The sequence below is a fragment of the Leiobunum rupestre genome, chromosome 3 (assembly GCF_980474605.1).
Source record: "Leiobunum rupestre chromosome 3, qqLeiRupe1.1.hap1, whole genome shotgun sequence".
In the NCBI taxonomy this organism is placed as follows: domain Eukaryota; kingdom Metazoa; phylum Arthropoda; class Arachnida; order Opiliones; family Sclerosomatidae; genus Leiobunum; species Leiobunum rupestre.
Window position 1 is genome coordinate 75,846,442 of NC_143386.1, and position 72,089 is coordinate 75,918,530.

The 72,089-nt window shown below is 34.9% G+C and overlaps 2 protein-coding genes and 1 long non-coding RNA gene across 4 annotated transcripts; 1 reads left to right on the top strand and 2 right to left on the bottom strand.

Moving 5' to 3' along the window:
- Positions 1–25,247: 25,247 nt before the first annotated feature.
- LOC149954616 (uncharacterized) lies at positions 25,248–26,263 on the bottom strand. The gene is made up of 5 exons (XR_016479800.1): positions 26,162–26,263; positions 25,732–25,823; positions 25,574–25,672; positions 25,444–25,491; positions 25,248–25,336 (listed from the first exon to the last, which is right to left on the bottom strand). It is a non-coding gene; the product is annotated as an uncharacterized LOC149954616 (long non-coding RNA).
- Positions 26,264–41,845: 15,582 nt separating this feature from the next.
- LOC149954617 (uncharacterized) lies at positions 41,846–42,960 on the top strand. Its single transcript, XM_090167657.1, has 5 exons — positions 41,846–41,962; positions 42,388–42,479; positions 42,544–42,642; positions 42,726–42,773; positions 42,853–42,960. Exons 1-5 carry the CDS (start codon positions 41,887–41,889, stop codon positions 42,895–42,897), a joined length of 360 nt encoding a protein of 119 aa, XP_090023783.1. The 5' UTR covers positions 41,846–41,886; the 3' UTR covers positions 42,898–42,960.
- A 6,699-nt stretch (positions 42,961–49,659) lies between these two features.
- Positions 49,660–53,096, bottom strand: LOC149954618 (uncharacterized). 2 transcript variants are annotated; one of them, XM_090167660.1, is made up of 2 exons: positions 52,877–53,096; positions 49,660–51,834 (listed from the first exon to the last, which is right to left on the bottom strand). In XM_090167660.1, the coding sequence occupies exons 1-2, from the start codon at positions 52,886–52,888 to the stop codon at positions 51,283–51,285; spliced, it is 564 nt and encodes a 187-aa protein (XP_090023786.1). In that variant the 5' UTR covers positions 52,889–53,096; the 3' UTR covers positions 49,660–51,282. The 2 variants fall into 2 exon arrangements, with proteins under 2 accessions (XP_090023786.1, XP_090023785.1); XM_090167659.1 differs by having other exon boundaries at positions 49,660–51,837.
- Positions 53,097–72,089: the final 18,993 nt, after the last annotated feature.

Here is a 72,089-nt window from a genome sequence, read left to right on the forward strand (position 1 = left end):
TTATAATACTAACTCAGCAAACCTGTTGGTAAAGACATTTCTACCCAAACTATCACGAAGTACATGTATAAACCGAAGCTACTTGACGAAATTACCCAAATTATACTGGCAAATTTTCCAGAACTCTGTTATGACGTTAGTTTCTACTTCTTTTTAAAACTTATTTCTTGTAACCAGATTAACAGTTAGTTGATTTTTTTAGGATAAAGAAGATTATAGTGGAGCACCTTTGATAAGGATTTCAAGGAAAAAGACCAGTGGACTTGTCAGTGAACACCGGGGTTATTGCGAAGAGCCAATTTGTCTCGCTCTACAAGGAAATGGAAATTGCAACCTCAGTGTTTTATTCAAACCTCCAAAAAAATTAGTATTTTAAAAAATGGTATTTTGGATATACCCTCGTTGATAACAGCATTAAATGTTGTATCCGGTCGTTTAGGTCATATTTTTTGCCCAGGCGTTAATCCGGTCACTCTCGTTGATGACAATTTAACCAAACCCCAAAATTTACTATCGATTGAGTAACCATTTCCTCGTTTTCAGTCAGTAAAATGTGAAGTGTACTATCAATTAGAGAAAGAACAAACAAGATTAGCTGAGAGTTCAACTTTTAAAAAAGGCATTTATTTAGGCCAACTTATTGCCAAAGCTAAGAAGCGTAGATTATTAGAGTTCCCCAATAGTAAATTCTAAAGACAGCGCCTTACTAGTAATTATCCAATAGAAAATCTAACACCTCAGAGTAAGAAGATAAGAGTTTGCCGAATTAAGCAAGCGCTATCAGTTTTAAAGCAGAAAGTCTTAAGATTAGAAAAGCAATTACATTTAAGAGAAATAAGCCTGAATGAAAATCATTCGGCTGAACTAACAAAAATTGTTGAAGTAATAAGCAGCGATTATAGCGACGAATTGGATAAGAGTATCAATTCAACTTCTGGTGCTACCAAAGAGATGCTGAAAGCTGCGTGGGACCGAGACTCAAAAGAGAAACATTTAAGTGATAAAAAGGATTTTTTTAGTGAACAAGAAAAACTGATGACAAATTTCCGTGTGAGGAAATGGAACGCTGTTACATTACGGATGTGTTTGGTTGTATGTTCAAGAAGCAAAGCGGATTACGAAGCACTGAGAGGATTTAAAATTTGAAATCTTCCCAGTGTATCAACGCTACGACCGAAAACAAGGAAACTAAACCACTCACCAGGAATTAACGAAGACTATTTAGCCGAACAAAAAATTAAATATCAGAAGTTTCAGGCTGAAAAGGAAAGAAAAGGAGATATGATTCCAATGGGAATAGGAGTTACTATATTCGACGAGGTAAAAGTTATCGATAAAGTGATCTGGAATAGTTAGAGTCACGAATTTATAGGATTGGCAATGAATGAAGAGGAATATCCGGAGTTGACAGCTATATATAAAGACAAAACCCCAAAAGCTCCAGCGCCAACACAATATGTATTGCAATATATTTGGAGATATTTGACGTCAGGATTCGATATGATTGGCCCCCACTTCACTTCACCATATCCATTTCAACAGATGTCTCTTGCAACCACACGCTGTACCCAACGTTAGAAGCTTTTGAAATGTTCAATTTTAAATCCTTGGGTCTCGTCTGTAATGGAGCAAGTGAAAATTTGTCGTTGATAAAGCTAACGATGGGTAAAAGTGGAGCTTTTAGATTCACGATTGAAAATAATAAATAAGATTTTTCAATACAGCCAGTTTTGAAAATCCATTTTCAGAAACACCGAAGTTATTGCTCTGGATAATTTACCCGTCACAGGAAATGAAGATTATGATTGGGCAGCTCTATGCCTCTAAGGATAATGGGCCCAAAGCATTCCAACGAAATGGGGAACCATTCAGTGGGAAACAAGTGGAGGAGGTTTATGCTAGAGACCAAGATAGAGCCAAGAATAATCAATTAAGAGGAGCAAGGTTTTTACTAGAAAGTTACATCATCAGAGACTCTTGGTCACAGCCTAATGTAGCACCTTCCAAAGTGAAGCAACAAGAAGACGTTCTTAGTGAACTCTATGGATTTGCTCACAACGTAGAAGGCATCATTGAAAAACGTACAATCACTTTGGAGGCTTTCAAATATTTACGGGCCTGCAACAAGATATTTGAAAATGGGTTTCTAAGAGCTAAACCAGTTAAAACTACCACCTCAGATGTCCTGAAGTCTATTGAAGAAGGGTACCAATTTTTTGAAGACTGGTTAAGAGAACTATAGAAAGTTTATCCCGATTTAAACCTCAGTAATTTACGACAGGAATTTTTGGTCTTGGCAAACTTGGGACTTACTGAGAGAAATGACTTTTGGATTTGGGATGACTAGATTTACAAGCGCGTATTTTCGGCTTTGTTTTTTTGGATTATTCTCATCGGACGTAATATTACATTTAGTAAAATCAACTTTTCCCCTTCGCTTTCTTTTCACCTTTCTCTTTGAATGCGTAGAGGTGATCTCGGAGGATTAGACCCTTCTTTCCCCTTTTTCAGCTACTGGAAAGGAACTCTTGGATTCTACTATGTATTATTTTTCGTGTCCATTCATTGTAAAAGTTCTCTACATTAAGCTCCTCCCAGTTAAAACCTTCTGGTAAAGCTGCACGAAACATCATTTTCTGTTCTTCACAATTCACGAAAAGAAAACATTCTTCTGCCCATTTCTATAAAAATATATTTTGTTTAGAATTTTGTGATTATATAAACGCTTACTCACTTAAATCATTTCGGATCCGTATTTAGCAATTGTTGCTTTGTTTGCATTATCCCTTACGTTTTCGTGTAACCTACATAGGAACTCAAGGAATTTCACCTTCGGGAAACTTAGTTTTCCATTATCTCTGATTTTTAAATCTGCTGGAAGAATATCCTTTTCTATGTCATTCATACGAATTATTAATCCAACTTTATTAAGATAATTGTCAGCTATCCTCTTTTTCAGGGAATGCTTTGTATTAACGCTTGTTGCTGCTGTTAATGGAGACAACCAAAACCCAATTAAAAGTGCAGAATCGGTTTCTTCCTTAAAGTTGCAGCTGAATTCCGCAATTTCTTCACTGTCGTTTTCTTCAGTTATCTTTTCTTGGAGTTTTTCTGGATGTTTATTTTGTATTTTACAAAATGCCAAACTGATGATGTAATAATGTTAAGAAGCATCAATTCATCGTGACTGTCTTTTCCAGTAATGAAAGTTTTACGTATATTATTTGCTTCGTTAAAGTATTACACAGTAAGTTTGGCCATCGCTTTGTTTGTATACACTTTTTCTTTACTTTTAGGCTTTGTACCTGCGGCTTGATATTGACCTAACTTTTGATCTTCATCACATTCATCATTTAAAAGTTCCTTGAAAGTCATATTCTGGCAATTTTTACGCCTAACTCTTTTTTTAGGACTTGGTGGTTTACACTTTTTGCTCAGATATTTAAAAAGTACAAGAAGGCTTTCAACATACTTTTGGTCGTTAATTGAATTTAAAATATGGGTAAAAGTTTAGAATCTTGTTATCACAAAAGGTCGAGTACTAATAATAATAATAATCAGCTAGGCTAATACCCAAGGCACCACCTAAGTCATCAAGTGACTTTTGAAGCCATTAACTCAGGTAGCCGGGTACTTGATAGGTACTCCAAAACTTTAGAATTTAAATTTACATCCATTATCACAGTAGCATATCAGGCCTAGGTAGATAAGGTCGTTAAATTGAGGCAGACGACCAGAGAGAACTGAGACGACCAATTCCGGAATACACGGACAATATTATGATCCTAACCTGGACTTGTAATTTTCGTCCTTGGTCCCAGAATTCTATGCGCGAAAATAATACGAAGGTTAAGGCGCTATCAATGGCATAATGAAGTTTAAAATTTTTACCCTCTTTATTAACTTCGGTTCATTTACTTCTGGTTTTATAAGGCTTATTTGACTACTTAGAGGTATCATAAACTTATGCTAAGATTAGCATAATAGTTCTTTTGAATTTCATTATTGGGAGTCACTTAGCTAATTATTTGATATTTTTTTTCTTTTTATCGGTTCTGTGGTTTTAATTTTCTGAAAACAACGGTTCCTTAAAAATAACTGTTGAAAATTAAGTTCATGAAATAAAAAAAAATGACAATGATATTTAACTTAATAGCATTTTGGGTAATCGTGTATTGAAAATTTAACACCCTGTTAAAACAATGGTCCAATTATCCCCCTCATCTCATGCCACACGAGCTTAAGCTTGAACGATCCTGTTATCAAACAAACGTTCGTCCATTTCTGGGGTTACTTCACGGCAAGCTTTTATAACTATTTGAACAAGTTAATCTTGACTTTGACCTAAATTGTGTAAGCCCTTTCTTTGCTAAATCTTTAAAAGAAAAATCAAGTGGGCATCTTAGTGGACGATGAACGGCATCATTTCTGCTGATCTAACACTGAGGGTTCCCGTGATAATGATGCGGGACCAAAGTCTTCGTGAACATATCGAATTGGTTCGTAGTTGAAAGAATAGCTTTATCTGACAAACTAGTTTTGTTTGCGCAGATAAAAGGTGATAAAATAAATTACCCCTTACAATTATTTATTTTCTTACCAAAAAATCAAAAACTATTTTGGAATTAAAAAACTAACAAGTTGGCAAGCCAAAATATACCTCCCCTCGGAAGAGTTTGCCCTTGGACGTAGTAATTACTGGACACGACAATCAACGATATACCGCCATATTCAGAGCGTTCTCCTAAAAACGAAATCCCGGTCCTATCCCGACCGGGATAATATCTTTTATTTTAAATAATTTTTTTTTACAAATGTTATTGCCTTAAACAAATTTCAAATATCAATAGAACAAAAAACCAACTTTAGATCAAAAACGTTATTAAATTAACAAAGCAACAAAAATGAAAAATATAATATGCCTAATTAGCAATTATTAGAACCCTCACGAAACGTAAAACAAATACGTGCGAGAAACTATTTTAAAGTAAAAAAAAAACCCAATGCATTATAGGTCTTAATCATACAAATATATACGGAACACAAAAGTTAAAGGGCAAAAACAATGATTGAAAGCACTAATAAAAACCGCGTGGGCTCACCACGACAACCCAACGAAACCAATAAAAATCAATGCAAATAAAAAGGGTAGACATGAATTTTCCCTCACATAGTTAGGAGCTGTTGGGTCGCGTGGCATGCAGGGTTTGCCACCACCCTCCTACGCATTGTAACCTGGCCACCTGAATTAATGGCTTCAAAAGTCGTTGGATGACTTAGGCCTAAGGTGAGGCCTTGGGTATTAGCCTAGCTGATTATTATTATTGTTAAACGACAAAACTGGTAAAAAAGACCGTATATTTAATAAAAATAAATCGCAGTACTTCGGCAAAATATGCCTTCAAGGCGGTACAAGATTTGATCTTGTACCGCCTTGAAGGCATATTTTGCCGAAGTACTGCGATTTATTTTTATTAAATATACGGTCTTTTTTACCAGTTTTGTCGTTTAATTCTTATATATTGACCGTTGGTGGCCTCCTACTTTTTTTTATTATTATTGTTATTCGATAGACGAAATAAAACAAGAACAATAACCAATAGAAACGTTTTCTTATTGGCAAATTTGATCTAACACCAAGTGGTAAAAAATATTTTGTTAATTGTAAAAATATTTTCAGAAATCCAAGAGCTTTCAGAAAACAGTCTCCCATGGGACGAATATCGAACCATAAAATTTCAGTATACTAGCAATTTATTTTGTTGAAAAAAAAACTTGTCTAGCAAAAAAAACACCATGTATAATAGAAATAAAATATAAGATTTCTTAAAATTATTTAAAAAAATCATAGTGGCTTACTGTTCCTTGTTACAATAAATGTTCTAATAAAGCAGCTTTCCAAAATAAAAATTTCAATCTTGAAAAAATTATCTGAAACATTTATACTCACTTCAATAACTCCAACTTCGAGAAGCATTTTGATGATATTTTGTTACCGGCAACGATTTATCAAGATAAATTTATAATTTCCATGACGTTTTCTAAAAACTCAATTAAAATAACTCATAATTGTAAAATAAAAATAAATTTTAGAGAATATTATTATAAAAACCCTCAACATTGAGTACTGTTGCTTTTTTACAAGTAGTAGTAGTCCAGCCGATTTAAGGTTAGACCTAGATCAAATTGTCATAAAATTTACTAATTTGGCTATGTGTTCATTAAAATGGTTTGAAACGACGGTTCAAAATCCCCATAAATAGCCTCATTGTATATGGGTCAAAACCGGTCAACCATGGTCACAACATACAGTTGTTCTTAAACCTTTTAAACTTCGCCTCGGGTTTATACCTGTATGCTTTATCTATGTATATTTTATATAGAAAATTGAAACTTTTCCAATGAACCTGACACATAATTTAAATTATATTACGGACTATTTAACTCTGTTTTATCAAACGGTATTTGTATTTGGGGGAACACTTCCAAACTTAACATTGATCGTGTACTTAAGCTTCAAAAAAGAATATTACGTAATATTCATAATGCCCCCTTTCGTTCACATAGCAAAGATCTCTTTTTAAAAAGCAAAATTTTAAATGTAAAACAACAATATGAACTAGCTTGTCTAACCCTGTTGCATGATGATTTTACGTCGGTAAAAAAGTTTTCAGAAACTAATACTTGTGCAAGAAAAACAAGGTCTTCGAAGGTTTTAAAGGTTCCACAATGTCGTACAACGAAAAAACTAAAGTAAATTTTTTATAAAGGAGTCAAATTCTACAACGAACTCGAACCCGAAGTTCGAAATATTTTATCACTAAAAAAGTTCAAAACCGTGATAAAAAATCTAATTTTCCCAGATCACTCCATTTAAATTTTATTATTGAACCTCAAAGAAATTGTTTTATGCAAATCTTAGTTATGCTTATTTTTATCTATGCATTTTTCTTTTTCTTTCATTGTTTTATTACTCGTTATTTGTTATTTCACTTTTTATATTATCTTATTCTAATTGTACAAAATTTATATATATTTCTATTTTTTTAATATAAAAAGAGGGCTTACAAGTCGCTTGCTGACTTAGCCCTCCAACCTCCATTGTAACACTCCTCTCTAACAACAAATAGAAAATTTAATTTATTAAATAACATAGCTCACATTATTGTAATCTCCGCCATTTTGAATCCAAGATAACATAAAATTTTTAATATTTATTATTATTTATTATTTATTTATTGCAATAATCTGCAACAAAAATAAAATAATAATAAGAATAAATTTTAAAATTTTTATGTTAAATGTGTAGGGAAGAAAATAAATATAAATATGGATACCTTTGTGGGCAAAATTGGATCAAAGATTTTGTGTTAAAAATTGGAGGAGCAGTGGACTGTGATTTGAAAGGCGGAATGACGTCATTCTGTTGTTCACAGGAATATTTTTTAATACTTAAAATGAATTTGACATATTAATCAACAATAAAAATAATGTATGTCCCTTTAAGGCTGCACATTTAACGAGCTCTAAACTGTTTTTGTTATAATATATGCCCATTTATGAGACGTGGGCTTTACAAGAATTACATCCCAATTTTATAATTTGTTAAAAAATTAGTGCTTTCTAAAATTAAAAATTAAATGTTTGTAGTATCTCTAATAAAAGTGCCCAACTAAGGCCTGCATAGAAAAATAATTTAAAACTCAAAAAATATTATTATATTAGTTCAACCCCATAAAACTTATTACCTTTGCTGCGCAAATACTCAGCCCGTCGTTTTGCCTCCTTGGTATTTCAAATTTTAAAGCTCGAAAATTATTAGTTGTCAAAGTTAACAGCCGTCAAAAAATTAAACATTCAAAAATACTGATAGTTTAGTTCAACCAAAGATAATACGTTTCCTGTATTCGATATCTCGGTGCTTTTACATTGACTATACGCCATGAAGCTGTAGCCAATTCCAGGCGAAATTCCGAAAAGTCGGGCTGCTAAATTATTAGTGAGAGCGCATGGTGATAAATTGTTCGAAATTGGTATACAGCTCTGAAAATTAATGCACGTGCATTGAACTATACTCTCGACTACCTAAATTTTATTTAAAAAAAAACCGACTGGAAAAACCTTTTTAAGCAAAATAGCCCTTGTTGCCGAGGACGCGCGCATCTTAGTCTACATGTGTTTTTAAAATATAATTTCTACGTTGTACCGTATCTCCGCAACTTTAGGAATAAAAATGGTAAATCGCGTGTAGCTTGCGTGGTAAAGGTGGTAAAGTTATCAATTTTTTTATGGTAATACGTGTCACAGTGCTTCTTAAAACCTGATATGGAACCACATCGTGGTATTTTTTTACTTGACGTTTTTACCATTTTTCATTTTTCTCCTTAGCTCGGGTGGTAAAGGTGGTAAAGTTATGAAATTTTTTATGGTGATACGTGTCACAGTACTACTTAAAACCTGATATAGAACCACATCGAGATATTTCTTTTACTTGACGTTTTTAACGATTTTTCGTTTTTCTCCATAGGGAAAAATGGTATATCGAGTGTAGCTCGGGTGGTAAAGGTGGTAAAGTTATGAATTTTTTTTACGGTGATACGTGTCACAGTACTACTTAAAACCTGATATGGAACCACATCGAGGTATTTTTTTACTTGACGTTTTTAACGATTTTTCGTTTTTCTCTATAGGAAAAAATGGTAAATCGAGTTTAGCTCGGGTCGTAAATAGAGGTCGGCGTTTGGATAACAATTAACCGTTTGTTTGGATAATATCCATTAACAAAAATTATCCAAAAAATAATCAGTTATTCTGGACGTTTTCCCATATTAAATCGTTTTTGTCCATCGATAATATCCATGGATAAACGGTTAACCGCAATTTTTATGATTAATTGAAATTTTGCCACTTAATTTATCTGCTCCGCCGAGCTCTAGTCGTAAAGGTGGTTAGAATATTGAATTTTTTTATGGTGATACGTGACATGGTACTACTTAAAAGCTGATAAAACAAATCACTTTTCACATTTTTAGACATTTTTATTATACATAAAGTATGTAATTAACGTATTTCATTTCAGTTGTATTGGATGTTTTTCTTATTTATTAGGTAGGAAAAAAAATAATATCACGATGTGGTTCCATATCAGGTTTTAAGTAGTACTGTGACACGTATCACCATAAAACATTTCATAACTTTACCATCTTTACCACCCAAGCTACTCTCGATATACCATTTTTCCCTATGGAGAAAAACCGAAAAATCGTTAAAAACGACAAGTAAAAAAAATATCTCGATGTGGTCCCATATTAAGTTACTTAATATGGAACCACATCGAGATATTTTTTTTACTTGTCGTTTTTAACGATGTGGTTCCATATTAAGTTACTTAATATGGAACCACATCGAGATATTTTTTTACTCGACGTTTTTAACGATTTTTCGTTTTTCTCCATAGGAAAAAATGGTATATCGAGAGTAGCTTGATTAAATTAAGTAGTACTATTACACGTATCACCATAAAAAATTTCATAACTTTACCACCTTTACCACCCAAGCTACTCTCGATATACCATTTTTCCCTATAGAGAAAAACGAAAAATCGTTAAAAACGTCAAGTAAAGAAAATACCTCGATCTGGTTCCATATCAGGTTTTAAGTAGTACTATGACACGTATCACCATAAAACAGTTCATAACTTTTCCACCTTTACCACACGAGATACACGCGATTTGCCATTTTTCCCTATGGAGAAAAGTGAAAAATGGTAAAAAACGTCCAGTAAAAAAAATACCTCGATGTGGTTCCATATCAGGTTTTAAGTAGCACTTTAACACGTATTAACATAAAAAAAATTCATAACTTTACCACGCGAGCTACACGCGATTAACCATTTTTTATTCCTATAGTTGTGGAGATGCGGTGTAACGTAGACCAATAATTTTAAAATCACAATTAAACTAAGATGCGCGCGTCCTCGGCAACAACGGCGTTTTTTGCTGTTAAAAGTTTTTCCATTCGTTTTTTTTGAAAAATAAAATTTACGTAGTCGAGAGTATAGTTCAAGGCACGTGTATATCAATTTTCAGAGCTGCATACCAATTTCGAACAATTCGGTTATATTTTGTATCCATGCGCTCTCACTATATGGCAGTGATAATACCCAAGGCCCAAAATTTTAACCTAACTTTTATTTAAATCGATTTAGAATTACCAAATACCGTAAAGTGACAAAACTTAGGTTGAAATGTAAGCCAACTATATTATTTACTTTTATCATCGAAGCTTTGTTCGTTTTAAATCATTATGTTTAAACATGTTAAAATATGAAAATTAACATTTAACGCGGGCAGCCGGGCACGCGGCATTAAAACCGCCGTCAAAACGAAGCCGTGTCGGCAAGTTGGCAACTTTTTTTCGACTTCCACCCGTTCCCGTTGCGCATGCGCGCCAATCTGAAACTTAAAACGGAAAATGGATGCCTCGAAACCGTAATTTCCTGGCTTCAAAAACTTATATTTTCTCGGCGTTATTGATTAAATTATAAATCGTGAAAAGACGGGCCTATGAAGTGATACACGCTGATATTAAATCCGTTTACAGAAATAAAATGCGAGAAGTGGTTGAGGTTAGAGCGCGACCCAAAAAAGGCCTAAAAGTCACTCAAGCTGAGTTGACGTCTTCGACGACCAAACCGGTAAATTGCCAATATACGCGCAGCAGAGGTGCAAATGGGGAAAAAAGATGACCTCTAAATATACTCCGCGGCCGCGGAGTATAATATGTATTTTTATAACAAATGGCAAATGACTCTCTTGACACGGCTTATAAAATCTCTTGACTTGTAACACGTGTACAAGTATAAGTCGCATGATGACTTGGCCTTCTAATGCCATTGTAAACCAAATGGAAATAAAATATTTTAATTTTAATTATTGTCTATATTAATCGCCTCACATGTAAAAGGACTAATGTCTATAGTTTTGTTTAACCTATTGCTTTTCTATATCATTGGTCATATCATCTATGTATATTCTACAGTGGGCTTCAACTGAATATTAATTAACATTTCAACTTTTTATCTTAAAGAAGTTTTTGCGCATTCAAATTAGATTAAAGTATGGCAGAAAATAGCTGAGTAAAAACCTATGGATAATTTTAAATGTTTGGCAAAAATTGTAGAATTGAACCCATAACACTATAAAAAGGTCTTATAATTTTATAGAAGGTTCTATTGCGTAATAATTTAATAGTAATTAATAATTCTTATACAATCTAAAGCCAGATACGCTCTAAGAATATTTGCTCAAAGTAAAGATTTAAATGGGTCAATACTAATTCTATCACGATTGAGAATTAAACTTACCGAAAAATTGTTAAAAACAGTTTTGCTAATTGAGAATTTTTGTTATTTTCTCTTATTTCTTTTTTTTCTCTTCTTATGAATATAATATCACATAACATACGTAGTGCTAATGCCAATTTTCCGCTTTTATACTCTCAATGTTCCAATGATTTAACTGTTTCCGTTGATATTTTCGCTCTTGTTGAATCGTGGTATCAGGTGACACTCACGATTTCAATGAAGGATATAATTTTTTTGGTATTGGGCGTAAAAATCGAAGAGGTGGAGGCGTTGGTTTCTATGTTAAGAATAATTTAATAGTTCAGGTTGTAGATGTTCTCTGTGAAATTACGGTATCCTATGAAATTTTTACTATAAAAGTTAATGAAATTTACATCTGTCTTATCTATTGGCCACAAGGCCCAACAAGTGACTTTCTAACAAAGATGGATACTAATATGGACTCACATAGAAGCTCTAAAATATTACTCGGTGTTATTAATCTTAACCTACTAGAAAACAATAATCTGAATAGAAACTTTAAATAATTTGGAAAAGTTAGTCAATCAACCTACCAGAATTTCTAATACTCTTATTGATATTTGTTATACTAATCTAACTACAAATGTTTTAAATTGTAATATTTATTCCGATTGTGATATCACGGACCACTACCCAATACATTTAGCATTTAATACTTCTAATACTAACCCCATTCTCCACCGTATAAGAAATAAATCGCAGAGTAATATAAATAATTTTATCTACCAGATTAAAAAGATTTAACTATATTTTTGAACAAACTGACGTTAATGTTGCTTTTGATCTTTTTCGCTAAAATTAGAGATATCTTTAATACCACCTTTCCTTATAAAGTGGTCTATAAAAAAACTTCCCATTGTTGGATTACTGATGGATTAAAAAAAGGAGATTTAGGATAAAGATAAACTATAAAAAATAATGAAACGTTCACCTACAGAGCGAAATATTGCAAATTATAAAAAAAATACAGAAATATTCTAAATAATAAACTTGGAAATGCTAAAGTCACATACAATAAAAATTTACTAAGTGACTCTAACTCCCCTAAAGAACTCTGGGCGATTATAAATAACATAATCGGGTAAAATAAAAAGTAAAAAAACATATTGTTTTTTTTGTATCAGATAACAATACGAATAATAATTAAGGAAATAATTATACATATACCTTAGTTAAAAATGTCCCCAACTCTTTTACGTTGTTTGAAACCGAAGAATATAAAATTACTAGAATAATCTCTAATTTAAAAAATGATTCAGCTCCAGGTATCGATGAATTCAGTCCCAATCTCTAAAAATTTATTAGTCAATATATTGTTCCACCTTTGGTATTTTTAATTAACTTGTCATTTAAATCTGGTATTTATCCCAATTCACTGAAAGACACTATTGTAATTCCTATTCACAAAAAAGGTGATATTGATAACCCAAGTAATTATCGTCCAATCGCGCTCCCATCTTGTTTTGCAAAGATCATCGATAAATGTTTCTATTACCACCTAATTAAATTTGTGACTAAAGCCCAGTTCACACTATACAATTAATTGGGCCACTTGCTTGAAACCAACTAATTGTAAGCAAGAAAACTGTACAGTGTGAACAGAAAAAGTTGGAGCAATGGTTACAATTTTTATGTTCACACTGTACAGTTTGCTTGCTTACAATTAGTTGGTTTCAATTAAGTGGCCCAATTAATTGTATAGTGTGAACTGGGCTTAAATGTGGTTTAATTTCCAAGAGACAGTATATGGTTTCAGAGAAAATAGTGGCGTCGACTATGCTATAGCACAATGTCTACAATAAAATTTTGTCAGCTTTAGACTCCTCAAACGTAGCCATCGCAGTTTTTCTAGACCTAAAAATGGCAATTGACTATATCGATCACGCTATCCTACTAAAAAAGTTATTTATAATGGGCATCAGAGGCTTAGCTAATGAGTGGATCAAGTCTTATCTCTCGCACCGAACTATTCAAACCAAAATAAACAATATAGTCTCAAGCAAAAAACAATCTCGGTGCGGTCTTCCACAGAGCTCAATCTTATCACCGATATTATTTAACTTATTTTTAAATGATTTTGTTACGCTGTTTAACAATGACCCCCTCTGTACGCCGATGACTCCCTATTACTCAACAACGATTCGGATATAAATTATGCAATTGATAAAACGAATGAAAATCTAAGTGCTATAAATATCTGGCTTAAAAACAACAACTTAATAAAACAAAAACGGTTTGCATGTATATTACAAATCGAAAAATTAATTATACTATTGTTAACCATGTTTGTATTGATGGTCATATCCTGGAACGTGTTCCTTACTATAAATATCTGGGCCTCTGGTTCGACGAATTGTTAACTTGATCTAAACATGTGGATCACGTGGCTAATAGAATTACCGCCAGTACCTATATCATCTCTCGGAATCGTCTCCTATTCAGCCAAACTATCATGATGAATTTGTACTATGCTCTAGTATACTCGCATTTTAATTACTGTACTGTTATTAATATTAATAGACTATTTATCTTACAAAAAAGGATTGCACTCGTTATCGATAGAAAAGGCTATTGTGACCATACCGCTCCAATTTACAATCTTTAATATACTGACTGTCTCTCAAATTATTAATTACAGTTCCCTAGTCTTTATTTATAAATTTATAAATAATGAAAATCACAATTTTTACTTTTAGCAATAATAATCCGACCTATAATCTAAGGAAAAGTAATGAGCTAGCATTAATTAAATCGAAACTGAACCGTAGACTAAACTACATTTTCCATAAGGGTGTAAATTTAATTCCCTAAATTTTGATAAAAATTGGCACGTGAATTTGTGCTGAACTTTAATTAATTTAATATCTATCGTTTTTTATATAAGTTATTTCCATTGGTCTTTTCAATATTGTTGTTTCTGATTGACTTTTTTCCATTCGTTTGTAACCAGTTTTTATACATATGATACCCGGGCTTAAAAGTCTGCTAAAGACTTAGCCCTGGATCTACTTATGTACTTTGACAAAAGGGACAATTAAATTATTATTATTATTATTATTATTATTACATGGAAAATATAAATTAAAATAGCAATTTACAGCCTTCATTAAGGTGGTAATAAGATTATTTATTAATAACCTTTGACCTTCTTCAATAAAATACGTATCGCATGTAGATTGTAGAATCAGAGCGACTCCTCATTTATTAAATTCGGATTTATTGTTCAAGCGATACACAAGCTACAGAAATAGCGGACATTTTCCAAGATGGCGGGCGTTATAACCCAAATGAGGTTGAATCACCAATTTGTTTTACTTTTTCTTATACTTTTTTTAATACTCAAAAACGGACACCTTAGGGAAATTGAAAACTGCCGGTTCTATAGCTAGCAGTAATTACCAACCGTCAGTCCACCATATTGGATTAGAAATGGCAGAGACGACAATAATGTAAGCTATTCTATTATATCAAAAGTCAAAAATTTCAGCCAGAGATTCCAACAGTAGACCGGTTTCGCCCTTTTGGGGCTAATCAGTACTGTGTAGGAACTCTGGCTATCCTCGGAAATCTGCCGATATCAGTAAAACTAATAAACAATCAGAGTGCCCTATATGTGAGCAGTCCAGTGCAATTTATAGTGAAATTCTTCACCAATTATAGCGACCGCCATACAATAATTGGTGAAGAATTTCACTATAAATTGCACTGGACTGCTCACATATAGGGCACTCTGATTGTTTATAAGCTATTCTATTTCCTGTGTGTGTCAAGTAAATGGGTCAAGTCTCAACTTTGGATTAATAATAGTAGTTCCTACCTGGATATATAACTTGGAAGCAAATGGCTTTTGCGACAGCAGCGCCACTTCGGTGAAGTTAACGGAGAATTTCCGAAACTCCCGTAACAGGTAGCCTTCTACAAGGCAGAACCCGTAACAAACACTTAGCAAATGCACGTGGAACGCTACAAAGATAAATCCAGGTAGGAACCATTATTATTTATCCAAGTTTCAACCGTCTACCTCATTATATACAGTAGAAGTGCAATTTTAAATTTGGCACCCCACCATTTTAAGAACAATTGTATGTTGTGACCAGGGTCGATCAGTTTTGACCAATTTCCTATGAGGATATTTACGTCGAATTGAATGGGTCGTTTCGGAACATTTTATTAAACATATTACAAAAGAAATTATATTATTATTTTAAACCGCCTGGACTAAACAGATAAACGGGCAAAGCAAGTCAAACCATGAAGTTCAGGAATAACCTTTATTTTTAAAGCCAGTAACCCCAAACGTTTCAACATCCGGAAGCTACGACATTCTATTGAAAGAAATCATATATTTAACGTGAACCTACTTGACTGAGTTCCAATTTTAGTGTTATTTTTAAAGTGTAATAACAACAACCTAAATTGAAAGAGCTTAAATCAATTGGACTTCCCCTAAAGCTTTGGTAAGCTAGTTCTATCCTAAACCTCATTACACAGTTACTATACTTTTTATCTTCCTTTTCATTTTTCCACATAATATTGAAACTCATCAAATTTGCCGTGTTATGTTAAAATAATATCCTATCATAGTCAAAACCGGAAATCATTGATTTAAAAAACAATTTTGCGGCGGATTGGCTTAACAATATTAAAGAACTTTACTGCGTCGTAGCTATAACCAAACAAGGTTTGTGGGACATTTTACACACTTCAAGCTAGTGCTATTCATAAGGAGCTGTTAACAAATTACTTTAGGTACTTTAAAGGGATGAGTTTTTGTACAAGATGCATTGAAATAAGTTACGCCAAATATAACAGTATTAATCATAACAAGAGTGACTTTCACATTCATAAAAGCACGTCAAGCTTTGAGACATAATACCCTAAAAAATTATAATTTTGATTATTATATAATAAAATTAAGCTAGTATTATAATTGTAGGGTAAAAATTAATTTTTGTAAGGGTCTTTCCAATTAATTCCCTTCGTTAGGATCTTTTTTTGCGTTGTATAATTTTTTAATGCCTATAGGCTATCGAGCCATCCTGTGAAAAATTATATCGACTTTGACATACCGTATTGCATTTGATTTTACCAGCTACATCAGCAATACCACGTGCATTCAAGCCAAACATTTCGTGCAGTTAGAAAATATTTATTTTAAATGCATGCATATTTCTACGAAAAATGAAATAAATTGAAAAGCAAAAGAAATAGACGTTCCTCTTTTTGTTACTATTTAAGAGAAGATTTCGGCACCACGTTTTTTAAAGCGCTCATCTTAAGGCGAAATGAGCGCTCCTCTTATATCGCTAAAATGAGCCCATCTTTTCATTTAGATTTTATATTAGAAGCCTAATTGACGCTTTTATTATATCGTTCTCATTCAAGAGCCAAAGTCGGCGCTCGCTACCTTTCCCTTTTCTTAAATTAATTCCGCTTAATTTGAGATTCACGGAAAAAAAAACTCAAATGAGCCGATCAATTGCCATGACGGGTCAATACAATAAAGTGAGAAACCCAGTTAGTAAGTATTCCAATGAAGTTGATAATGAAACTAAAGCACCGCTTTCTTAAAGATAGCTTTTCTGATAGGGCGCTGTCCAAGTTCGACCGATGACGGATTTCGGTAATAGTTTCCAAGCGTTATCCGCTTTTGCTCTGTTGGAGCTAATCAGTCGTCTTAAGGAAGTAATAATTACGAATAATAAATAGATCATAAATAACTAATTGACAATATTAAAACATTAGAGAGTCCGTTTTCGGAAGTAATTTTGGGCTAAGTTAACTACCAATTTGTAATAAAAAGCATGTTAAAAAGTGTATATGAGGTCTTTTATCTCTAATTTAACACTGGCAAATGTGCGAAAAGCATCCAGTCTTTGGCGGGAGCTTCCTATTTTAGAAGATCTCGCAATACGTGAACGAGAAAATTGAAGCGAACCTCCTTACAGCAAACTATTTTTTTCTTGGTATTTAATGAATATTGGTAGTTTCCGTAGTCTTGAACTAAATATCCTCTTTTCCTAAATCTTTAACTCTGAAAAGCTGTTACTTGGAATTTATTAACTATAATTCCTTATCTTGGTTACAATTTTTAAATTTCACTTGATGGCCGTATTTATATGGAAAACGAATGAAGTGGCCGCGAAATTCCTGAACGATTGATCTAACAAATCTCGTCCGCAGTGTTTTAAATCATTTTCAAGCTTGTCAATTGTAACATAATTTAAGTTCGCACCACAAAGAAAAAATATCTTGTTAAGATGATAAGATATGAAATTCTTATTCGAAACAAAAATAAACTATATTTTACCGTTCAAAAATTGCCTACTAGACTACAAAATATGGTCGTTTCGTCACGTTTAAACATTTAATTTATATAATGTTTCGGTAACCCTAATGAAAATTGTTCAGCGTTTATAGTTAGGGTGAATTAAACGAGCATTTTACAGAAAGGTTACATCATGTAAGTTATGATGCAACATTAAGTGGACTTTATCAAACCCTATATCGCTTCTAATTTATCAGGATCAGACTCACCAGCGATATCGTACAATCCCCCAGAAGTTACATTTAAGCGCTCGTCTAGATTATAGATCAAAGCAATGTTGCTGGGAAGTTTGAAATCACGACTTTTTTAATAAGTAACTTATTTGACATTTATGATGCTCTATTTCCCATGCGTTAATATCATAGAAGTTAATAATGAATTGGGTTCCAGAGCTTGCACGCAAAACATATTAACATTTTGTATAGCCGTGTTAATTAAAACTTCTATTAAACATGAAATATTTTTAACAACTTTGTGCCAATTATAAGAAGAAAAACTAAGGTATTTATTTGTACAATTTAGTGCAAATACATATTTCTAGAAATTAAAGTAAATTATCAAGCGTCCCCTAAAACCGTGCCACCGACGCGTCTGCAAAGAGTAATACCATGTCACCACCCTCCTATGTATTGTAATCCCAGCTACCTGATTTATGGGACTAAAAGTCGGTCGATGGTGGTACTGACTATTAAAATTATTAAGTATATCTTCTTAAATTTAACGAATATATTAATTTTGAAAGCCATAAACTGTATTTAAATTGTACTCACTCATGAAATATGTTATGCTGATGACGTACCAAACCACCAGGATTTGTTTAATAAAACCTCGACTGTTAGATCTCGTACAAAAATAATTTCTGCTACGATTAACACTAGCACACTCAAACACACCTTACATTATAATTAGAAATCAATTTGGTAATGATATCGCTCACATTAATGGTAAACGTAGATACTATATTCCAAATATATCAAAGAACGGACTGCTTTGCTTTGATTAAAGATAATGTAACAATAGGAACTACTTTATAAGACGTAGACAAGAGCCGTCTCAAGTAAAACGGAAGTATATTAGTAAACAAATACGGACAGTTATCCTTATATCTTACAAAAATCATGGAAGGATATTTTGAGTCAAGAAATTTCAAAATGATGGCGCATCAAGCAAAGTCTATTTCTATTGATTTTGCTTGAACTACATTCGTCAAAATTAGTTTTTAAAGAAACGTTATTCTGGAGAACATGCCTCAAATTTGTGACTTCTAAGGCTATAATAGCTGTCATTTCTATAAATATAACTATGATTGGGAATAAATATCGCCGAGGTAAACTCTACCCTAGGCGAACCTTTTTTTAAAGATAATGGCCCTTTTATAGAAACACAACATTGGCTTTAAATCTTGAGCCCCTTTTTTTGTAAAACTAATTGAACTATGGCATATGCCAACCCTTTTATTAACTACTTTAGAATTTTCTGCACATGACAAAAGCCCACGAATCGTAACGAAGAGATGAAGAGTTGATAGAAGGTAATTGTTTGACGTCAAAGCAGACTAGAGCTGTTGACGTTAATGCTGGCGAAATAAGACAAAGATAATCCTAGAAATGTCTTGTGATCCGGTGAATTACCACTGTTTTAACGGTTTATTTTTAGTTTATTTTAACCAATAGATACTCCTAACCCGTGTCAGAAGTAAAGTAATCACTTCTTTATCTTTTATTTTTAAAAGCTAGCTGCTCTTAACCAGAAGAAACATCCTGAAACTGTACTACACCCTAACTCCTTTCGCGTTGAATGGGCAAGTTCTCTCCCCAGGTAAGTTTTCTCCCTCGAGTTCATCGTTTGACATAAAAACGGTAATAGTGAGTGAAGGAAGCTGTTGGCTTGCGTGGTACGAGCGGCTTCGTACCAATTCCCTACGCATTTTTACTTGATTTAAGGGCATTAGAAGTCGTTTTATGACTTGGGCTAATTATTATTACTATATTATTAGGTTTAATAATGTTTTCCAATAGGAAAAATGTTTCAATATGAGCTTCAAGCCGAAATAAAATGAGGACTGTTTACCCGAAGGGCATATTCCTAGAAACGGCTAATAGTGTCAATTGATTAAAGGTATTTTGGAAAAGATGGTTTCTATTCGTCTAGAGTGTTTTGAAAAAACTCCAGCATCTCTAAATTAAATTTTCTCGAAATTCCGTAAGCAATTCCAAATGTTTATCTGGTTATGACTTGCGTTTTCTTGGTGACAGATGAAGTGATCTCGTTTATAAGCGGACTGAACGAAGCACACTTATTTCATCTTGAACAACAGAATGGACACAGAGCTCTTGTGTGTACTGGATCATAACAAGACCAATATTTTACTACTTCCTTTCCTGCGGTTAAGTAAGCTGTTTTAGTTCCTTGTCCCCTCGAAGGTCGTTAAATTTATTGTGGTTGTTGTTTTGCATTTTCTTAATTGTGGAGAATTGATAATGATAATTTTCTAGCAGAACCTACTTGACACTGACCCCATACCTAAAGTCTAATTTGGACTTACAAATTAAGCAGATCGTTTTATTATCATTCTTGGTATTATTATACTTTGCTTTGTACATATTTTGCACTAGGGCACTCTTTACTTAATAAAACCGCGATTGCGCCGAAACTCTGAAAATCAGTTTTATGAAACGTTTTGTCATATTTTGGTTTATGTTACGCAACTGCCAAATATTAAACAAAATATTTCTTTATTTTAGAATATATTTACTCGTAAATATTTTGATTTAAAATTATAAAAGTATTATAATAATCAGCTAGGCACCACCTTACGCCTAAATTAAGCCATCAAGCCACTTTTAAAGCCATTAATTTTGGTGGCCGGGTTATAAATGCGTACGAGGGTGGTAGCGAGCCTTTCATGCCACGGGAACCATAAATTCCCTACACTCACTATTACCTTTAACCTCAATTTATTATGAATTGGGAAACCAAATAGGGAAAAACCCTAAAACCAGTAGGGAGAGCACTTGCAAACTCAACGCCGAAGGGGTCGTTCCGAGTTTTCACACAGTGCCACAAGGTGGAATCGAACCCGGCTCCTCGTGCTGCGAGGCGAAAGTGCTAATCTCTCCGCCACCCCACTTTTATATGAACAAGTAGTAAATAAATATAATATATACAAAATATTTAATTTGTTAGGGAAGTTAAAATTAACATGGTTTTAAACATATTTAATTTGTTTGGTATTTCGTGCTTTGGAATATAATTCGTCATTAACTCAATAGCTGTGTTTCGGTAATTATTATTTCAACGCATGAGAAACAGAGCGTCGCAAAGGACCAATTTGAAAAATGCTTCAAAGACTTTCCCTCCTCTCCATCGAGGTTGCATTTACCTTTAGTCTATATTGGGCTCTAATTAGCGGTATCACAGAGAAGTCAATGATTTTATTTCCTCTGTTGACAAAGTTTATTAAAAATAAGAGGGTGATTGTATACCCCAGAATATCTCTAATTGAAAAGTAGAAGAAAGGTGAAGAAATACAATATGTATTACAATATTAATTAAAATTAAAAACATTTAAATAAAAGGAAGTAAAATGTGAAGGTTGTGAAGGTAAGTGTTGCGTTATCAAAAGAAAATCCTCCTCAAATTAAAATTACTAATTCGGATCCAATATATCGAAGAGCATTGCCTTAACCATAAAATAATTCTACTATTTATTATTGTTCTGTTATTGTTTTGCTGGCTTAAAATTAAGAAAATCTTATTTTTTCCCTTCATTCAAAGTCTTAGGAACGTAAAGTGAAAACATTTCCCTATAGGTATATTTCTGATCAGATTTAATTTTTTTATTCGATTAACTTCACTGATTTCGTGTTTAAGAAACCTTTTTTTGTTAAGTTTATCCAACAATATCATTAATTAATTCAAAATATTGTGCACTTAGCTTACTAAATAACAAAATTAAATTTCTTATTCTTAAAAAATGAATTTAACTGTAAGATACTAACATTTTCATTTTCTTTTAAATATAGCAATGTTGCTTGTGCGTGATCAAGTAACAGGTGGCCGGGTTACAATGCGTAGGAGGGTGGTGGCAAGCCCTTCATGCCACGCGAGCCAACAGCTCCCTACACTAATTATTACCGTTAACCTCAGCAAGTTTTTAAGGGAAGGGGAAACCGAAGATCTCGGTGGAAAACCCCTTTAACCAGTGGGGAGAGAACTTACAAACTCTACGCAGAAGGAGTGGTTCCGGATTTTCACCCAGTGCCACTAGCTGGGATCGAACCCGGCTCCTCTTGCTGCGAGGCTAAAGTGCTAACCACTCAGCCACCCCACCTGGAAGTTTTTAACTTGTGTTGGAAATTTGAATTTAAAATAATTCATTCATTCAAATTAATGCAGCAATGAAAGAGTAATAAAAAAGACCAGAAATATTTTAAATTCTTATATCTATTGATTTTTGGTACAGATAATGCACACATCTTAAGAAAAACTGCACGTTATTGTTAATTTTATCAAACAATGTCTTTAAAATTTTTAGTTGGTTTAAAATCTGTATAATTAATATTAATATTACAGCGAAATCTCCTCCATGTTATGAAATTTTAAGCAACGACTTTCGTCCACCAATATTTGTTCAGTGTCGTGGCATCTGGTTTCAAGAACGTGCCGGATGCAAGCGCCTCAGTATTAATCTAAACAGTTTGTTTTTTACATCTTTTGTGTGTGGCTCTGCGGGTAGGAGAGTCATAGATTAGCTTTTTTAAAAGAAAATGGTAGTCAAGTTTAAGCGGGAAACGAATTAAAAAAATTATGGCGGCTATACACATTTGTTATTTTTAATTAAATTAAAAAGTCGAGGAAGTCTCTAATTAAAGACAAAATGAATAATAAAGTTAGCTCACCTGATTTAACAGACGCTTAGTGACACCTACGTTAACACTAAGTTGAAATAATAAATATATTTTCAGTGAAATTTAAAATTAGAGGGAACAACGAAAACTATTAGCTTCAACAATGTAGCGACAATGTATACGTACAACTTTTCAATCTTATTTCGATTGAAAAAGGGAGCCTTGGTTAGATAGTTTACCCCTTGTTTTTGGTCCTAATGTATTGTTGAGTTCTTAACTTTTGGAAAATAATATAATATCTCACTTTATTACTTATTTTATTAAGTTGAAAAGCTAATTTCAAATGTTTAGCACGTTTAATTAATTGTTCTAATTGCTGGCACATTTTTTTATAATTCAATTTCAAAATCCATGTTATAAATTAGCTGGTGTTATTAATGAACTCTTTTTATTTCATTTATTAGTATTCTATATTGAACCCCTTTACAGTAATGACATTCTGTAGCTTTGACCTGTAGAGATCGGAAAACGTGTTTGAATAAAAATATCAATTAAATAACAGTGATTCGCAATTATCAAATCTCTAAGAACGTAAAATGATACCTTCATGTATTTTTCAAGTTGTTTTCCAATTTTCGCTCGCATCTAGTAAAATTGGTCTTTTTCGACTAATTTTTAGTCACTTTTCCACACCAGTTAGTCTCCTCGGTTCATTACGTTAATAAGACAGTTAGAATATTGAAATTGTTTAGACTTAAAAATATCGTATAATACTATTATCTTACTGACTGGTATATATTAATGTTTCATATAATAATATTAAGTTATTATGGATATAATAATATTTTTTACTGATAAAATGGTGAAAAAATGCCTTTTGACGTTGTAACATCATACTAGGCTGTTTTCTTTTCACGTTATTATTTCGGAGTCCGAACCTTTTATAACTTGAAGACGACGCCATATTCATGTTGTGTAAAATTGACACGTGGTAAACTATTTATAGTGTTTGAATAAAAATACTGAATATAACAATTTTCCTGTTCACAAATCGAGATATAATTAAGGCAGGTTGTTCCTTTTCTAGCAACGTGCGTTTTAGCAATTGTAAGTACTTATTTAAATTGAAATGTTCCAAGGCCTTGTACCTTATAGGCGAAATAGACTAACCTTGGGTGAAATCGGACTAAGAAGACATATTTAAAGTAAAGCAGGATGTTTGACTTTTTACAACGCTCACACCCCGTTTTCTTATTGGTTAAACACTTTTGTTTTTCATCATGTACCAGGGTTTAGCAAATATTTTTAAAATGTATTAAAACTCTATTGTAATTGCACTATTTCTTTAGCTGTCAAAGTGGAAGCGCGGTTAACCAATTTTAACTAAATTAATTTCCAGAACATGTATAGATACTCCCGACGTTGTCGTTCAAACTTCTAGAGAGCTCTGCTCAACCGCTCTAATTCAACGCCAGCTCATCTTTCGGTAAATATTTTTCTTTTCCATTCTACTCATTTAAAAAGAGTTTTATCTGTTTTCTAAATGATATTTCAATTATATTTTAGTACTTTAAAGCTAAGACCATTTACACCTGGACTGTTGTTGTTAAGCTAGTGTCGCCGCTACCCCAACCCCACCATCGTTATTTAGAGGCAACTCTCGTCCACAAGGGAATTCGGACTGAAAATACGCGTTATCTTCGCGCTCCGCTCCCGACATTGGTCGCCCCGCGAGTCGTGACCAATTTTCGCCCGATATTTACGGCGTCAAAAGAAAAACAGCGGAAGAGAGCGCGAACCGTTCGCCTCCTAAAGAAGGGGGATCAAAAAAGGGGAGAGGGTTGCTGCATGTTTGTGGATTACTATAGCGGATTTTCTCCACTTGGTGGTGTTTTGTAGCGGACACTCTGAAATCGGAGTTATAACGTTGGCATTGTAGTCCAGGCATAGAAACTACCACAGGAATAGAAGGCCCTGCCTTTGTACGTGCTTTACTAAGATGACACGGGCAAAAGGTTATCCCTTCCTTTCCGGTTATCTCTGGTCCAATCAAAAAAAAGCTTTGGAAATGACGGCCAATTAGATTCAATCGGAAATGAACGGAGAACCCTTTGCCCGTAACGAGCCCGTAACACTTTTCATTCCTCTTGTAGTTTCTATGGTCCAGGTGTATATGGTCTTAGTTTAAAGTGTCAATTTTTAACCCGCGCTTTAAACTTTATTCTATAAAATAACTTTATAGAAATAAGTTATTGCACCGAGTGACAAAGGCTTTAATTATTCGAAAATCTCCGAATTTGTTAAGTAAATGGGTAGAAAAAGAGAGAAACAATGTTTTTCTTTAAAATTTATCGGCGACTATGCTCAAGATGGCGCTACACAACGCTGGGGAAGTTAATTTCCCCGCTATTATTTAATAAAGGGGCACACCTTTCAATTAACATGTGCCACCAAGCGTGCTTTTTTGCGCCGTTATTAAAAAGAAACTGGAAATACCTCTCATGTTGTGTAGCGCCATCTTGATATAATCGGAGTAAAAATCTTTCGCATTTAGCAATGGTCATAGTTTTTGCCAAAATGGCCATAGCTAGAAGATAATTAGGTATAGAGAAAGTGTCCTTCGTGATTCTAATGTGAATCTCTCAATTATGTCCCGATAGAGAATAATAATAACCAAATGTTAATTACGTTCATTTATTTTCTTTTAAAGACACAGATATAAGAATGCAAAGATGTTTTTTAACCAAAACAGAAAATGCACCAATCGAGTTTCTACAAAAATATTTAAAAAAAATAAAAATTAGTAATAGAATAAATATTTCAGACTCTTTTAAAAATAAAGCAAAGCCCGAGAAAAAATTTAAATTAAAAAAACTCACTAAATTTGGTTTCCTAAAAGAATCTACGCAAATTCCGTCATAACAAAGCTTGAAAATAATAGTTATTTAATTAGAAATGAACTGCAAGTAGAATACTGCTGTGGTTTCTTCTATGAATCTAAAAGTTTACCTTTTTGTCGCCGCAAATGGTTTTATTAGGTAAGGGAAATCTTTCAACCAAATTGGAATCTTGGACGAAACAGTCAATAACGCAAGGATTTAAAGGATCCTAAAAAAATAATTAGTAGGAATTAAATTTAAAGGGTTTCCTACGTAATTCAAATTTACAATAATTCCGATGAGTTTCGCTTATTTTTCATTCTTGGTTACTTTGCAATATTCGCTTCCATCAATAGGTGTGGTACTTTTGTCATTGTATACTTAAAAAAAGAGATTATAACTTTCAGGACTAAATTGATCCTATTACTCTAAATTCACGCTTACAGATAGATATCGATTTAGGCAGTTTTATATATCTCAATTACCAACTTTTGTTTCATATTATTTTAAATATTAGGCGAAGTTTTAGCTTTCGAAAATGTTTAAAAAATTTAAACCTTAAAAAAGCAACAGACACACGTTAGCAGTAAAAATTGGTTTTAACAGATGCCATTAGTGAAGCGCTATTCGTTAAAAAATTAGCTTTAGTGAGGTGGAAATAAATTTGGATAAAATATTATTTTATATAATATGAATTTTGGAAATGTTAGACCATTACCTTCAGTCGGAGAAGTAGCTATTAAGCAAGGCAGTGCAACCAGGCTAATAGACCAAAGAAAATATTGCAAATTCATAATGGAAAGTTAAGTGTATGGCAACTCTCGTTAGAAAAAGAACGAATGATTTTTGCCAAGTGAGTTGACGATATTTATACGAATTAATGTTGGTCTCTTGAAATTAAATTGAATCCTTGACTAGATTGGTTTCAGAAATTTAATTGACACTACAATGATAAAATCGACGTCTCGTTAAATCTCTGTTCAAATCTGACATTTCTCTTACAAACATTTATTTATTTAATTTTTCTTGGAAATATTTAAACAGGTCAAAAATAATTGACAGTTCCTTAATTATAAAGGTAAATATTTTTTTTCAACTCTGAAAGTTAAAACAAAATTGGTGATATCAAAAAATTGGAAAAACCCATTATACCGTCTCCGAGAGAGCAACCAAGATCAGAGGCTCTCACGGTCTCACCGAACATGGATGAATGTATTTATTCATAAGTCATGTGGCTAAAATATTAGGAGCTGTCCGTAGCGATATTTTTACTTTAATTTAGCTTAAGGGAACAAACTTTTAATCAAGTCTACGTATGTGTTCTCTTTCACGAACTCCTTTTCCACTTTGAGTAGTCAACCATTAAATAGGCGAGCATGTGCCAAATAAAAAGTTTAATGATATGCAGTAAACACATAGGACAGCTATCATACACACATTACTATTATATCTTCTTTAGTGATTTTAATCAAAATCCGTATTCTTCGAATCTAAATGAAATAACTGTTGAGTCTTTCGATGGTAAGGAAATCACATCCGGTGGTTGAGAATACCAAAAGCGTCGGAATAATAAATATATTAACTGTTTATTATATGAACAAATCAGAAAAAAAGTAATACATAAATAATTTCGTTATAATTTGATTTGGAAATAATAATCTTTAAATATTCAATGCAGTTTACATAAAAATTATTGTATTGGAATGTCATAAGAAATTGGTGAGTTTTAATAAGTACTTTGAATTCACGCTTACTGACGCCCATCGACGGACTTATAAATGCTTAATCCGGTCCATTAACGGTTCAGAGTTAAAGGAAACCACCGGGGGTTGGATTAACTTGTTTCCCACACTAGTCTCAGAGATGACAAAAAAATCATGATCTGTCAAAAATTACACAATACACTCGAAGTTATGGCATATCCAGTACACTCTAGTCGAAAAGTCTTCGCCTTCGTGATCATTGCTCCGCGACCTTGTTTTTTCCGGTAGTTAAACAGTAATAGTCTAACAATATTTTACTGCTTAGTCCGAACGAATGGATAATTACGGTTAAAACGTTTGTTTCATCCGTGTTTACTTTACAAGCTCGCCAACGGTGAATTTTCTGATTTAAAAGATGATCGAATTATTTGACTATGGTTTGTCAGGAAGGAGGTATATAAACTAAAATTAGATAAAAAAAAAGAGTAAAGTTTTTTATAACATTTTATTCCCTGGTTAATATATTATATTTTTTAACTCCGGTTTATAAACCGGCTTCACTATTATAAAAAGAGTTCTTACCAAAAATTAGTAAATTATTTTGTAAACTTTAGCCTAGCGAAATTTCGGGTAGCTGCCTTCACCCAAAAGAAATTCTACAAATTAATGGTGCCGAAACCTGTGACAAGAAATCCTTGAGAAGAGCAGTCTATCCATTCCTCTACGCTGATAACTTAAGCAAACTAAAGAAAAAGCGTGGACGATGATCTGATTACGAATCAAGTCAACGTCAAAAATCTAGAGGCTTTGTTCAACCGTTTGTTCAGAAAGAAACAGAATTATCAGAAATGAGCTCGTCGATCCAGGACTTGGTTACGGTCGAAGTGGAAATCGTGAAAGACGTAGTTGATTCCGAGAAGAAAACGAGAAAAAACATGCAGCAAGGGCGACGGTACCGAGAGCGAATTTAGAGAGCGTTCACGAAGAGATGAGAGCGATCACGGTCAAGTTACCGAAATAGACGATGGCCAAGTATTCCGATGAGCCAACACGATGGACGGCGTTCTGGGACCAGTACGACGCTGCAGTACATCAGAATAAAAAACTATGTAACGTAGAAAAATTCGCTTATCTGCAATCACATTTAGAAGGCAAGGCCGCCAGAGCAATCAAAGGGCTAGCCATTAGCGACGAGGCGATTACCATCCTGACGAGACGATTCGGAAACTAAATTAGAATATTGGATAAACACATGGATAATTTCCTGAAATTGGAAACCATAAGAAAATCTAGCGACGTCCATGGGCTACGACGATTATACGATGCCTTGGAGATCGAAATCCAAAGTCTGAATGCGATGAACATTGGATCCGACACCTACGGTCAACTTCTACGAACCATCCTGAAGCAACGAATTCCCCAAGACATTTTGTTGGAATTCTCACGTACAGGGTTGGCAAAATCCTTGTTTTTTTCAAAAAGAACAAAAACAATGTTTTTTATTGTTTTAAACAAGATTCATTGTTTTTAACTGTTTTTAAATCAAACAATAAAAAACACATAATAAACAATAAAAAACTATGTTTAAAACACGTTTTAAACTATTCATTATACTTATGAATGGAATCAGACTCACGAGTAAACTCATTTAAAGAAATATTACGTATCATCTAGGATCCTTGCTCCTAGGTATCATTAAACGTATTATCATAAGTGGCATAATTACCCTAAGTGTGTCAATAAGATGAATTTTTCAATTATACCTTTTTTAACGAAAGTGACGTAAATGACGTCATTTTTGTGTTTGCGAAGCGGCGTCTGCGGCGCGAGCATTAAAAATACCATATAGAGTACTTGAACGGAATTCGCGAGTCCTACGTTTCTTTGGTCTGGTTAGAACAAGCTATAATTAAATATTTTCTGTGGTAAAGGCTACTATAGGCACACTTAGGGTAATTATGCCACTTATGGTATTATAAGTAAACTCACAGGGAGAAGAACCAAAGAGTACACGCTTATTTAAACGAGCCAAGAATTCCCCTAAGCGTTGTTGACCAACCATTGACGGCCTTTGGGTTTTCGATGACCCATGCAAATACTACCTAACCTGTAGTAGGGTTTTTAATATAGCTATCCTCCTGGAATTTTCCGTCCTATAGTACTAAGAAAAGGGAAAATAGCTAGTTATCCACACGTGGTTTTTACCTCTCCGAGGGGACAAAGTCTGTCAGGACTGCGAACGCGTTCGCATTTTCGGTGCAAAGTGTAATCACTGCGTACGCAGTTTCTCAAAGGGTTGGCAAAACCACCGTGTGACGGTGAGCGTTAACGGATGCATTTGCGGTTTGGTTTGGATGGTGTTTTTTCGCTCACCGTCGTGACGGTTTGGTGTATTACGGTTTTTGTAATGTTTATGCGTAGGTTGTGAGTGTTGAATTTGTTGTGTTTGTGTTCTGATGGATGTGCATGTTGAGTCTGTTGTGTTTATATGGGCGTTTTCTCTCCAACTTCTTCTTAATGACTTTGGGACGGACCGAGTGCTGAGTGTAATGCTACCTCTCAACGTCCAATGGCAGGGTTTCCACCAGTTGTTCACGGTATTCGTCTTAGTATCAATTTGCGATCGCATCGGGCGGGATTTGAACCCGAGACCTCCTGATTGACAGGCGGACGTTCTACCACAGAACCACCGACACTTGTTACGCCTTATTGAAAATTAGACCTTCAGCTTTATCGGAAGCGTATTTAATAGAGTACGAAATTTTGGTTTAATTTAAATAGAATTGAAATTGAAATTATTGCATCGAAGAAATTCTAATTTAGCGTTTCTCTATTGATTAAAAACAAATGCGCCACCCAAGTTTCGAACCCAGACCATTCGGCTTGGCAGTCGAGCGCTCTACCACAGAACCACCGATAGCTGCTTAGATTCACTGAAATTAAGACAGGCATCGTTAGCATAATAGGTAATAAAGTCTTTTTTTATTAATGAATTTATGAAGGCCTAATCTGGTATTTTTTAAAGGTTAAATCTTGTTTTAGCGCAGCCAGCCGAGATTAGAGGGTTAAAGGGTAGACCCTGTGGGTGGTCCACTTTCTTAACGACCTATATATAGTTCTGTTAATTCAAAGGAGATAATTTAACGTTAATTGCTTTAAGAGGTGGCGGTTAGTCAAGTGGCTCTCTGTGCTTTGTTGATGGTAAGGTTTTTGCTTCTTGTAAATACATTTGGTGTGGATATTTGGATATCTACGATTTCTAACGCAGTCAATGATTTCTTGGGTGTGCGAGTCATTATATGATATTGGAAATTGGACGGCATTGGTCTTTTTCATGTGGTATGCGTCACAACGTCAACAGGAAGTGAACGAGTCGTCCACTACCAGATATCTACGGTATCTTCATCAAGGGCGAGTGTTGAAATAAAATGAGCGTTAAAGATGCGGCAAGTATTTCGTAAGCGAGTAATTCCAAAAAGCCTCTGTAGATATTTCTTTCATTAAAATTTGCTTCGTATTATATTTAACTGATAAACTTGTTCTGTAAAAGGGTTTAATTCAATTGTGCATTGTTATAGTACGTCTAACTTACTGTTGTAACTACTTAACTTATGATATTCTGAATAAATTAAAATTGGTCGTTTCGTCTCAATTATTTTAATTATAATTAAAATTTTATACCGGGCGGGATAGCAATGGGTTAATATTTTTAACAAATAACTCTAAATTGCGGAGATATATCTTTAAGGGTTATCTCGAGAAATTAATACCACTAGGGACAATTCTACCGAGGAGAGGTATATTTTGGCTTGCCAACTTGTTAGTTTTGGTTTATTGAAATGTGCACGTTTGCAGTCATAAATGATCACAAATAAACAATGTTATAAAAAATAAGAACTTAGATACCTCTATAATCTTAAAACTTCCATCACATCATAAAATTTCAAAAAAATCGAGAAAGGGGACCGAAATCCCTTGATTTTTATCTAGGAGTGCCGCCTAGTCGGTTTTAGCCCGATCTGTCCAGACCGTCCGTGTTTCTTGTTTCTTAAAACCCGGCACAACCCGACTAAATAGCAACTCTACTTTTATCTCGTACATAGGTACAGTAGTGTCCCAAATAGATGTATATTGGCAGCTATATACATTCTATTTAAACAAAAAGACAAAATTCAATGCGTTCGTAGGATTTTTGCACTGGTAGGAAATTTAGGAAATCATATCGAGCCCTTTCAGTCGCTCTTTTCAGAGAATCTTAAAATCAAACTACCCGTTATCAATACAATTTACCTTTCTTAGAGCCTTGGAATGGTTTTTTCTACCTTTTCCCTCATATTGAATAACCAAAATCTTAGAAAAAAAATGAAAATGTACCTTATAAAAACATGTTTAAAACAGATAGTTTAAAACGTTTAAAACAAATTGGTGTTTGTTTAAAATATGTGTTTTAAACGTGTTTTAAACACTTGTTTTAAACATTTTGTTTAAAACTTGCCAACCCTGCTCACGTATGAAGAAAGGTTAGGTGACCTGGGACGTGATGGAAAGCAGAGAACTGGCCTTAGAATTCAGCGAGTTGGAAACAACGACCAAAAATTGAGAAATAGCAACGAAGTCTTCCCAAGAGCGAAGGAAGCCAAAAACCTGTAAGAGTTATGGCAGTCAAGAGCAAAAAAGAATACCATCGGTGACAATCTTCAACGTCGGAACCGAATCTAAATGTGTCTACTGTCAAGAGTCTGGGCATTCTTCGGGTTCCTGCGAGAAACCGGTCGAAGAGAAATTACATATCGTAAAACAAGAAAGGCTTTGTTTCATTTGTCTCAAGTCGAGGCATAGCTCGCGAAATTGCTGGGAAAAATGAAAACGAAAATATAAGCTCTGTACCCGGAAACACCATCCAAGTCTCTGCGAAGAGAAGAGAAGTGTCAACGAAGTCAAAGATACCGACGCCACATCGCTACCTGTTGCGAACCAGATCGCTTACCTCACTACAACGACTACATCAGAGGTACGAACCGTGCTACTACAAACAGCACAAGTAAGGCTTTGTGGCCCTAACCAGAGAAGCCAAAGAATTCGGTGTTTGATGGACGGAGCAGCTCAAGGGACGTTCGTCACTGAAAGACTTTCGTCATAGGAAAGCCGCATGGTGGGGTGGCTTCTACGAGAGGCTGGACAGATCTATCAAAAGCGCGCTCAAGAAAGTCCTTGGAAAGTCATCTCTTCACGCCGAAGAATTGCAGACTATCTTGACGGAAAACGATGCCGTTCTCAATTCTACACCACTAACATTTAGCTACAACGACGCCGAAGAGCCAGCACCCTTGTGTCAGAGTCATTTTCTCATCGGTCAGCGGCTCATGGCGCTTCCATCCAGAATCTACGATGTCAACAGAGCGGTATCCTCCACCAAGCGAGATCTCACAAGGCGACTGAAATATAGACAATCATTGCTTGATCAGTTCTGGGGACGTTGGCGAAATGACTACATCATGGAGCTCCGATCCGCTCATCAGTACCAGAATCCTCGAGAAACCAGAGAGATTAAAGAGGGAGATATCGTTCTTGGCCACCGACAGTACCTACCGAGAACTCACTGGAAAATCGCCCGTGTTGAAGAACTGTTCCGTGGTAGAGACAACAAAGTTCGTGCGTGTCGAGTCCATCTTCGAAAAGGAAGCTATCTTCAAAGACCGATCCAATAACTTGATCCATAAGAAGTTCAATAAAATCAAATTGTGTAACCAGAAATTTTGGATGAGTATTAAACTCATCGGCGGGGAGTTTATGTAAAAACTAAAATTAGATAAAAAATAAGAGTAAAGTTTTTTTTTATAACATTTTATTCCCTTTTAAATATATTATATTTTTTCTAACTCGGTATATAAACCGGCTTCACTATTGTATAAAGCACTTCATCATCATGTAATAAAGAGTTCTTACCAAAAATTAGTACTCGAGAAATCCTTTTGTAAACTTAGCCTAGCGAAGTTTCGGGTCGCTGCCTTCAACCAAAATAAATTCTACTGTGGTTCGTTTTCCCCGATAATTAAACAGTAAAAGTTCTCCAATTTGTTTAATTCCAACACAACAATAGTGGCAAATAAAAAGAAATTTTTTTCAGCGATTTAACTTTCATGGATAAAATTGGTAAATATATCGAAACTTAAATGTGGTATTAAATAATTAATCACTCCACAATGGAGTGCATTTACTAGTGGATAACCGTTATCCGATCGCCGAGCCCTTAACACAACTATGTTAAGAACATAAGAAAGTTCGATTAGGGTTAATTGTTAGAATACTATGGGCATGACTGATAGAAAAGCAAATTATATTTTTTTAAATTCAGCACCACGGTCTTCTGTCCTGGCTCAGCGACCCCAGATGCTAATAGATGTTGATTTTTCACAAGGTGAATGGCTCTTTAGTTGTGATATGAACGGCTTTGGCTTTCTTCACGAATTCACCTTGCCCGATTTAATTGAGAAGATTTTCAATGCACGTGCATTCTTTCGTTACTTTACTGAGGACAAGGAATTCCGCCTCAACGAGGCTTAAGGCTGTACGACGTTGTTTTCTTCATGCTTAACTCACTGTAGCTTCTCTTAGTTTTATCACGTATCCGCTGAATGATTTAGGCCGAAGAGCGTCAAAATGTACTTCCAGAGGCTTCGCATTTTTGTTTACATTTTTTAAAGTTTGTTTCATTTTTGGTACAGTTCATGTAACCCAAGATATGTGTCATGCCTGACCAATGTATCGGGATTATTTGCTGATAATAATACTAGATCTTATAAATGTGTACGCATGAATAAACGGCTTTCAATTACTTGCCAGTATATAACAGCTACATGTATATGTATCGCGTTCTTGAGCATCTTCACACGGTTTTTATTTCACACATGAGCCTAGTGAAGTAGCATGAAGATTTTGACACTCCCATACCTATCTCAGTTAGAACTTCCTTCTTCTCAAGTGTTTGGTCCATCAGAACTGCGTCGTTATGTGTTTGACGGATTCCCTCTGATAAACCATGCTTAGTTTTTACTTAGACTTTTAAATGAAAATGTCATGTTAAAACCTTAAATACTTAAAGCTTGTCCTAAAGAACTAAGTCGTATACATATGTAGTAACAATGAGATCTCCGTTTGAACGATAATTATCAAAAGAGACAGCTCTGAATCTTTTGAATTTTTGTGATCATAATAAAACGCCCAGGTTTCTGTTGCATAAACGTCCCGATTAATGAAAATAAAAAATGCTTTTACGAAGTGTCCTAACATAGTCTTGGTTTTTCAATTCCTTTTTCTGTAGGTGTAGTCTAAAATGGTTCCTTGACCAGTAAACTCTAACCTCAAGATATACTTCTTCGTCTATTTCGGTCTTCATGTCGGCTGCACCTTTATCCAAATGTTCTACATCCTAGTTATTTTTAACAAATGTTTCAAAAAGTATTCTTGTAGTCTGTCTGAACCACCAGAAAATTGGTTTGGTCATAGTCAATTCCATGAATTTGGGTAAAAACAAATGCATCTAGTTACGCTTGTGTCCTACTAATCTGCCTTCTTCGTCATACTTTGTATAATTAACCATCGGTCGACCCTTTTGCCCCGTTCGACGCTGTAACGCTCGACGTCCTGCGCCGCAAACATCCGCTGGGTACGAACCACCAAGACTTCTCGTACGAACCCTCAGATTTGTCTTCAATATCGCGACCTAACGTATAGCAGTAATTGACGTCCGCTCCGCTATCCTCTCCTTTCCGTCTGGTTCCGCGACCGGCCTAGACAACTTGCGACCCCAGCACCTGAAGGATTTAATTTCCAATGGTACGGGAACGGCTGGGGAGTCGTTACTTTAATCTCTAACCAGCCTACGCAATCTGATGCTTGCCGGTGAAGTCCCTTCCGGCATCTGTCCGATCTTATACGGAGCCTCGTTATGTGGTTTGAAGGAAAAGGATGGTGGCATACGCCCGATTGCTGTGGGAAATACTCTCCGCCGCCCAGTCGCCAAGTGGGGTTGCTCGCTCATTATGCCTTCGCTTGGCCCTCGTCTTCGCCCCGTGCAGTTGGGTTTTGGCATGCGCGGTGGGGCCGAAGATGCAGCCCACGCTACTTGGCGCTATCTCAACCACGCCCACTCAGATGCCAAAATATAACTTAAAATAGATTTTCGCGACGCTTTTAACACTGTTCGTCGAGATCGCCTCCTCGAATGCATCTATAATGAGCTCCCAATTCTTTATCTTTTTTTTTACGCCAATGATATCATTTTTCGACCCACCTAAACTTTGGCGAGTCCTTAATTTCGTCGGAAGTAGGCGTTCAGCAAGGGGATCCTCTAGGCCCCGCTCTTTTTTGCTTAATCGTCCAAAAAGTAGCGTTAAAGATGAAATCCGAATTTAATGTTTGGTATCTTGATGATTCATCGCTGGGAGTCAATCCTGAGTTAGTCCTGAATGACTTGGTTCTCCTGAAAGAGCTTTCCCTTGGCGTCGGTCTCGAGCTTAATCCATCCTCAATGCTGGCGGGGTCCAAGCGTCTCATTTCACTTCCATGCTTGAATCGGCGGCCCCTGGAATCGAAATTGTTGATCGCTACAATTTTATTCGTTTGGGCTCGCCCCTCTCACAAGAAGCCATCTTGAAGTGCGTGGAAACTAAATGCCAGTCTTTGTCCACCATGTCTGCGAACCTTCAGCACGTCTTGGCCTACCACGGCTTTTTCTTATTGAAAAACTCGTTGGCCATACCTAAGCTGCTTTTCCTCCTACGCAGTGCTCCTGTTTGGCTCTTTCGATAACGCGCTCCGTTTGGCCCTTCAAAACGTTACCAATACTTTGATGGACGAGGGTCCCTGGGAGCAGGCCTCGCTCCCGGTAGCTCAAGGCGGTCTGGGAATCCGCCACGCTTCTAAACTTGCCTTGCCGGCTTACCTGTCATCTTGACACAGTGTGATAGATTTGGTTAATGACATTCTCCCAAACCGCATTAAGGCTTTGCCCAACGAGTTGGCTCTCGATGCCCTCGCTGAGTGGGAACTCACTTCAGCTTCAACCCCGCCTTCTCCGGATAAGCGGTGCCATCAACGCGAATGGGAAGGTCCAACTATCGCAAATACCTCGAATTTTTTGCTCGGTGACGCGTCTACTGACCGCGATAAGGCCCGCCTTGCTTTCAGCCTCCTCAAAGGAATCGGGTGTTTGGTTGAACACTCTTCCGTCGCCATCTTTGGGCACTCATTTAGATGATGATTCTTTTAGAATCGCGGTCGGCCTTCGGTTGGGAGCCCACATATGCGTGCCTCATACGTGTATTTGCGGGGGTCATGTTGATTCCTTTGGCACCCACGGTTTAAGCTGTAAACGCAGTTCGGATCGCTTGTCGCGTCATGGTGCCGTGAACGACATCCTGAAACGCACCCTAGTGTCGGCCGGAGTTCGCTCCGATCTCGAGCCGCGTGGCCTCTCTCGCGATGACGTTAAACGTCCGGACGGGATGACTAAGGTTCCATGGTCGGGTGGCAAATCGTTGGTGTGGGACTTCACCTGTACTGACTCGCCAGCGCCTTCTTATTTGACCAATTCCTCTACAGCCCCTCTCTGGGCCACCACCCAGGCTGAAAAGATGAAAATATCCAAATATTCGGGCCTCAAATACCGCTACCAACTTAAGGCCGTGGCTATTGAAACACTGGGCTCCTTCGGTCGCGACGCCTTGGCTCTCATCCACGCCATAGGGCGTAATATTCGATATGCCACATCCGAACCTCGCTCCGTGGAATACCTCGTCCAACGTATTGCTATAGCCGTGCAACGGGGTAACGCTGCTTCCATTTTAAGCACGTTTCCTCCGGGAGCTTCGTTGGCGGTCTACATAGATAATCTATTTTAATGTAATTTTCTTTTTTATAATAAACAATCCATTACAAATTATACTTATTTTTTAAAATTAATAAATCTCAATTAATTAACTATAGTTCCATAAAATAATCAAATAAAATTGAAAATTAAAAAAAACCATTTGGCCTTTAATGTTTTTTCTGATTCGTAGTCTTCTTACACCGTTCCCATGTTTTTAAGCTTTTCTAGGACATCTGTTGCGATAACAGGGTAGTTCAAAAGGCTCTGCAAAATTTTTAAGGAGTTGTAGGATGTGAGTTGACGAGTATGCCTGTTTTTTTCCATTATCCTACGATGAGTTAAAGAGCGCCAGAGAGCTTCAAAGTATGGCATACTAGCCCCTGGAAGTAGGCTGAAACAAGCACAAAACCAACTGAGCATTGCGGGCAACCTACTTCGTTCTTGTTCTGTAAAACGAACAATACGAATGTAACGAACCAGTCGCAGAGAAGTTCAAGCAAACAATTAAGTAACGTACCCAGAATGTGCCTGTCTAACGTAATCGACGATGAACATAACTAAAAGTCCGTAAGACGGGGATGTGCCGGTTCGGGTACTTTTCCTGGTAGAGACGTTGAGCAGCCAAAGGATTGACATCCGCTAGTCTATATACGAAATTATTATCGGCCAGTTCGTCCGAAGTGAATTCCATATTTGCAATTTGAATATGATCACGAATTTAAATACTGTTAATGTTTACTCTGGTTACCTCGATTTGTTTACAAAGTCCGTTTTACCTATCACACGAATCCAAACCTTAATGTTTGCACTTCCCTGCTTCTTGGTTTGGTGCTTGTTGCAGCCTACTTCCAGGGGCTAGTAAGCCACACTTTGAAGCTCTCTGGCACTCTTTTAACTCATCGTAGGAAAATAGGAAAAAAAAGGCATTCTTCTCAACTCACCCCCTACAACTCCTTAATTTTTTTGCATTATCTTTTGAAACACCCTGTTTATATGTTGGCATTCCATACTGGTGAATAACATACATCTTGCTGCATCCAAAATTGTTGGATTGATCGGTTCCAACACATCATTTTGTTGAGGTGTTCCCAAAAAAGGTTTTGAATTATTTTGACGTGTATTCGCCTCCTCTCATTTCTTAAAAATCAAATTTTAATGTACGGTTATATTAAAAATTCTCTAAGTTTGATTTGGTATAGCCTTCAAATTTACTATAGCCGTTCCGGTTTGTACCTTTGTTGTAAGGTAGCATTGATTTATATCACTGCATAAATCTTATGAATTATGACTTAACTAAGTTAGTTACCTGACAATTTAAAATAAAATATCCCTTCAAATTCAAATGCGTATTTTTCATCTGATACCGTGATTTGAACATTTCCTACATCAATAGTGTTTCGAATGTGACTTCGAGCAGTATTGACTATTGACTTTCGTTCTGTAAAATTCAAAAATGTTACATGTTGAGATGTCATTGGGTCAGTTGACTACTTGTTACAACCATAATAACGTCAAAACAACCAACTGAATATGTCATCGCAAATCTGGCTCAATTTCGAAGTTTCTTACTGCTCAATGTGGCCTCTTCCTACATACTAGCAATATTAGCTCAATTTCCGTTTCTTTGAGGTGAAATCTGGTATTTGTTACCAGCTTCTACATTACTAGCTATATGAACAGACCTCAAGTATTTTTGCCCTCTATAATTGGGTTGTGGTATAGGGTCATTAGCCGTGGAGTGTCCAGGTATTAATCAGTTAGCTAATACACAAGGCACCACCTAAGCCCTTAGTCATCAAATGACTTTTAAAGCCATTAAATCAGGTGGCTGGGTTATAATGCGTGACAAGCCCTTCATGCTACGCGAGCCAACAGCTCCCTACACTAACAATTACCTTGTCAGATCGTTCATCGCTATTATTTTGCTGTCTTGTGGTTTTATTTCAATACCCCCTATAGTCAAGCGTAGTCTACTCCCCCCCCCCCCCATGGTGATCTACGTCAATTTCCGCTTTGGTGATTGGAGTCGGACATTAAGGCTTTATTTTATTTATATATCTCAAACTCTGAATTCTTTGTAAACTAAAAAGGACGTTCTTCTTCAATTAGTTCTTCTTTGTCTTATCTTAAACTTCTTGCAAAATATTTCAAATCTTAGGATAAACTTAGTACTACAATGACCATTTCTTCTTACTCAAACTTTGTGATAAAAAGCATTAGTTCTCGTCAATTATTTTAAAGATTGATTTTCCTTCTTCTCAGTGTTCACAAAATCTTTCATGTACTGTAGCTAGAATACGTTTCAAGGTTGCCCAAATATCTAATGAAGTTGTTAAATCTACATTGTTGCGTAGACGTTAGTCATTCACAATCATGAGTCGTTATAAAGTTTTTCGCCTTGAAGGCCTATCGGCCGAAGTACCGCATATTTTCCCCCAATAAAGCTTAGTTTTCTCCCCCACTTCTTGGTCTCTTTACTTGTTCGCGTTTTTACTCCTCACTCTCTAGACCATTGGTGGTTTTCGTGTTTTTGCTCTAGCCATGTAAATAAGCCAGGCGCTTTGCTCGAAGTTTTATTAGATCCTTCGATAAAAATTTATTCTCACTTCCTCAATTATTAATCATCTGGAAGTCACTTAGTCTGGAAGCCATGATAGTGTTCATTTGTTAAACTGCTTGAATTTGATTCTTGACTTAAAAAAAACGCTTCTCCAAATATAGTCAGTAACAGTTAATATCAAAGTAGCTCGTGACGGTTTCCAGATAGCCCGTGATAGAACTGTGTTCTTATGTGATTTTCTCAAATTCAAAAATTATATTTATATCAGTTAGTTTATGGCTAAATTAAAAAAATAATGTAAAAGGATAATTTAAAATTGCACTGATTTAGAGATAGACCCATTAAGCCCCCACCCCCTCGAAAACGTGGAGGGGGAACTTCTAGGAGTATAGTTTGTACAAAGTAGAGAAAAATCTACATTGTTTTCCGTATATGTTTTCTAGGAGTGGCTTAAACTGTCCAATATATCTAATTATTTATTGTGTCCCAATTACCAAACTAGGCTGATATCAAACAAATTTAAAAGATAATTGAAAACAATAAAATATTAAACCTGATAGATTGATAAACAAGGAGATACGGTTTACTTACACAGAATTTTACGTTTATTGATCTGAGGCATTAGGTTTTCATGTCTAGAATATTTAAAAAAAACTATAACAGCCAGCTAAACAATGATGTTTTTCAAGTACATATATATTGTGTGTTGATAATTTAAAAAGTTTATATTTTGTGTTTTATTTATTAAAAACAACTTTGGTTCTCAAGCGGCAGTAGCAGTTCGACGTCAGAATTGATATACCAAATTGGAAATATGAGCCTGAAATTTCAACAGCACATTGGTATCGCCGTTTTCAAACTATTCAGTAATAAATAAAAATCTAGGTTAACTATGAAACTGCCTAAACGCCTAGCACTATCAACCTCAGTTGATAGTCATTCCGCCAAAAAATAGACTAGTTGTTTTTCCTTAGTTTAGATAATTTCAATCATGTATACGTAGCCTTACATGAATTTATTGGGGCAAGCTTCAAATAAATTCAACATTATGGGGTGTTCAATGTGATTCGTTGTTTTCCACAATCGTTGACTATTGTACGAAGTTTAATTTGGAGCTTATAGCCAAATTTACAATTAAATGATCGCCTTTTTAAAATTATGATATTATAATATATTATATTATAAGAATTTAATAAATTTTTTAAGTATGTATTTTCAACTGTATTAAACTGGTTGATTACAGATGCAGCATAATCTGAAAACTATGTACAGATTTTTCGTGGATTTATTTTAGAACTATAAAGCCAAATTAAACATAAAGTTTAAGGAATTTTAATAACTTATTGATCTGACCCGTATCAGCGGTGGAGGCGCACCGAGGGTTTCGCCACTCGGAGGAGACTAACTTTACCACAAAACGAAAAGAGGTACAATGAGGGAGAAATAACCTTAAATCTTCAACTGATGGCCAAGAAAGAGCCCTGATTACTGACTTCTTACCCCAAACTTTCAATTTATATCTGAAGTTGTATTCAAACAGCATTAAAATTGTTAGAAATTGGCTTCTAAATAATAGAAATCTGTCTCTTTAAAACAACAGGTGTGTGAGTTGTTGTTTGTTATAAAGGTTATAGATGTTTTGACAGAGAAGGAAGAGGAATTACTCGTATGATACGTAACAAATCATAGCTTTAAATAGTATTTTAGAATTTTAAAAACTTATTTAACTATCCATTAAAAGTTTTCATACGCAGTTCACTGTTAGAAAAATTGTGCGGTAATCGGTATAGTTTCCGCCTTAGGTGGACACCTTTACAAAATCGTTTTTAAAAATAAAAAGGCGTTAGAACCTCGCTACAGGTAATTTATACTCTTGTCATATGACTTGAGAAATAAATTCAAATTATATGATTTTATTTTAGCAATAGCTGCTTTCTTGGAGATGGAAGCTATTGTTTTCAATGCCACCAAATTGATAATTTTCTTTCAGTCAGATTTAAAAAAAGCTTGTGTTAAAAATAAATCTCTAAATTTTTAACGATGTGTCAATTATATTTAACATTGATAAATATGTTTGCAAAAATTAATGGTTGGTGAATGGTGAGAGAGATGACTGACTCGATGGGACGAGACGGCGATTTATCAAGGTAGTGTCAATTAAATTTCTGAAAAATGCAAACAAACAAGTTAGGGTTTAAATTTAATTGACAAATACCTTAATTTTTTCCAAATAAATATAAAGAGCTCACTAGGCAAGAACCATTTTATCGTTATACTACGAAAGTTTGTCATATACTTATACTTGAATTATGAAGTTCATATATTTTGCATTATCGATTGTCCTAGTTGCATTGCCTCACTTGATAGTTTCTTCTCCGACTGAAGGTAAGTTTCACAAATTGACGCTGTAAAAATACGTAGAAAACTTGATAAAGAAAGTTTAGATGCATCTCCAATATTCGTAATTTATCGAAAACTTTTTTCATTAATTGTGTTTTTTGAAAAATTACCATTTAATAAAATATATATTCACAAATGCTTTTTGGTTTGAAACTAAAACAATACCATTTTCGCTCGACCAATAGCATATATAAGTAGTTTTAAAATACAAGGCATTTTAAAAATAATAACGTTGGCTGTCTCTTAGCAAAAATTAAAGATCTTTAGAATTAAGTAATTTAAATTATAAAATGGAAAAATGGCACAGCTATAATTGTAAATCTAAGAGTACATTATAAGTATAAGCGTGAATTCAGAGGAATATAATTAATTATGAGCGTTCAAATTATACTTTGGGTTTTTTTTGTTAGGAACCAATGACGAAAGTACCACAGCTTTTGTTGGGAGCGAATATTGCAAAATGATCAAGGATGATGAAGAGTTGGACGTCGTCGGAATTATTGTAATTTTCAATGACGTCGGAAGACTTTAAAAACCAAATACGATAAATTTAATTTTGTTTTTAGGATTCTTCAAATCCTTGCATGATTGACTGTTTCGAAAAAGGTTCCGATTTGGTTGAAAGTTTTGCTTTACCAAATAGAACAACTTGTGGCGAGAAAAAGGTCTAAACTTAAAAACTTTTACGCATTCCAACTGCTGTCTGTAGTTCCTCTCTTAATGAAAAACCATTTGGTTTATTTTGCAGATTTGTTTCGAAGGAATTTGTGTGGATTCTTTAAGAAAACCAAGTCTAGTAAGTTTAATTTTATTTATAAGTGATCGTAATTGGTTGAATTTTTTTCTATACCTGATGGTAACCATTTATTTTTTAGAAACGTAATTGGTGCATCGGTTGGGGGTTTTTCTGCAGAGGTTAAATAATATCTTAGCAATCTTTTTCGAGTTAATGTTCAATAAAATACCATAAATGACAGCTATTATATGTTTGTTATTAATATCACTTTCGGGATACCTTTTAAGCATTCACGGTAGAATATTGAATAAGTCCTTTTTCTACATCCTCTATCTTTCTGGTAATGGGCAGTTTGGCAGAAAAAATCGCGAAATGAAGCAGTGATAAAGATATTTTTTCGACTGTGCTAAAGATGGCAATAAACTTAAGTTATAGGGCCTTTCTAGGGTATATTTCATAAAAGGGGACGATGTCAGTTGGACTAAAAATCTTCCACAAAAAGGGAATCTTTGTTCCTCTCTTTTATTTTGTTCCTCTCTTTTATTTAAAATAAAAAATCAACGATTTTTAAAGAAACGGCAGCAAAGGCGATATCAGCTGGTTCAGTGACTCATGATATCACCCGTTAACCATACGTATTCTTGTTGCTATTGGCAAAATAACACTTGATATTCTTTTATATATGTAAAAATTAAATACACACAAATGAATAAAAAATTCATCGAATATAAACTTCAGCATATAATAAAGTTGATAAAACATATTAAGAATTGACTTCTTTCTAAAGGACGCATCAAAACCTCATTGTGACGTAAATGGATATAATCGTTCTTGTAAAACTGAACAAGTTGGCAAGCCAAAATATACATCTCCTCGATAAGAAAAACCGTAAATAAATTACAAAAACTAACTAAGTGAACCACCCACGGGTTCTACCCTTTAACCATCTTATCTCTGCTGACTGCGCTAATACAACATTTGACCTTTAAAATTTCATACGTAAAGAATGTTGACTTTAAAAATAATTAAAATACTTTTCCGCTAAGCAGAGTTTATAGCCAGTCATGTAGACGGGCTCGAGTTCAATTCCCGCCCGATACTATCGCAAATCGATAATAAGACGCATACCGTGAACATTTGGTGGAAACCCTGCCATTTCGACGTTGAGACGTTTCCCGTAACCCTAAGCACTAAATCCGTCCCAAACGTCGAAGATTATTCACGTACACTCACAATTCGCAAAAGAAAATTATAATACACCCAATTCCAAGAAACTGCGTACGCAGCGATAACACTTTGCTCCGAAAATGCGAACGCGATCGCAGCCCGGACAGACAAACACGGTGATTGTAATACCCCTCCTAGGGACAGCCTAACTTAGAAACGTGATTTGTTTCACTTCCTTTTTTAGACACCCTCTTTTTGAAACGTGAGATGTTTCACTTCCTTTTTTAGACAGCCTCACTTTGAAACGTGAAATGTTTCAAACCTTTTTTAGACAGCCTCACTTTGAAACGTGAAATGTTTCAAACCTTTTTTAGACAGCCTCACTTTAAATCGTGAAATGTTTCACTTCCTTTTTCGGACAGCCTCACTTTGAAACGTGAAATGTTTCACTTCCTTTTTCGGACAGCCTCACTTTGAAACGTTTAGATAAATATATGATTTTTTTTTAAAGAAATAAAATAATTACAATAATTGTTGGTTTATTTTTAAGAATTTACACAAATAAGGAATTTTTATAATTAGATAATCAAAACTTCCGGAGAATTACATTCAGTACAATTGTGGTTGATTCCGCTGCATAAGGAAGTTTAAAAAAAAATTGTGCGGTATAACCAAGCTGGTCGAATGAAGTAAAAAATAATGACATAATTTGCTGTACTACCCTTTACAGCAGGTGCTTTAAGCCGATAATCCAAATAATACTAATAAAAATAATAATTCTCAGCTGGATTAAAACTCAAAGCACCACCCTGGGACCAAGTCAGCTAGCGACTTACATTGCATTTAATACAGGTTACCGGTTTATCGTATTACATGAATAATGTTTTTGATTGAAATTATGGTCTAAGTAAGTGTAAGAAATAACTTCCATTTTTTGGGTGCACCAAAACGAAATTTCGTAGTAGATCTATTTGAACGAAAAGTAATTACAGCCATTAAATTGGTGATTTAATTTAACATTAATTCATTATTATATTCCAACCAGGTTCTTGAATGTGGTAATCTTGATAAGTTCAGAAATCGTTTTAGTTTGTGTATATTAAAGATGAAATTTTTAATTAAAAGGCAATCTTGTAATAATTATTTTTCATCAAAGAGGTAATCTTGAATTAGAAGATATAACCTGAAAAGTAAGGCTTTGTCATGAAAACAAAACCTTTGAAAACTTTGCAGTAGAGATGAGTCGGGCCCACTTTTTTCCCGGCCCGACCCGACTCGACCAGAAAAACGTAAAAATAAATATTGCCCGATCCGACCCGACCCGAAATAATTAAAATAAAATTTTGCCCGACGCGACCCGACCTGTAATTTTTAAAATTAAATTTTGCCCGACCCGACCCGACCCGTAAAAAATGAAAATAATTTTTGCCCGACCCCACCCGACCCGATAAATTAAAAAATCGATTTAGCCCGACCCGGCCCGGAAACCCGACAAGACCCGAAAACCAGATAATTGGCGATAAGACCCGTAGAACCGCCGCAACCCATAGCATGAAGCTTTTTTTTCATCTTTACCTCTCCGCGGGTACTTTGTACCCTGGAGGGGTTATACAATCACCGTGTCTGTGGGTGTGTGTGTCCTGCGAACGCGTACGCATTTTCCGTGCAAAGGTTAATCATTGCGTACGCAGTTTCTCAAAATCTCTGCGTTCGCAGCTTCTCGAAGGGTTGGCAAAACCACCGTGTGACGGTGAGCGTTAACGGATTCATTTGCGGTTTGGTTTGGATGGTGTTTTTTCGCTCACCATTGTGACGGTTTGGTGTATTACGTTTTTGTAATGTTTATGCGTAGGTTGTGAATGTTGAGTTCGTGTTATGACGTTTGTGGGTGTAGAGTTTGTGGTGTTTGTGTTATGATGGTTGTGGATGTTGAGTCTGTTGTATTTGTACGGGCGTTTTCTCTCCAGCTTCTACTTAATGACTTTGGGACGGTACGAATGCTGAGTGTTATGCAACCTTTCAACGTCCAATGGCAGGGTTTCCACCAATTGTTAACGGTATTCGTCTTAGTATCAATTTGCGATTTGTTGGCGCCGGCCGGGAATCGAACCCGGGTTAGCCTCGTGCAAAAGATTTCCTCTAACCACTCAGCCACCAACGCTTGTTAAGTTACGGTGTTTTTCTAAAAAAACCGCTTTGGCGAATGTCATTTACAAAGTTATAACGTTAGGTACTATAATTTATTCTACATCATTTTAATCTTATATTTAATTAAATATTTATAAATTATATTAATCTTAAATTTAATTAAATATTTATAAATTATATTAATCTTATATTTAATTAAATATTTATAAATATATTAATCTTATATTTAATTAAATATTTATAAATTATATTAATCTTATATTTAATTAAATATTTATAAATTATAATAAATTTTATATTTAATTAAATAGTTTAGTATTTTAATGTAAAATTTGATCGTGATCAGGAATTGAACTCGGGTCACATTGTAACAATGCGGATAGTTCACCGCCGAGCCATTGACTTCCTTAGGGAAAATATTAACAATTATGATAAGGCGGGTTATTTTTTACTAAACGGATTAATAGAATATCTGTATATATTGTTTATGGAACTTTGTTTGTTTATTCTTTGGTACGGCTTTGTTTTGTTTTAAAATTTTGTTAAATTCTTAACAAAATTTCATTGTTACCTTTTAATAACGCTTAGAAAAAAGATAATTATTCAAAACTCCCGCAGAAACTATATCAAAGTAATAATATAGCACCGCCGTGTGGAGAACTATCAATTAAACCGGGTAAAAAATATAATATCTTCAATTTTTCGAACTTTAGTCAAATCTCGACGCGTTAAAAAAACACAAAATGAAAGTATATAAAGCCGTTGCCGTAAATATAGATCTATTCTTTCTTAGTTCTTGGCTGTCAGACGAAATACTACAGGACGGGGTCCTGGTGTCGGTCAAAAGTTATGAGGTTACTTTGCGGTTTTAATTAGTATGTCCGGTCTTCGGTCAAGAAAAGAGTTAAATTGTTTTCGCGTTTGGAACGTGAGTGAAGGGACTTAAGTGTATGAACAGTGCGTGTTTAAGACTGAAAGCGTTAAAGTAATTGTGAACTAACTCAAGTCAGCTGTAAGATAAAGTTGTTATTTTTTTGAATTGGAATAACCTAATTATACCCTTGAAATTATCAACTCAACCTGTGAGGCTAATTAAGTAGATTGGAAGTAATTAGTAGCGAACAGCTCTCAGCTGTTAATTAAGGCAAGAGTTTATAGTAAGGTAGTTTGAATTTAGTTAAAATTACTCAGTATAATTTATGATATTTACTTAAGTCTAAGTGTGTTTTGGTTTATGTTTCAATCACGATGAACTAAGACAAATCTAGTCTTAGACACTTGAGTACCAGTTCTGTACAATTACGTAGGAGGGATATATATTGTTCGATCATTGATGAAAGTTAAATCTAGAACGTTCCATAGACTATTTTGAATAAAAATAAACATTTATAATTTTGCATAATTCTGGTTGCTATTTTATTTTCTAATCACTCGCCCACAACGTTACAGTTCTGGCAATCCCGAATAAAATTTTCGATGTAACGTCGACGGGAAATTATTCTCTTAAATTTATCGCGCGGCCTTGGGGAATATTCGTTTAACAAAATTTCGATAAAATATCATTTAATTAAAATCGGCCCGATTTTGTTAAAATTATAAACCAAAAAGCGAACGGTCGTTATAATACCCTCTGTAGATATTTCTTTCATTAAAATTTGCTTCGTATTATATTCAACTGGGTTTAATTCAATTGTGCATTTTTATAGTACGTCTAACTCACTGTTGTAACTACTTATGATAATATGAATAAATTAAAATTGGTCGTTTCGTCTCAATTATTTTAATTATAATTAAAATTTTATACCGGGCGGGATAGAACTGGGATAACATTTTTAACAAATAACTCTAAAATGCGGAGATATATCTTAAAGGGTTATGTCTAGAAATTAATACCACTAGGGACTATTCTTCCGAGGAGAGGTATATTTTGTAGTTGTAGATATTCAATACAAAATATAACAAGAGGCATTTATTTATTTAAATAATTTTTGTGAAGAACAGTTAGTTGTGATAGAGTTGAACCTTTTAAATTCGTTCTTCGAGGACCAAGTGTCAGTCCCGTGCTGGAAAATACACGTTCGTCACTCGTTTGTGACGCGGGAATAACTAGAATTCTTTCAAAGTACGCCGAGACACGCAACTTGCAAAAAGGCCTTTCTATAAAGTAACATTGGCCTTCTTGTAAACGGGCTCGCGCGCTTCCTAATATTTCCGTGCGAGCTCAACAAAAACTAAAATATGCGCGCGCTCTCTAAATTTAACTGCACGATGAATCTAACGTAATCACGTGACCTCTCGTATTTTATATGAAGATCTATTAAAATTCGACGAGTCGCCCTTTTTATAAAGATCAAGCTTTCAAAACTGAACTGAACTCCTACGTATCTCGTGACGAAGGCGATACATTAAAACAAGTTCGACTATATAGAAAGGCTTATTCGCAATTTAACGCCGTGAAATCAAAACAAAAACCAAAACAAAACGTAAGAGAAGTTTAGGCGAATCGGACGACTGAGACGACCTTGAAATGATAGACAATAGATGCTAGTCGCGCTGCTCGCAGAACTCATGACGTCTATCTCTCTCCCACCCCCTCTCTCTTCGTACAACACCCGAAGGGCCGAATCATTTCACACGACCAACGCAGTACGCTGTAGCGGGTAAGGGTAGGGTCAATTGAAAATTAGCCCGACTCGTCTCTACTTAGCAATATCAATAAGACTAAATGTTTAACATTAGTGAAGTCAAGTTGTCGGTGGTTCAGTTAATATGCTCTGTGTCTGGCATTCAAGCAGGCCTGACATCGAATATCGTCGCTTTCAGAAATCGGCTTTCGGATAACATTTAACGGGCATTTTGGTAAAATATATAGATGAACACGTGAAAACGGGAGCAGACCAAGCATAATCAGATATAAATTAAGAAATCAAAACTTTTGATTTCAAAGTAAAAAAGATTATTATAAACTTTTTTCCAAATAAAGTAAGAACTCCTTAATTTGACATCATTTTGCGGCATGAATATAGAAATTACTAAATGAGAACGGCAAAAATGAAAAGTTAATTCCTCAAGATTTCACCCAGTGACGTCATCCAAGTTCAACTGATTTATTTAAACTTTACGCACAACTAATATATTACAATACTAAAGAATCTACTTTTAAGATTTCGCTACAAGGCATTTTACCGAGCACTGGCTGAGATTTCCAAACAATATAAAGGTAATCTAGGCAGTCAAAACTACTAGTAACTTTAAGTTGGCTATCTCGTTGTGTGATATCTTAATATAACTTTAATCTTCGTCATCCCTTATGTATGTCACATAATTCGTAAAAGGCTCCTCATCGTATAGTTTTTACAAAATTATTTGTTTCGACAGCTGTGAAGTGAATTTTTTTACTTACCTTTAATATCTTTGGTCTATATTGTTGGAAGACCCAATCTTTCTAAATGATCATTTTCAAATATTTTGATTTTTCATAATTGATATTTTAAACTACAAGTCACGTGAAAAGACAAAACCACAATTGTGTTCAGAAACTTTCCGGCAGCTACTTTAAATCTGCTGCTTTTGTCAAAATAAGTTTGGTTGAAAAATTGTGTATATGAGAATAATTATTTTATTGCTATATGGAATTGTCAAACGCTGAATAATTACCGTACACGTCAGTAATTTAAAGTTAACCCCTCGGCCGTTCAATGGTTGTAACTGTGTTATTTTCGATAAATCAACAAACCTTCCTAAACTATTTTTAAATATTATCTTTTGATCAATGTAAATTTTTGATAGATTATATATAATTTCCACAACATTTAACACAATTATTAAAAAAACCCAAATAAAGCAATAATTTTAATTTACTTGAAACTGATTTTCCGACTTGAATATTACAAGTTAAATTTAAATCTATCCGACAACGCTTTACAAAAGTAAAAGTAAAGTTTGTAAACAAATTATAATCGGTGTTGAGTGTAATTTTACATTGATAAGAAACGATAGATTAAGTGCATGCTTTTGATTTTTGCGGGAATTAATTACCCAAAGAATTTGCGAAATTGTTTCACATTTAAAAACTAGTTACTTATATCTCAAAGATTCATTATACCAATTTAATAAAAAAAATCAAGTGTTGAGAACAATAGTACAATAAGAAGGATATTCGTGACCTCACTTCAACCAAAAAATTACACAAATAATGCCCTGTATCCCTTTAGAGATCAAGGGTTTTATTTCAACACTGTATTGGTAATCATATAGATGGCACTAATTTCGTTGCTTGACATTATCTCAAGCGTAGATAAATGTAAAATAATACATTATTTTTACAATAATTGTGAAATTATTTTCATTGTGCGACATACATATTTTATGATTTCGGTTTAAAAAACATCGAAATTTCATAAATTTAAATGATTTGTTAATTTAAATCCTTAAAAGAATGCAGCTTTTACCGAACAATTTGTTGATTTAAATTTGGGCAAAGGTTTGGTTACAGGCACGTGCAAACAATTTTTTCTTAATAACATTCTTCAGTATTTCGTCGACGAAAAGATTAAAATTCGTCTCTTAGCTTCCCGTAACATCAACAGAGTGTCAAAATAACCACCACTGGCCTCATCTTTCGTTTCTTTCAAAGTTTTGTTCCGATTCTTTCGCGCAGGATACCTGTCGAAGTAGTCTGTAAAGCTGGTTCGTATTGTAAAAATAGTTCATAAGGATTTCAGTAAATGGTTCTTCTAAAGAAGGCCCTCGGACCGAAAGCTCCAGTTGAAAGTTGTTTAAATAAACCAAATTTTTAAATCTATAAAACTCAATCATGTTAAAAAATCAATTGATTAATTGTAATTTCGCATTGTTTAAGCCTAACTTTTTCACTTGAGAAATGTGTTTAAAGATAAAGCAAATATTATGATAATAATTTAAATATAAGCATAGCTTGCAAAAGATTTAGCAATGAAGTTAATCAAGTTACAGTAAAAATCGAATATCTAGCGTCGTTAGAGCTATGGGACATCGATATTACAATACAAAGCAAAGAAAAAGAAAGGTGCAATTTTATTTCAAAATCTGACCAGACGCGTTAAAATTAATATTTTTACATCACAATTTTATGTGAAGATATATTTTTTAAATGTGTTCAATACGGGTTTACAGTTCACACTAAAGCTATTTTTTTTCATGATCCATTATTTTGTTTGTTGTCAAATTATTTCGTGAAGTGGTTGCAATGAAGTTTAAGTATTCTATTCTATTTTTACCACCCGTGTCTACCGTGTCCACCACTTCCCCCGTAACCACCTCCGTATCCGCCACCCCAGCCGTATCCTCCTCCGCCACCACCTCCTTTTCCAAATCCGCCGTCTCCGAACCCACCGCCTTTTCCGCCAAATCCGCTGTCACCGAATCCACCAACTTTTCCGCCAAATCCTCCACCTCCAAATCCGCCAAATCCTCCACCTCCAAATCCGCCAAATCCTCCACCTCCAAATCCGCCGTCTCCAAACCCGCCGCCTTTTCCGCCAAATCCTCCACCTTCGTGTCCACCTCCGCCAAATCTGCCTCCTCCATATCCTCCGTGCCCACCGCCTCCAAATCCTCCTCGTCCGCCGCCTCCAAATCCACCACCCTTGATTGGAACTACTTTGATGGCGATTCCAAAGGATTTTCCTCCTCCTCCACCGTAGCTGCCTGCGTAGCCACCTCCGTACGATCCTCCACCTCCGCTATATCCTCCGTAACCTCCACCGCCGTGATTTCCCGCTTCGACGGTGAAAGCAATGGCCAAGACCACCAGCAGGAAATTTACCTGCTTTATACATTCATGTTAATAAAGTTACTAACAAAGTATAGTTCATTTTATTAATTATTGCACAACGTTTTGACGACCAAAGGAAGATATCATCTTAAAGAAGACACCCACACCGAATATAAAAGCAAGACATTTTATTACACGCTTGGCTTAATAAATCTGATATTATCACACGTATAAAGATGGCATTAATTTAGCAATAAATAAGGTCAATGGCATGATATTTATAAAAAGTTTCTTATGCTTAAAGCAGTGTTTTTACATTAATTTTACGATATAGAATATAAATGGTACGTGCTTTTTAAAAAACTGTCAAATCAACCAATAGCCGATGTGAAAGACATGCCCTTTAGAAACCATTTGGTAAATTTTAGAAAATAAAACGGTCACGCATGTTATGAAACATGTGGTCTAATTTACCAAACATCGAATATAAAAATATAATAAATTTGTTTGTTTAAACTTGCCATATAAAGAATAATAAATGCACGCACTTTGAATAATGTAGCAACTATCGGATATAAATGGCACACACTTTATAAGACGCTGGATTTTTAAACTAAATATTAAATTTAATAAAACACAATATCCCATACGTCACTTTCTAGGAGTAGTTTGATCAATAATTTTAAACTAATTCTCCTTACATTACGTTAAAAGACTACTTTAAATATCACCCGATTATTTCACTTAAAATATTACTTCGTGATCCAATCAGAAATTTATTATTACAAAATTTTTATGCTAAAAATATACCTTTATCATTAAGATCTTACAATTATTCAACGTAAATGTTGTTTTTATCATTGAAACTACCAATTTAATATTTAAATTTTACACGTATAATTGGCATTTAATATCGAATGAAACAATTTACACGTGAAATGATGGCGTTATTATCCAATTAGTTTTAATTAATTTTAATACTTTTATATTTTGGAGCATTAAATAAGCACTTTAATATTTTAAATTTATTTTCAAAATAAACAAAAATCCATGTATCAATTTAGATGAATTGCGGTAAAATATCAAGACTTACCAAGAACTTCATATTGAAGAGATGAATGCGTTCCGATGTATCCTTAAAGACTTGCCAACATCTTTGAAGAAACGTATTGCTCTTCAAAATTATTTATACTGAAATAGTTAGATACGTAGTAGCGGGAATACTGTAATACATGACCCTACGAGGTCACGAGCGCTAGAAAAGATGGGTTTTCCCTAAACCGCGCCAAAGCCAGTCACACACGAGCATCCGTCTTATAATTAGCTTACTTAATGTCAAAGGTAGTGCCAGAGTATTTCTAATTTCGTAATAGCAACAATAAATCATACTCTGAGAACTTAAACGTCCTAATTTTGAAAGTCAAGTTTTAAAGAAACCTTGACTTGGCAAAAATTTAACGTTTTTATGGTTTATACAAGTGAAGTGATAATAGCCGAAAAACTGCCTTAATGTGGAGATAGATAGAGGTACTAAATTTTTTACTTCATAATTTTTCGTAAAATAAATTATATGTAAATTAATAACAATAAAATAAAATATTTTTTCATACAAATTATGTTCTATGTTACCTCTAATAATTCTTTTGGAAAATTTTCTTTAAACCCATAAACTATCATTTCTTATCTTAATTTTGGATTATTCGATATTCCTATTTCTTAATAATCCTTAAGTATATAGTATGTTATTTTTTTATATAAAAGGTTGCTTCATCTATACGATGTTTTCGCTCTAAGCAAGCACATCAGAAGTAAACCGGTTTAATATTTACCGACGCGCATTTCCTTCTAGACAATCTTCTTTATTATTCAGTTTCGTCGATGTCGTAACTATAGTACATCTGTTTTTTTCACCGCTTTATTATGATTATCGTCTTCGAAATCTATATAATCTTTTTTAGCATTCTTAAGAAATATAAAATGACCATATAGAGAAACCGAAAAAATATAAACAATTAATTTACATTTTTCTTTGGAATAAAAAAGCTGGTACCTAGTATTGGAGAGTAAATAACTATGAAATATAGCAAACTCCACCGAGCTTAAAACGTGATTTTTTCCAAAACTTATCTCAAAGTGGACTTTCGGATAAATATACCGTTTAGGAAATTACGTTTATTTTTTAGGGAAATACCCATTTGTAGAAACGTTACGACTTTTTGAAGGAACGTGAAAAATATTAACTTATTAGAATTGTATAAAATACCTCTTATCAAAGAAAATTTTAAAAGAACATACCCCTTCAAAGGATCTACTGGTTTGCACCTCTTCAAAAATAATTTAAAGCACTCCAGAGTTTCTGCGCATTGTGACTTATCATTTAAGGCTGGCATCACTATTGTTTACGATGTAAAATGTAAAAACATAACTGCGCAAGAATATTAAGTAAGGAAAAACTGTATTTTTACTATGTGATAGTATTTTTCTCCTCACTATTTCTGCTACAAAATGTTATATGAAAACTAAGCCTGTCTGCAAATGTACACGTTTCAAACAAATAACATTAGAAGTATTGAGATAATAAATTTATTATTTACTTCTGATGAAACATTTACTTTACTTTTAACGACATCGGTATCAATGGTGATAAACTGCGTTATAAACACAACATGACTTTAACTAATTAAGATTCTATAACTTTCGTCAGGAATCCATACCTCTACTTGGAAAGCTTATTCGCGGCAGATTTTCGTCTCGATGTGGCTGATGATTTTTTTTTAAACTTAAAAAACAACTACGTATGATGGGAGCGCGCGCAAAGTGGATTTTGTTTACTCGTAGGTACGGCCAAAGCCGTTAGAAAGATTTTACCATACGCCAAACCACAAGATAAGCATTCCAAGTACAGATATGGATTGCTGCTTTCGTTCAATTATATAACATTTACATATTTTAGGTATAATGAAATTTGAAATAGGCATTTTAGTGTTAACATAAACATTATCTGTAGGAAACGCTTACATTTATGTGAATATCAATAAATTTTGCATCTTATCCGGAATTATTTCGTCATTTGTAAAATGATTCTAAGGTGAACATACCTAAGGTATGATGAAGATCATATATGATTAAATACCAAAAAACCTGAATTTCTAACGAATTTTATTTATAAATAAAATAATAAAATATTGAAACATGTTATTTATTATTATTTAAGAATTTTTACATTCAAATTTAATAATTTCAATCAGACATACAAAATCTTTAAAAGCGGTAAGTTACCGAACATCATTTTTGTATTTATGGTTTTTACAAGAATTAATTTCCGCAATCCTTGACCTTTTCTACGGTCCGTTTTGAGGAGGAAAAATACCCTTTTCTGTTCACGGCAAACGTAGCTAAAACCAGTTACTCAACAACAAAATTGAATTTACGAATTATATATGTACAATATATTTCGATTGAAATGAAGACACTAATATATACCGTGTGTAAATTAAAATGGAAAGTATTTAATAACAAAATAAAAACCGTGTACATCGAAATGGCAAAGGATTTAATAAAAAAATATATACCGTGTGTACATTGAAATGACAAAGGCTACAATTACCAATTATATACCTTATGTACATCGAAATGGCAAAGGCTATAATAACCAAATATATACCGTGTGTACATCGAAATGGCAAAGGCTCTAATGACCAAATATATACTGTGTGCATCGAAATGGAAAAAGGTGAAATATCGAAATGTATACTTGTTTACATCAAAATGGAAAAGGTTAAACCAAGAACAATTAATACCGGGTGTGCATAAAAATGGGAACAATTTATTAATCAAAGGTTTAACGTTTGTACATCAAATTGGCAAAGCCAAAATAACAAAATATAAGCCGTGTTAACGGCAAAAATTTAAAAAGGGGTATAACAAGTGTATATCAAAATTATAAAGTATATTAATAACAAGTATACAGACCTGTGTAATTGAATGACAACACATTAACAAAAAATCAAAAGGGTATATAGCGCGTGTTGCGTTACCCCTGAGATTAGACTTCCCCACATCATACAAGTGTTGGATTAGACAATGAACTAATAAAGAGCGTGAGCAAACCAAAGGCTATTAATTTATATTCGGTTACAAGGTATTTATATAAAATATCCACATTTGGAATAAATAATAATCACTCTATTCATTTCTTATTGAAATTTGAATTTGTGGTTCTCTATTTACTTTTCTTTGTTAAAATCTATTTCGTTTTGACCAAATAATTTCACAATAGAAATTGTAGATACAGTATTAAAATAGAGTTGACCTATTATAATGTATACAAAATCCCGTAAAATAATTAAATAAGATAAATGTTTGCGTTGCACTTATATCCCAAAAAACCATAGTAAGAAATTACTGCCACATTTTATCCTTCTTAATATTCAATTTTGAAAATATTAAATGAAATATTAAATTATCCGGATTAAGTACTAGGGATATCAACGTAAAATAGAAAAGAAAATATAAATAAATTTGAGAAACGCAATTGCTTTAACTAATTAAATACAGAATTTTAAAACCCAACACGAACTGCAGTACTGTTGTACGAATTGGGAAAAAACAAGGTGGCCATTTCTGGAATATCTCCGTCAAAATGGCCGACGCCTAAGCCCATTGAACTGACCCTCCAAGCACAAGCAATGAACACAAAAAAGTGGGCTGTTAATTCTCTTCTTTTACCTCGTAGGTCAAAAAGGAACCCTCGGTAATTAGGTTAGTTTTTGGGAAGTTCTTACCCATAAACCTCAGTATCCCAAAATTAGTAATAACTCGAAAGGAAATGAGAGATTTTAACAAGTAACTGGTCTGGCCGTCGCGGTCGTAGGTCACAGCACCTCGAGCATTATGAAATTTGATTTCGGATATTGACTGACGCATTCCACTTACGGCTTATATCTTAGAAAGTTGTCTTTGTCTAAGTGTACCATCCATTCTTGATCTTCCAGTTCACTAACGCGATTCTATTTCGCTGGATGTTTATGGTAATTATATCCAAATAGTCTTCTTTGGTAACCATTTTGAACGATATTTTCGTTTCACGTTCACATTTAGTAGCCACTTTCTAGACACCGAGATGGTTTGGAAAGCAGTGAATATGCTGATTTGTAACTTAAACATAATCTAGTACCATGATCAAACAATGAAGAATATGTAATTTACACACAATCTAGTATAATGATCAAGTAATGACGAATATGTAACTTAGACATAATCTAGTAAAATAAATTTAGTTCGTTTATTTAAGAAACTATTTATTGGCTGAGCGATAGAGGCTAGCTTGTATTAAAAGTAGACTCGATTTGTTTAAGATACTTGCCTCTATTGTCTTGAAGCTAGGCCTATATTATTTTAAATGTTTGAGCTTTTAGGAATCATAGCTTTTTTCATAGATTCTAACAGTGGACCTGTTTAACCCTATTGGATTCATTAGTACTGTGTAAAAATTCTAGATTATTTCTGAGATCTACTGATATAATTTAAACTCTTATACAACAAAGTTGCCCAATGCAATTTTTAATGAAATCACCAACGTTTATACTCGACTCATCATCGAATCTCCAAGTTCGGATAAATATACCTGAGCTTAATTTGTAGCCAGAAATTTTACAGTAGATCGGGTTTTAGAGCAACTTAGTTGAATATAAATAAAAATGTGCACCTTTCCTTTGTAGTAAAGTTTTCGGTGTGTATAATCAAAAACATAAAGTTAACATTTAGTCTAGAAGCCTCTTATTATTTTATTTTTAACAAAGTTCAATCTTAAAAAAATATTTAAATTTGTAGTACCTTATCATGAAGAACTCTCTGAAATATTTCTAGCTACTTCCAGCATTAAAATTTAAATATTATACATACGCGCTCCACCCAATTGCAGTATCCTAGATTTAAAAGAATATATCCTAGAATAGAATAGACTAGATCCTAGAATAAATCCAAGACTAGATCCTAGAACAGACACTCCCAGGCAGCAAGAGCGACGTTTCTGACTGGTATATTTATTATGTTTAAGTAGAATAAACGTTGAAGGTAAATATTAACTACTAAACTACGTTAATAATTATTGGAAGCAACTACCAATTCCCTACCACATAAGATTTTTTATAAATAACTACGTAGCAAAAAACGTTTGTATCAAAGGTGGGGTGGTAGAGTGGTTAGCACTTTCGCCTCGCAGCAAGAGGAGCCGGGTTCGATCCCAGCTTGTGGCACTGGGTGAAAACTCGGAACAACTCCTTCTGCGTAGAGTTTGCAAGTTCTCTCCCCATTGTTTTAAGGGGTTTTCCCCGAGATCTTCGGTTTTCCCTTCCATTAAAACTTGTTGAGGTTAACGGTAACAGTAAGTGTAGGGAGCTGTTGGCTCGAACGCGTGGCATGCAGGGCTTGTCACCACCCTCCTATGCATTGTAACCCGGCCACCTGAATTAATGGCTTTAAAAGTCGCTCAATTACTTAGGCCTAAGGTGGTGTCTCGGTTATTAGCCTAGCTGATTATTATTATTATTACTAAGCATCGTTCTCTAGATCCGAAAGCACATTTTCTGATTGGCGATTTTGTAATATAGTCACGGCCCACAAACCGTCCACCCAAGCACGTAGATATAGAAAGTCTTAGGGGGGGGGGAGGGTTATAACACAACCAGATTAAATCGCGAGCGCAGCGAGCGCGAAATTTTTCGTTAGCAATAACGCAGATTTAAAGTACTGGCTAGACTCGGGACGAGTGACAATGACATTTCCGCACGTGTATTAAACGAAGTTTTTTAATACATTTAATGTTGCGCTCCTTTCGTAAGAAAGGAATCGAGTCCTAAGGGGGGGGTTTAAACCCCCTAAACCCCCCCCCCTTATATACGTGCTTGCGTCCACCAAAGAGCTTTGATTGTTCTCGGATAATATGTAAGCCCAGGGATAGTAGTACCTGGTGCAAGATTTACACAGTTTTAAGTTTCAGTAGCAATTTGAACCTCTCAAGTATAAATATTTTATAGGTACGTTTATAACACATTAATAAAGTTCCCAAAAACTATTACTCAAGTTAAATAATATTTTTTCATTTTTATCAGGTGCAATAAGTAAAGATACATCTACTTTTACTTGCGGTTAAAAACTGTCGTAATCGCAGGTACTACTCATATACCAGATAATAATCCAAAAATAAAAACCTTAAATCCAAAGTCGTTGTGTAATTCTTAGTCTCAAAGGAGAAAAAAGGGTGCGTGCTCAATATTTTCCTTTATCATTAGTGAAAATATCGCTGCCTAAGACTAAATGTTGCTGCCATCTCTCTTATCAGTATTGTTAAGGAAGTATGATATTTCTGTTTTTTAGCTTCATAATACAAATATTGCCAAAAAAAATTGGCATTTGATTGTCATGCTGTATGCGTGACGAAAGAACTTAACATAATATTTTGGTAAAGCGTTTAATAAACTGTGTGCAATTCGTGTCCATTAAACATGTATGTTAAATTCCGAAGAGTAATTATAGCGCAAATGGAATCCATATTAAACAATACCGAATTGATATAAAAGTATAGCTTCTACCTTAGGGAAAATAGTGTTTCCTGTGCATTTTGTTAAATCTTCACCTGCTAACATGACGCACAATGTAGGTTGCGCTAGAACCAATTTATGAATTAAATACATGCAGAAGGTTTTTGGTTGTTTCTTACGACATACTTTAAATGCATTGACTCTTCAATTTATTTCTTAGTCGTTTTATATTTATCCTGCTTCGATATACAATGCTTGCTAGAAATAATTTTAAAATATGTATTAAAATTTACTTCTTTATCAAATTTGCTATTATTAATTTTTAATATTTGTGATTTTCCTAATTTTAATACGTGTTTATCATACTCGATGAACGGAGCTGACCACTGGCTTTATATAGTGTACACTCCGAACCAAATATTGAAGGTAATGTAACGAATTTTTATATTGAATTTGAATAGTAGCACAATTTTCAATATCAATCTTAGAATTTAGGTCTAAAATAGCCACATAGTTGGAAATCAAACCTTTTCCTTTTTTTGCCGTAGAAAATAGCTATTGTCCCAGAATCAGACGCGGAGATTAATGGGTCCCTAAGCCCCAGCAGGCTGCACTCAGTGCCAATAATTGTTGTCGTTCCATTCTCCGGCCGGGCAATTAAGGTAGTCAAACCGGCGTCCGATTTTTAAGCCCTTATTTCTACGTTCCCACGTTTGAGTTTTGTTTGAAGCGCCGCTAGGCGGCGACGCTATTTTTGTTGTATTTCTGTCATTCGGTATTTTTATGCGTGTTTGATTTAGGTACGCAGTATTGGGAAAAGCCAATTTAGGGATGCCAGAGTATCGTTAATAGCCAGAAGTCAGATTTCTAGATGCCATCTCTGCTAAACCCCATTCGTAAAAAATGTCATAAACCCATTTCGGGATCTTGCCACCCTGACAGTGATATATAGCTTTTAGGGCCGCCATTTTGGGGTAAACCCAATTAAACTGATATTTTACCATTGGGCGGATTAACCCCACCCCTGGTCACTCATGGGGCGACGGAAAGTACCCGGATTGAACTCTTGGGTAAAACCAGGAACTCTTCGAGAAAATAGGAAGAAGAACTTAGCCGATGACCGACTCAGTAGTTGATTCTAATTCTGGCTAAAAATTAACTTTAAAGTTGAAATTAAAAAAAACATTGCAATCGTACCGGTACCTCATCGAAATCGTCACCATGCCAACACGGAAACACTCATCTCATCTCTAATTCTTCCTCTTTGGCGCCAACCAACTATTCATTAACTCTACGTTCTACCCTCTTCATCGAGACGTGTGTCGTGAGTCATGTGCGAAATAAACGATAAGTACCTAAAGTATAAGGGTGGCAAATGGCATCGTTTTTTAAAATAGTACAATAGTAATTTAATTGTAATGTAATTGAATCTCAGTAGTTATTTAATCTGGCATCCAATCTGGCTTTAGCTCATTTAATTATTTAATTTGGTCGTAGTATATTCATTCTGTCATAGTAGCGCGTATGCATGTCTATTTTGTATAAGTGGCGGGGTTATGTTTCAAATATTGTTTTGTAGTGTCGGGGTTATAAGGGGGTCCTGATTTTTAAATAAACGTAGAACTCAAGCATGGAAACCTAGGTTTTATTCACTCCACCTGATTTACAGTAGGATTAAGTCGTAGTTAGTAGTAGTCACCATAGTGGTAGTCCGCAATGATAGCAATTGGCATAGATAGTAGGCCCACCAGGCTATAGTAGTCGTCCTGGTGTCGTAGGAAAAATTGTTACAGTAATCATTACGTAAACATTCCGTTAATGATCGAAATATCCGTCATCGTTCAAAGACAACGTAATTGGTGTCCACGTTATTGTAAAGTGCTTAGCCGTTGACTCGCGTTATTATGTTTCGTGTGTATTTGTTTTTGCTCGTTATTTGTTTCGTAACTAAAATTGGCTCTTTAAATTTCTATTTCGTGTCCTGAAAAATAAATGCATTCTAATCTGCAAGTGTACTTCCTTCTCGGTAAAATAAAATTTCATAAAAATATATTTACTTGAATAACTCCGACTCTTAAATCCATTTTAATGTCCTTTGTTATTTATCTAGTTCTATATTTTGATGACATCTTCTCCGAAAACCTAAACTAAACTAAAATTAAACTGTTTTAATAATATCAATACATTATATAGAATGATTTTAATGTTAAAAAATATTAATATTTTCAGCCACTGGACAAGGTAATATCTGGTTCAAATCATTATGGCCTAAAGGTATCTCTAAAGGATTGCCTCCGTAGCCATTTCCTTCTTAATTCACTACGAAATTTAAGAAAAAATATTTTGCACTGAGTAATCTCATATACCTATTTAAAATAACAAATTGAATCAACAATGACCAGCTTCTCAAACACAAATTTTTACCAAAAGCGAATATTTATTATTTGGACCAAACTTACTTAACAAATTGATAAATTAAAATATTTGGCTAGTGAAAAAGATAAAAATTAATTTTTGGTTTCTTAACAAAACAAGTTTTTAAACCTTGGTTGTTTGGCTTCTCGATTATAAATCTCGTAACAGAAAAATTAAATACTATGATACCCTATTCAGACGAGGCTAATAAAACTGGGTTCAGTAAACCAAAGTTAAATTTTTATAGCACATTTCAGTATAGCTAAATAAGCTCTGGTTTCAAAAACGGGATCTAAACCCGGGTTTATAAGCCTCGTCTGTAAAGAGTATGACGAGTAAGTATATTTATAATTACGAAGTTTCAGTTTTCCATCATACAAGTGTAAAGAGCATATCAATGAACGTCCAGCAAGAGTTCGTTTTTCTTAAATAAAGGTAAATTCTACTCTAACAAGCTGGTATTAACTATCGTATTTACAGAAGCAAAGGTTATCCTAAGCAATCCTAATAAGGCAAGAAAGTAAAGTCCATTTGTAACAAAACCGATATTTATAATAACATACTTAAAAAGTATAAAAACAAAAGATTCCATTTTCTAAGTAAAGAGTTTACTTACGGGTCTACCAAGTTGAAATTTTAAAATTCTGATCTTGTAGCTTGAAATATATCTTCCACATTTATTAGAAAACACTTTATATCGATCATAAACGCGAAGCTATGGTCATAGGGATATTGATTTTGAACGTTTTTCGCTATGTTTCACGTACTATTTATAAAACGTCTATTACACGTGTAATTAAATATACTTTTAGTACGTAAATAAAAACTTCAATCACATCTTATACCGAAAATAAAAGTTATCATTCCCAATTATCGACCTGCTGAGTATATATTCACAATTAATTGTAAGTTGAAGACATTAACAGGGTATATTATCCGAATACTTTTAAATTTTCTTATTTTGTAAAATTTTCGAAATCTTTGCATCCGTCGCATGGATTCTTCCAAAACAAAATTAAGAGCAATGGCAATCTCTAGATAATTAGAATCGTTAATTTTGTTTATCAATCCTTCATTAAAAATATTCAACATACACAGATACTAGCGAAAAAATAGGCCACATTTTCAGCAATAATGGAGTAGTACCTATATTCCAGTCGATAGGGAAAATCAATCAAATTTTACGTTTACGAAAAGATAAAGTTAATTTGCTGGAGAAACCGGGGGTGTACAAATTGGAATGCAATTGTGGTATGGCGTACATTGGTCAATCTTAAGACACAAATTAAAGAACACTAAGCCGATATTCAACTGAAAAGATTCGAGAAATCAGCGGTAGCTAACCATGCCAACCAGCAAGGTCATACGTTTAACACTAGGGACGTCACACACGAAGAGCAAAAAACAGGTTAATGCTAAACACGTGTGAGTCTATTGAAATTATAAAATTGAAAAAAATTAATAAACAAATTAACCGTGAAGATGGTCCACTACACCATCGTATATCCCCTTACAAATCCCCTTTATAAACTTCCCCCCTCGCCTTATGCGTTTATATTGTATAGCTTTCCTTTATAATTTTCTAATTGTCATAGGTATTTTTTCGTTCCGTTGTCGCGAGGAAAGATCTATATGGTTTGTTGCTAAGAAATAAATATTATTATTTTTAGTGCCTGACGAAGACTTGTGCGATCGAGTCGAAACGTGCGTATCGCGCAAATTAAATATTTCAAACTGTGCAATAGTGGATTTTAATTTAAAACTTATTCAACGTTCTTAAAAGATGCAACTTACGATATTAAAGGCAGTGTTACTTAAAATCTTTAAAGGCTTTTACACCTAAAGTAAAATGATGTGCCTCAAGCGTCTAAATATCAAGCAAGGCTAAGCAGAAAGTCAACGGGTGTCAGGGTTCAAAATGATAAAAGATGACAGCTTAATTAATATTTGTAATAAAGTAATGGTGTAATGTATTTGAATATTTTGACAAGCTATTTTCTAGGTGTTTATATTTTGAATGAAAAAGTAAGATATACCTGACAAAATTCGGTAAGTATGAAACAGGTAGTGGATTGATTCATGTTTATTTATTTGTTTCTTTTAATTTTTGGAAAAAAATTAGGACATATAAAAGGTTAATTTACAAAGTCTATGTAATTTTAAAGAGTTTTGAAAATTGAATAATTGGCGGTGACTAAATTGCTCAATTAGCATTTTTAAAGGCTAAAGGCCAAAAGTGCTGGAATGGGATATTTAACGCTGGCCGAACAACTTTCCATGATATAAACAAGTTGCCAAAATCAATTAATATTAAAACTATGATGAGGGTGAAGGTATTGAAAGTACTTTCAAAGCTATTAACGCTAAATGGCACAAGTCTTGCCGCTTAAAGTACAACAAGAAATCTCTCGAAATAGCAAAAAGAGGTATTGAACTCAACGTACAAAATACACTCAGTGCGGAACCCAGTACAAGATCGCCTAAATCGCTTTCCCACAATATTGGTGAACGCCTTTGTTTTTTCAGTGGCAAAGAAGCATCCTACAGTAACCAATTACACAGCGTAACTTTCACCGATATAGAAGACCGCATTCGAGAAAGTGCAAAGCTTTTGGAAGTCACTCATCTATTAGGAAAACTGAGTGCTGGCGATATGGTAGCGCTTGAAGCTCAGTATCACTTAAAATGCTTAGCTCATTTGCATAATAAAGCAAGAGCAGTTAAGTCTAAAAAAGAAGAAGCTTCCAATAATTGTGAAAACATTGACGGAATTGCTTTTGCGGAACTGGTTAGCTTCATTGAAGATACCAGAGTGGAAGGCGCTGGCCCTCATATATTTAAACTTTCTAAGTTGGCGGAATTGTACGATTCCAGAATGATTCAATTGGGAGCCGAGAAATCCAAGAAGGTTCACACAACCAGACTAAAAGAGCGCCTACAGAAGAATATTCCAAACATAGAGGTCGTCAAAGAAGGGATAGATATTCTTCTAACTTTTAGGGACGTGGTTGCTAAGTCGCTGAAGAAGTCTATGAATGAAGACATCGACATCGACAGCGACGCGCTTTGTTTAGCAAGTGCTGCCAAAATAATTCGAAGACAACTGTTTTTAAATACATCTCCATTCAACGGTTCATTTGGGAGTCAGTGTGAAGAGGAAAGCGTTCCAGGCATATTGTTAGCGCTTGTCAATATGATGAAGAAAAACACTGGCTGAATAGGGTAATGACCAACGTCGAAGAACCACCAAATAACTCTTACAAAATTCTATCGTGGGCTGCCTACCATGCGAGTTTACAAACCAATTTAGAAAACCATTACAACCCGTAGCATTGTTACCGTTGTTTCGCGACCCGGCTCATTCGATCCCAATGATAAAACACGCAATGGATGTTATACGTCAAGCTGTAGATCCTTTGAACCCTGGTCAAGCACCGGTTGTGACATTTGATCAACCGTTGTACGCTATTGCGAAGCAAATTCAATGCGAACTCTGGTACTGCTGATTCGTTCCTAAGGGCTGCCCATGTATCGCGCACACAACGAGCACATCAAATTACTGCTGCCACTTTACACACACTTTTACATAGAGCTTATAGCAAATACGTCAATGATTTTGAAAATACGCGTGTACTGGATTTCGAAGCGTGGCGTATCGAGAGAATGAAACAGTCGCCACACTTTCATTTCGGGTTGATCGTCTTATCTCTGGAGCTGGAGCTTACTATTCTCATTTTCGTTCGATCTCTGAGAGAGTCAAATTTCTCAATGTATATCGATATCCTTACAGAACTGACTCCATGGTTTTTTGCACTCGACCACACAAACTACGCACGCTGGATTAAAATTCACCTAAGGGATATGTCCGAACTGTCGATAAACCATCCAAGTACAGCGTTGGCCTTCAAAAATGGAATGTTTACGGTTAAAAAAACCAACTGTCCATTTTCTACCATTTCAATCGATCACGCTCATGAACAAATGAACGCTCAAATAAAAGGAGATGGCGGCGCGGTTGGATTAACCGAAAACCCATCAGCGTTCCGAAGATGGATGATAGCCGGTCCAGAAGTGTCTCGCGTAATAAACGAGTATGAAGATTCACAAGCAAAAGCGAGCCCCGTCGAAACATTTAAACATCACGAACAAACATTATGTGTTCAAGGGTCTTTTGAAACAGATGTTAGATCTTTGATCGATGCGTTTGAAGAATTTGGAAACCCATTTGAGGAAGACAGTTTCGACTTGATTGTACTAGATACTAAAACTATTGCACCGACTTCGGAAGTAGAGAGTGTACGCAAAATTGGGCGATTAGGTCAGGAACAGTTTCAATCGTTCGTCAAAGATCGACTTATTGATAGAACTAAACCCATTGACGATGTTCTACCTCGTAACAAATTAAATTTATTCTCCACTCCTATTTCTAAGGGTCACGGAAAGAGCAAATCTAAACTCTCGATAATAAAAAGTGATTTGGGGCTATTCTCACGTTTATACATCGCGTGCCAATCTCGAGATGGAGATATTAGTGAGTTCTTTAGCCACAAAAACCAACCATATCCACCATCATTATCTAATAACGGAACCTTACGACAAGGAACAAAGTCCGATCTCTTATCCTGTTTGGAGGATCACTTTACCTCGGGAGCTGCGCGTCCCCCAAGCTCGTGCATAATATTAGACGGACCTGTAATTGCGCAATGTTACCACCAGGAACTGCAAGAACTTTCCAGGAGTACGCAAATGTCGTTTTTGTACCACACCTAAAAGACCAAGCACGGAGTGCCAGTCGTTTGGATATCGTATGGGACATTTATTTACCTTCTAGTCTAAAAGGTTCAGTTAGGGAGAAACGTGGTTCAGGAGTACCTGGCACGTGTTACGGATTCTTCCCCAATACCAAGAAATTGGCAAACGTTTCTTAGGGTGAATGAAAACAAAACCGAACTTTTACAATATTTGACGAAGTTCGCCTTCAAAAAGTTCATATGGATGACAAAGAACTTGTGGTGACTATTGGCGCCAGTGTTCTTTCCGTTCCAGTTCAACAAGATAAACAACTATTAGAACCGTGTAACCATGAAGAAGCTGACACTCGCGTTATTCTTCACGCAGCCGATGCCAGTGAAAAGGTCATCGGAATATTCAAATACGAACAGTTGATACCGATATTGTAGTTCTCGCAATTGCGGTTTTTCCAACGCTAAAGTTAGAAGAGCTTTGGGTTGCATTTGGAACCGGAAAAAGTTTCCGTTACATCCCGGTACACGAAATATCTACTTCTATGGGTCCAGAAAAATCTTCCGCTTTACCGCTATTTCACGCATTGACTGGTTGTGACACTGTATCGTCTTTTGCAAACCACGGAAAGAAAACAGAGTGGAAAACTTTGCGTTCCTATCCAGAATTAACCAACGTCCTTACTAATATATTTCATATCGACCCGGAAGTCACAGAGCTTCAATTTTCTACAATTGAGAGATTCGTAATACTTATGTACGACCGAATAAGTGCGTGCACGAACATCGATGAGGCGAGGTAAATTATTTTCTCCGGACACTGCAATTCACTTGAAAATATTCCACCAACACGCGCCGCTTTGGAACAACATATTCGAAGAGCTGTTTTTCAGGGTTTTATTTGCTGGGGACAAACCCTTAAACCTATAATGTCTCTTTCCCCTCCCGAAAATTGGGGTTGGAAATTAAATGAAGGGTTGTATGAACCCTATTGGACTCCCTTACCCGAAGCATCGAAAAGCTGCTACGAACTAATTAAATGTGGCTTTAAAAAAGGTTGTGGTACACTTAAATGTAAATGCAGGGCTTCTGAGCTGCTCTGTACCGCACTATGCGAATGTGACGGCAAATGTACAAGAGTTTAATGTAATGCACTTATTAAATATTTTTTCAAAATGTCATTTTGCATAATCTTGATTTGCGATAAAAATATTTAACTTGAATTATTTACTTATTTAAACTAAATTATTATACTGTTGAACTCTTAGGTCGTACAGTAAACGCTTGAACAAGACGCTAAACTAAAAAATGACCAATTTATTCTTCGGACCGTTTCGTAAACTAGCGCATTAGTTAATACTAATAACCCGATTTTAATGCGTGAAGTGTCACGTAATCATTTATTTTTTAAAAATCGGAAAAATTACGAAAACAAGTTAAAATATGTCACAACAAATTTCGTTTTTTTTATTAACTTAATTTTAACTATTTAAATTCGAGTAAAATATACATTAAGCTATATAGTTAGTAAGCAGGGGCTCTAATCTTTAATTTGATTCCATAACGATCGAGATCGACCAACAATTGGCTGAGTTATAACCATTTAAACAAGTACCCACTCTCGTCCGACGGGATCCAAGATGGCCGCCGTCAGAACAACAATTTTAAAGTCCTCCTCTAAAAAAATTGACTTGCCCCATGTAAGTAAGCTACCCTGGAAGTGCCATGCTTTTATCACAAAACGCATGATTTTTCGCTATGCCGCTCCACTACTATTCATAATGATTGAGTGAAGAATCAGAATAGTGTTACAACGAAAAGATTAAGTGTTATGTAAAGATTAATTGAGGCTAATTTTGTTAACATTATCAAAATTGTATTGTAAAACGACCTTAAAAAGAAAGCATTATTTTGTTTCACAAATAATCACTATTATATTTTTTTATTTTTAAAAACTGTGATGATGTTTCAAGTTGGAATTGAAATAAAATTATGTAACAATTTTTTCGGAAATTCTGGTATTTCCATTAACCTCTTCTATGACTAGTCCTGATAAGGCTTGAAGTTTATCCATGTTGGCTTCAAACAACGCAACGAAAGGATTACTGTTTCGACCACCCGAGCATCGCTGCCTCCCAAAGTATTGCTCAAGAGGATCTTGATATAAGTGCTGCATCAACACTTATTTTTCACCTTTTCTAACAAGGAATTTAACAGCTGTAATTAAGACTAAAAGAATATTACTATCACTAAAATAATAAATGTTTATTATAGCTGTACCAGTCATTCCTAGACCCTCAACTGTTGCTGCGCTCAGAAGCATTTTGTTCCTTTCGCTGTTGGCAAAATCTCCAGGTCGATTGGTAACATCTTTCTCCCAATCTTCTAAATATTTCATGAAGTCTTTTTCTAGCCATTGAAATTAAAGAATGACCTTTATTTTCTTGAAGCATCCAAAAAATGGTTTAATTTACCTTCAAGTTCAAACGTTCGTCGTTTTCATTTTCATAGATAAACATCGGATAAAGTAAAGTCTTCTCGACCACATGCCTGAACCCACCGTTGACATTTTGGGTTTCCTTTTTTTGCTGATGGAAACTATTAGTCGAGTTTTGTTTGGAACTACAAGACCCATATTTGCAGACAATTCGCCGAGGCTTTTTTTAAGCCTTGAATGGTTTAATAAATTTGACTCGCCTATAAGATACAACCATTTAATAATGTTATTAAAATTAGAAAAAGTTGAAATATATTTAAACGCAATGAATATTTTCCTTTAGAAAATAAACCTTCCAATTCGTAAGCAAATTTGAATATATTTCAGAGAAAATTTAAATACGCTCGCTCGATAGAATGCATATGAAAATGATCAAACCATTCAAACGTTCTCTCTACCTCAGAACCGCTGCCAGATGGCGCTGCAGTTATGCGCGTAAAATCAAAATAAAAGCAACCAATAATAATCTAGGAGAAAACGTAGCTAGCACATGACAGGAAGTTAACCTGGCCACATAATCCCGACGGGACCGTTTGTTTGGGCGACATGTTTTTTTGTACGGTTAAAGGCAGGACCTTCATCTCCCTATCTAAATTCTCTCTGGCTCCATTTTCAATTACTCAAAAAATAATATGTCAAGGTCGTGTAGTAGCGCGGGTTTATCATAGATGGCAGGAGCATGGACTAATTAGTCCATGGCAGGAGTGAGTTACTCGAAATATCGAAGCAGACGAACTTTCGCTACAAAGTTTGCGCGGACGGGTATTGAATCCCATATTCTTATGGTACCTAAATGGATTCTTGGTGTTGCTAATAACTGGAAACGGCAGTGACATAGCCCGAAACGCGTCCAAGGTCGTGTCAGACTACTATGTAAAAGTTAAGAGGGGATAAGGAAGGCATAGTCAAAGATACGACCAAGCGAGGGTTCTGAACCTTTCACTTGTCTACGCCTCTGGTTATTTGTCCACTTTTTGAAACCTCAATTACCAATCTACTGATATAGTTTGCAAATATATCCGGTATAGCAGGAACACGTGTAATTTAGGCATATATCTACGTGAGCACACCGCCACACCGTAAAGCTTAACACTTTCCCAACCTAGTTACTTATCTACTATTTATATACGAAAAAACTACCTGTCTGCCAATCTAGTTATATATACAGGGTGTTTTTTTTAAACTATGTTTTCTAGAAATTTGAAATTTGTACTGTACATTATTCGTGCCGGGGGACACTTTCTACCAAAATTGCATCAAAATGAAAAATATTTTCACGTTTTTTGAAAATTTAAATTTTAACCGCTAGGTGCTATAAGAAAATTGTAGAGCGTCACCGAAAACGTACAAATAGCGTTGGCGTGAAAAATATAGAGGTCTTTTTCACTGAAAAAAAAACTCAAAATCTTAAATAACTTTTTTTTGAATTCCATTGGGAGAGTAGTATAACTTTATAAAAGTCAGAAATTTGTTAATCTGGTGTTTAATGCAATAAACACCGCTGAAAAATGGCGAAGAAATTAAATTATTAATGGCGATTAAAATTACGTAAGATCTGGCGACCTTGCTGGCCAATGTGCAGAACCGTCTCACCCTATTCATCGTTTTGAAATGCAGTATTTCACATTTCGGGGGTCATGAGGCGTAGCACTCTTTTTGAAACCACAATCTGGCTCATTTAGCTATTGTCTTTTCCTATTAGTTTTTTAATCTTATAGGCCTGTGTTTGCATCTAGTCGTATTCGAAACCTATTTAAACCCTGATAGGCGAGAAGATAAATAGACCACAGGTTTAAAGGTTAAATTTATTTAGTATTTTATTAACTGTAATACAAACTGTGTAACATTATTGTCGTAATCAATCTTAAAATCATACCTCAAGATTCCAGAGCTGATCGTACGGAACTAGGGGCCATTTACTACGTGGAAGGTGGAAGAAATCTACGACGCGTGAGTGAGATCTTTGAGCCACGACATCCATATAAAAGACCATCCATAACTACTGTAAGGCGAGCTGTAAATGACTTTCACCAGTATGGTAACGTACAACCTCGATTTCGTGGGCCTTGTCAGCGAAATTTGGACTTTGAAAACACCGTTTTAGCCTATTTTGCCGCATACCCACGTAGTAGTTGTGCTTGCAATAAAACTCGCATTTGGGAAATTTTACATAGGCATTAGTACCATCTTTACAGAGCAACGCTTCACCACGGTTTACGAGATGGAGACGCTCAACAACGGCTGTACATTTGCAACTGGCCGCTAAAATCCGTGCACGACGACCCACAATTCCTCCGCAACATGCTATTCTCGGATGAATCTTCGTATGCAAGAGACGGCCCTTACAATCACCAAAATAATCATGTTTGGCAATACGGCAATACACAAATCCACACTGGGGATATGAACACCGTCACCAATTTAAATTTGAATGTTTTGATTGGTCTTGTTGGAAACCGGTTAATTGGTCCAGTATTCTTACCGCAAAATCTAAATGGCCAGAGTTATTTAGATTTCTTTAGAAATGAGCTAGAACAACAACTTGACGAACTGCCGTTGGCGCAACGAGCAACACTATGGTTTCAGCAACACGGTGTCCCGCCTCATTACCACAGAGCCGTGAGAGATTACCTAAACAACGAATTTCCACAACGATGAATAGGGAGAAACGGTCCCGTACACTGGCCAGTAAGGTCGCCCAATCTGACTCCGTTGGATTTCTTTCTTTGGGGCTTCGTCAAGGACAAGGTGTACGCCACTCCGGTTGAGACCCTTGAAGAGCTGCGTCAACGAATTGTAAGCACTTGCCGGGAAGTAACCTTGGAAATAATTCAAGCCGCCTTCGACAATACGATTGTTCGCGCCCAAGCCTGCATCTCAGCCGAAGGTGGTATTTTCGAAACGTACTTATAAATTTTGTTTGTAAGTAGATAAATAAAATGTCTTCTTGTTTTTTAAAAAAAAATCGCATTTTTCATCCTACGAAATTAAATCGTGTAATACCGTCTTCGCCATTGTCTCCTCAGCGGTGTTTATTGCATTAAACACCAGATTAACAAATTTCTGACTTTTAAAAAGTTACACTACTGTCCCAATGGTATTAAAAAAAAA

Bases quoted from the DNA above. Each gene is read 5' to 3' on its own strand.
- LOC149954617 (XM_090167657.1), top strand. From the start codon at position 41,887: ATGAAGTTCATATATTTTGCATTATCGATTGTCCTAGTTGCATTGCCT. The intron at 41,963-42,387 runs GTAAGTTTCACA...TTTTTTTGTTAG, and splicing joins AGTTTCTTCTCCGACTGAAG to GAACCAATGACGAAAGTACC. The intron at 42,480-42,543 runs GTAATTTTCAAT...TTTTGTTTTTAG, and splicing joins TGGACGTCGTCGGAATTATT to GATTCTTCAAATCCTTGCAT.